We start from the raw sequence: 72089 nt of genomic DNA, 5'->3' as shown, positions 1-72089 counted from the left end.
ATCACCCACTCTCCTTTCCTCTGGTCTCAGGTCTCTATCACCTTCACTAATGTTAAATCCTACAACCTGCACTCATTATTTTATTGCCTTCTTCTTGCTAAAGCACTTTAGCTATAACATCGTGGATCTAAAACTGAAAGGGACTTTAGAGATGGTCTAGTATTCTAGTCCAATACCTCATTTTATAGATGAGGAAATTGAAATTCTGAGAATTTATGACTTGCCCAAGATCACACAGGTACTAAGTGGTACAGCTGTATTCAAACCCAGGTCCTTGATCCCAGGTGCAACAGGCCCTCCCCCACCGAACTACACTGCTCCTTTACTCCAGCAATAACTCTCTCTCTCTCTCTCTTTCTCTCCCCCATATGCATATTCAACCATTTCTTTGACATTAGCTCCTTCTCATCTGTCTACATAGACATGTAAAATCTATCATATGAAAAGCTTTCTCTTGACCATTTTAGCCTATCCAGTTACTGTCTCATGTCTCTCTTCCCTTTCACTACTAGATTGCTAGGAAAATTCAGCCATATTCAATTCATCCACTTTTTACTATCCACTTTTCTCAAACCCTTGCAATCCAATTTCTCTCCTTATCACTCTGATTTAATGTTTCTGAATGTTCATTAATGATCTCCTAACTGCCAAAATAAATGGCCTTTTCCATTCCCCATACTCTTTAATTTTCTGCAGTTTTTGGCATTTCTTTTTTTACCACTTTTTCCTCCTCTCTACTCCATTGGCTCCAGGTATACTGCATTTGCCCAATTCTTCTTCCCTCTATTACTCTGTCTACTAAAACCTCTTTCCAGTTCTTCAACATGGATTTTCTATCATTTCCCTTCTCCTCCTCTGTCCTTATATTCTCTGCCATAGCAATCTCATTATTCCCATGGGTGCAGATATGACTTTAATGTAGAAGATTCCCAATTCACCAACCCTGCCCTTTCTTCTGAATTCCACAATAATATAGTCAAAGGCCTACAGTATGTATCTCCATCTGGATGTCCCACTGGAACCTCTAATTCAGTATAACCAAACTTAAGATCTTTCTCTTTAAATCTATTTCCCTTTGCTATTTCTGCATATGGTGCCATCATTCACACAGATTCCCATGTTTGAAGCCTTGTTTCATATTGGATTCTCCTTGCCCCTTGATTTTTCATGCTCAATAAATTATCAAGTCACGTTGACTTCATCACCATAGTGTTTTTAGTATCAGTGCCTTCCTCTCTATTACCATTACTACTTCCCGGGACTATTTTAACAGCTTCCTAATAGATGTTGCTATTTCAACTACCTCCCAACCCTATTAACTAGTTCCTTCTTCAACATGCTGTAGGAATCATAGGAAGAGGTTTGCCTCTTTGAAAAATATTCAGTGACTTTCTGTTATCTACCAAATAAAGCTGTGTTTCCTTTGACTAGCATCCAAAGTCCTTCACAATCTGACACCACCCAAACTTTATAGCCTGATCCCATTTTTTCCCTTCCTTGTATTCTATGACCCAGACAAAGTAGCCTAGTATGAAAATTCTGGACTTTCCCAACTCTGTGCTTTTTCTCATGCTGGTTCTAATGGTTAGAATGTCCTCCTTTTTCCTCTTCAACTGTTGAATTACTACATCCTTTACAGCAGGAATCCTTAATCTTTTTCTGTCATGGATCCCTTTGACAATTTGGTAAAGCCTATGGACCCTTTCTCAGAGTAACTGAAATATAGTTGTCAATAAGTTCATGGAACTGAGTTTAAAAACCCTTACTTAGGAAAACTCAAATGAATTCTCCTAAAGGATCTGTGTCTAAAGACCTCTTTCAGTAATGACCTTTCCCCTTGAACTTCACATAGCATTTTTGTTTTATGATTTCTAATGCACTTACCATGCAGTACTGTATATTATAGTAGGCTGTATTCCATTCTCCTACAGAACTTTAAGCTTCATGAGGGAAGTGACCATGTTTTATATAAACTTTTTATCTCTCTCAGTGCCTTGTACACGTTACATGTAATAAATTTATTAAATAAATGATATGGCAATATCCATACCACCTTATCATAGTAGGGTTACTAAACTGAAGGTTTACAGAGCTGTGGTGCATACCTCATTGTTGTATGCCTGTGGAACCCGGACAGTGTACCAGTGCCATGCCAGGAAACTGAATTATTTCCTTTTGAATTGTCTTAGGAAGATTCTGAAGATCACCTGGCAGGATAAGGTACCAGACACTGAAGTCCTTACTCAAACTAAACTGTCAAGCATTCGAACTCTGCTTCACAGAGCACAACTCTGATGGGCTGGCCACATTATTCAAATGCAAAACATATGCTTGACAAAAAGACTATTCTATGGAGAACTCACACAGGGCAAGCATTCACATGGAGGTCAGAAGAAGCGATACAAGGACACTCTCGAGAACTTTGGAATTGATTGTGTGACATGGAAGACATTGGCACATGTTCATTAATGATCTCCTAACTACCAAAATAAATGGCCTTTCCCATTCCCCATATTCTTTAATTTTCTGCAGTTTTTGGCATTTTTTGCCACTTTTTTCTTCTCTCCATTCCATTGGCTCCAGATATACTGCATTTGCCCAATTCTTCTTCTATTACTTTGTCTCCTAAACCTTTTTGGTTTATCATCATGGTGTGCCCACATCAGAGAAGGTGCTGTGCTCTATGAGCAAAGCAGAATTGAAACAGCTCAAAAGAAACACATTATGAGCAAATTTGGAGTATCCATCCAAATGTTCACATGGACTATTTGTGCCTGACCTGTGGTAGAGCATTCTCAGTTCATATTGGCCTAATCAGCCACAGCTGGACACATCAAGCATAGTGATGTCATTTTGGTCCTCTTTGAGGAAGAAGGACAACCAACCAACTAACCATCATGGTAGGGTAATATCCTCCTAATGTGTACCAGTCCTAGTATATCCTAGAACAATATAATGGGTTTATTATCTCCTTTTTTTCTGATTGCATTGGCTTTATTTATTGGGGGTGGAGGTTGGAGGCAATCTCATCACAACACTGACAATATAATATTGTCAACCACAGAGTAATATTAACTAAGCTTTTTTTTTTTTTGGAGGGGGGAAGGCAGGGCAATTAGGGTTAAGTGACTTGCCCAAGGTCACACAGCTAGTAAGTGTGTCAAGTATCTGAGGTCAAATTTGAACTCAGGTCCTCCTGACTCCAGGGCTTGTGCTCTACTCAATGGGACACCTAGCTGCCCCATCCACTAAGCTTGCACTCAACCAAAACTAACTTTCTCACATGAGCTGTCATCTATTTGTTTAACCCAGTATGTTCTTGGTTAAGTAGAGTTAAGAGCAGAGCCCTGAGGCATGACATTAGAGATTTCTTTTCAAGTTCAAAATGATCCATCGATTAATATTCATTAGGTGTGGTTGCTCAATCAGATAACAATTCAATTCATCTTGCTTGGGTTGTTCCTGTTGTCCACAAGTATGTCATACCATGAAATCCAGATATGGCCAGAACCAATGCAGAAAATTGGCTTGGCCAGGACATCTTTATGAAACAAAGAGGCAAGGCCAAAAGATCCAGAGAAGTCCTTGACAAGTGTCTGTTTCCCTAAGTTCACTGTCGTAATCAATTACTTCCTATGAGGCAGGAAGCATAGTGGAGTAAAACATTAGGAATCAGGATACTTGGCTTTGAGTTCTAGCTCTGTTATGAACTAATTATATGACCTTCAGCAAATGATTTAATTTCCTTAGAACTACTTTCCTTATCTCTAGGGTTTCTCCAGATCCAATCATTTATGACTCTATCATAACTACTTAGCAGGCTGTTTATGATTACATATGAGCTACTGCTCTTTCCCCTCTAAAAACTGGCACTACCATTCCTCTCTCAATCCTGCCCTTTCAACATTAGTGCCAACAATAATTTTCTATCTCCTTTGTTTGTTTTTCAGATGTCCTCCCTATCCGTAAAAGACCTATCACACACCTAAACTTCGTTGTTCCATGTCTGAACCTGAAAATTACTTCCTGGCATCCTCTGTAATTTGAGGAATTTTCAAAGCAGAGATCCCTGCTTCCTGAGGTTTCCTCACTAATAGATTTTAGCTGCTGACATGAGATTTCTGCCTTGGCCTTGGCCTCTATTCTCTTGCTACTGGCCTTTATTGTTCCAGACTCCTTTAAAGATAAAACAGATAAGCTCTATCTATAGCATTTTGCTGATTTCATAACCTTATCAAAAAAGGAAATGAAGTTAATTTCATATGATACTCTCAGAGAAGCACCATGTCTCCCAATGACCTTCATTTCATCTTACAACTATTCACAAAACATTCATTCAATAATCTATTCTAAAATAGGACTGAATTTGAGCTGACCACTTTAAAGTTCCTGGGATCTTCCTACCTCTTTTGAACATTAAAAAAAAATTATTTATCTTCAGTATTCTCAAACCTCTCTGATTCTTCAAGAGTTTGATAGATTACTGAAAACATTAACCCAACAACCACAGCTGTTAAAAGTTCTTTCAGTACCATGGAATTTAATCAATTCAGTTCAGAACATCTGAACTTCTGAACTCACCTTTTTTTTTTTTCCTATCTTCTTACTTATCTTGGGCTTTGATTTTCTCTTAACTTCATTTGTTCTACTTTTTTTACTCTAAATAGAGAAGATAAAAATGAAATAAAAGTTGTTCTACTTTTTGTCTGACTCCTGTTAACATTACATCATCTGCATCACGTAGTGGGCTTATCCATTTTCTGACTCTTCTTTACCTTAATATACATTAAAAAGTTTTTTTTTTAAATGTCCCTTGCATTTTTCCCAGCCAAATCTCATACTGGGCTTTACTTATATTGTTAAGAGGTCTAAATTTAAAAAAAAAAATCCATCCTTCCAACTTTTACATAGATCCCTTTAAAAATGAAGCTTATTCAAGAGTTCTTTGTGGAGCTACATTCATCTCTCTGAATGACATTTCCTTTGGAATTGTTCAGCATTGATTTTCAGAAATTAATTTTTCAGAGCCTCTCATATTGCTTCAGTTGTCTTTGCTTTTATATTTTCAAGCCACAGTAGTACACATGCTGAGCTTTTTACAACATCCCCCTTACTTCGCTTCACCAAGCATTCCTCTTTCATGTTACATATTCAATGGCATTTACGTTTCTTTTTGCTGAAAAACAAAGAAAAAAAAACTTGGCTAATAAGTCATAAGTCATCTTGATTTCTGCAAGAGCTTAATATCAGTTTCATTTGAAAATGCTTCTTCAATTTGTATGGTGATTGCTTTAGGTCTTGGTGTTCATGAATGTGTGTGTGTGTGTGAATTTTCTTCCATTTTAACTTTTTTTATTCTGAATTTAATAAACACCCCAAATAATTTGCTCTTTTATAAGCATATATTAAATTCAATGTTACTTTCAAAATTGAATTTCTTAGGGGACAGGGTCAAAGGAGAGAATAGAATAAATGAGGGGCAGAATAGGAGGGAGGGAAATATAGTCTTTCACAACATGACTATTATAGAAGTGTTTTGCATAACTATACGTGTATAACCTATATTGAATTGTTTACCTTCTCAATGAGGGTGGATGGGGAGGAAAGAAGGGAGAGAGTCTGGAACTCAAAGTTTTAAAAACAAACATTAAAAATTGTTTTTATATGCAACTTGGAAATAAGATATACAGGCAATGGGGTATAGAAATCTATCTGGCCCTATAAGAAAGTAGGGTGGAAAGGGATAAAGGGGGGCGGGTGATAGAAGGGAGGGCAGACTGGGGCAAGGGGTAATCAGAATCCATGCCATCTTGGGGTGGGGGGAGGAGAGAGATGGGGAGAAAATTTGGAACTCAAAATCTTGTGGAAATAAATGTTGAAAACTAAAAATAAACTAAATAAAATTTAAAAAAACAAAAAAAACCCTGAATTTCTTGTATGTTTCCTTCTGAAACTTCTTTCAGTATAGTCTTCAGCTCATTTCGAAAATATGTTTCAATAAAACTACTTTTTTTATAACCCTATTAATAGTTGTACTCTCCTTAAGTCTCCCTAAAAATTATAAAAAAGAAAATAATCTTTGTAATAAATAAGCATAGTTAAGCAAAACAAATACACACATTTGCCATGTATGTCTTATTTGGTGCACCTGAATTCATCACCCCTCTGTCAAGAGGTAGGTAACATGTTTCCTCACCAAACCTGTGGAGTCATGGTTGACCACTGCATTGATGAGAGTTCAGTCTTTTAGAATTGTTTTCTTTACACTGTTATTGTGCAAAATGTCCTCCTGGTTCTGTTCATTTGTTTCTCTGTCACTTATTATGGTTTTCCCACCCAGGTTTCTCTGAAGCTTTCACATTTACCATTTATTATAAAATTCTATTTGTAGATCATAATTTGCTCAGCTATTTAAAAATAATGGACATTCCCTGTTTCTAGGTCTTTGCTACAACAAAAACAGATGCCATTTTTGTACTTTTTTTTTTATCTTTTTGGACAAGAAGAACAAATAGTGGTTGCCACAGAACTAGTACTGGCATTGTTGGGTCAAAGGATAAACACTTTATTTTGAGAGCATAATTCCAAATTGCTTTCTAGAATGAATGACTGAACAAACTCATAGCTTCTAAAACAGTGCACAATTGTGTCTTTCTTCCCATAACTGTAATTTTCCCTTTTTTTTTTTAACGTTGGCAATCTTATAGATATGAGGTGGAAATTCAGAGCTATTTTAATTTTTAATTCTCTACTTCTTAGTGATTTGGAACATTGGGGAATGGTTATTATTGTTATATATTTTTGAATTTTATATCTCAAATATGAGACGTTTCATTAAAGCTTGCTGCAAAGCCTTTCCCTCCAAATTACTGTTTACTTTCTAATTTTCATTATTAGTTTCGTTTGTGTAAAACCTTTTCAAATTTGTAGAATCAAACTTGTCCATTTATCTTCTAGAATTCATTCTATTCCCTTGTTCGTTCATGAGTTCTCTATAAATTCTAAAAGGTTTATGTTTTCTTGTTCCTCTATTAGATTTATAATATGACCTTTATCTTTGTCATACATCCATTTGGAACTTAGTCTAAACCTAATTTCTGCCAGATTGTTTTGCAGATTCCAGATTTGTTTGAATAGTGAGTCCTTATCCCAGTAGTTAAGAATATTTGGATTTGTCAAAGACTATGCTAGTCTAAGTATATCATGTACCTAATCTGTTTTATTGATTAACCTAGTTTTTGATAAGTATTAGATTTGATGATTAGAACAGTGTAGTAAATTTTGAGATTTGGTTCTACTAGTCCTTTTCAATTTCTTTTTCTTTTCCTCCCTAATTTTGCTGTGCTAAGTCAGTGGAAGGTGAATAGCCTGCACCAAATTGAGTGTATGTGGTAGCCTGCACTGGGAGACTTTGTATCCAAAAGCAAACCTGATGTTCCTTATCTAGGCCCTGATCTAGGCTCCCTTAAAGGTTCCTGTGCACCCTGCCTCAGACTCTAGAGTTCTCTTGCACATCCCTGGTCCCCACTCCTTCAAATAAAGAAGACCTACCTGAGCCATGTTCAGGCTGTTCTGGCAGTTGCACTGATGCTGAAAGGCTGCTAGATGTCTTTGCATAAAACTGAGCTGGCAAAATGCATTTACTGTAGTTTCTACTTGATCATTTGAGCCACTGCCCTTAAAGAAAAAATTCTTATTAAAGTAGTTATAAGTAAAAAGGCTATTGGTTTCTATTCACTACACCATCTTGAAGGGAGTCACTTTTAATTTTAATAGTATTTTCTACAATGGAGTGATTCAGTTCATCATCCTTTAGGTTACTACCACTGTATTTCATGCATCCTTATATTTAACATATCTCAATGTTCTTTAAATGTACTGAATGGTTATTCATTATGTTATGACTACATAAAGTTATGACTATATAAAGTTTTATTCCATGAATAAAAGTTCTTATATGTCTATACACACACACTCTCTCTCTCTCTCACACATTTGCGCCAGAGAAGAATCTTCCTAAAATTGGTCAGATTGGCTACATTTAAATGCTAAAAATCTAGAACCACTACAAACCAGTCATTATTATTTTTGATTGAAGTAAACAGAATATTTTTTAAAATGAGAAAACTATGAGAAATTATGAGAAATAGTCTTGGTATTAAAATGTAGTTATGTTCTGTCTGTAAATCATAAGTTACAAGCAAGAGTATTTACCTTATTTTTTCAAGATGTGTTAACATTTCGATTGCTCTGAATGGTTTCCGCTTCATCTTTCCAAATTAAATTACACTCTCATCTATCTATCTATCTATCTGAAGCCCAGCTTTGAGCCTGGTCAGTTTGCTTAACATTGAGTCCACTACTATATGGTTGGGGAAGTCTCATTTGATTGGCTGAGTCTTTAAAATGGGTGAGACTGAGCTAGTCACTCTTTCTTTGTGCCGTCTTTTCTGCTACGCTCTTAGTTGTTGTGCCTAGTGCGGACTCCATGAATGGAGCCAGTGAGAAGAGGGAGAGACTTTCTTTCTTTTAACTTTCCTCCTTTACCCAGGCTCCAAGAAATGGGCCTGGGGTGCTTGTTTCTGCTCTCTGCTGTTTGTCCTCAGTTTTAGGTGCTAGAGATGATCCACAAGGGGCAGAGAGTTCAAGGCATGGAACCTCCGAAGCCAGGATTGAAAGCAGGCGGTACAGCTAGCTACACCAGCATAGAAACCCTGAGAAGTGATGTTGTTGAGGACTTGAAGCCCAGGCCAGGTCTGGATTTGGACCTGGGACTATGCTCTAAGGGAAGTAAGCTAAGCTATGAACCTAATTTGTTTTCCCTCTCCAGATACTGTGGTGCAGACAGGGAAGAAAATTATGCCTCCCAAGTTTGGGGCGTGGAGGTGGGGTAAGCATGTTTGTATATTTGTGATTATTGTTTGAATATACCTCTTTGTAAAAATTCCACTGTTACATATCTATCTATCCATCTATTTATCAGTCTACCTATTTATACACACACAAGCACGCACGCGCACACACACATCTGTATCTGTCGCAGCATGGAACAAACGCACACGCGTATCTACAAATATCACATATCATATCATCGTAAATTATTAGGCCGCAAGAATTCACATAATTACTGGACAGAGAGCACTATAAAATAGGTTAAATAGTAGCACCTATCTCTGGGTTGAGGTGAGGATGAGATAGTATTTGTAAAAAAAAAAAAAAGCACTTTGCAGCAAGAGGCAGCTGATGTTGCAGTGAACAGGGTGCTAGACCTGCAGTCAGAAGGATCTGAATTGAAATTCAGCCTCAAACAGCCGCTCTATAAGCCTGAGCAAGCTACTTAAACTTCTGTTTGCCTCAGTTTCCTCACCTATAAAATGGGGATAATAATAGCACCTAACCTTTTGGGTTGTTGTGAGGATCAAATGAGATTATCTGTAAAAGCATTTAGCACAGTGCCTGACATGTAGAATGCTTTATATAAATGTTTATTCCTTCCCTATCTCACTTGCATAGCTGCATATGAATACCAGTTATTATTTTCATCATCATTATTATATATCAGACTAGCTCTCACCCTCTCCATCTCAAACAATGAAAGGAATCCAAATAAAATATTAAAAATTACAAGAAGGAAAATGAAAATTATCCATGAGAAACTGACCTCCTACAGACAAAAAAAAAACCCACCAAAAACCAAAAAAACCAAAACAAAACCCAGAAACTACTTACTATGAAACCACTTTCCCTAGCTTCCCCCAGCACCCACTATATCCAAATTGTCTTGTCAGTCCCACATTTCAAGATCTGATCTCAGAGGCATCAATTCCACGCTCCAACATTCCACGTCTACCTGTCAAGGGGAGGAAAGCACTGAATCTGTTCAGTCCTAGCGATGGAAAGAGCGGGCAATTGTTGATGTTGACATGATGCTAGCAGGGAGCCAGGAGCAATCCTCTTTAGCACTGAGTGAAAGGGATGTTTTTATGACGTCCACAGCAAAGGGGAATCATAAACCCAGGTTCCGTCATTTCCCCTCAAGGCATCTACATGGTAGGGATACAGTGAAACCCTATTACCAGCCCTTTATTGAAAGTGGTCACTGAGATTGTCCAGCTTTGGAGTGACAGAAGAAGAAGAAGAACGGAAGTGAATGAGAGAAGTGCCTAACAGTGAGAGTCTTACATCACTAAGAAGAATGAAAGGAAAGGAACAATGGGCAAAGGGTTGGTTTTTCAGCAAGAGAAGAATGTGAATAATTACTCTTAAAGAAATCAGAAATTGAGCAGTATATTCACCGTACAGACATTTCAAACAAGAGAAACAAGAAAATTAAATAATTACATTCAACATGAAATATCTAAACAATGAAATTAATTCTCTCATAGTTTTAAAGTGAAACAAGGCTGTTACTTAAAACAATCTATATTGATTGAAGACCAACTACAAGGCCAATAAGAAAAAATCATGGAATAGGCATTAAATTGTAAGCTCCTTGGGAGAAGGGATCATCTTTTGCTTTTCTTTGTATCCCTAGCACTTAGCAAGTTGCCTGACATACAGTCGGTACTTAATAAATGCTTATTGACTTGACATTTAAGGGCAAAAGAATATAAGGTTAGAAGAGCCATCATGGCAAAGAAGGAGCATACAAAATGAAGTCATGAGGGAGAACGGAGAAAATGAGCAGAGGAGAGCCAGAGAACCAAATCTGCCTACCTGGGGAATAAGGGAAGAGGGCAGTTTGTTTTTGTTTTGTTTCTAATCCTGTGGCTTTGTGGACCATTCTACTTCCTTTATGATAAATACTGAAGTGGATGAAATGACCATGGAAGAACAACTCACAGGCTTTTGTTGGAGAGGTAAATAAATGGGTTGGTAGACTTGGTTCAATAGAAAAGCAGCACGATATGGTAGATAGGATGCTAGAAAAGGGGATCAAGAAGGTATGGGTTTTAATCTTACCTAAGGTACACTAGTTGCATGACAATGAACAAGTCAATCTCTCTGAGACTTAGTTATCTCATCAATAAAATGGAGGAACAGCCCCTATCTCATACGGTTATTGTGAGGAACAGATGGGATGTGTACAACACCATAAAAGTATAAACCTACCATCCTACACCCATGGGCAATAAACAAATACTATTTCCTGGAAAACCTAGTCATCTTGCTTTGTCATGTACATGACAAACATAAACAGAGGCTACCACAAGGTAATGGCACCTGATGTGGAAACATCTGTTAGAGAATGAGAGTAAGGATCTCTGAGAAGCTATTAAGATTGTACAAACTAAGTCAATATGTAGTTTGATGTCTGCATCACCAGATTTGTGATTACTTTGGTATAGGCAACTGAGGAGAAAAGTCTCTCTACAGATGCAGATCAGCACCAATTTCTACAACTTGTAGTCTTAGAGATTTGCCTGGAGTACTAAGAGCGACACTTGGTGACATGAATGTGAAGAGGGAGACAAAACATATATACATTTGTATGTATGTAGGGAAACGTGGCTTAGTTTCAAAGAAATGAAAATGGGTCAAAGGCATGCAATCTATTCAGATGTCTCACACATTTGCATCATTTATACCTTTTAAAAAAGTCAAGACAGCATTAGAAATTATAGGCAGTCTACAATACTCCTCCCCCTCCAAAAAAGAAACAGACTGTATTTTAATAGAACAGAAATGATCACTGACATAAGTTCTCTTAAAAATAAGGTAAGGAAAGGTTAGCAAAGATCAAAATGAATATAACATTAAAAGAAAGGATAAAGATGATACTATATTCCATGGAAAGAGAAGCTATAAGTACTTGTTAAAAAATAAGCCTGTTGACTCTTTGTAAACATAATTTTTTACTGATGTCTTTTTTTTAACATGATAAAAATGTTTCCCAGCATTTCTCTACCTTCCCCTCCCTAAGGGACATTCCATATAATAAATATTTTTTTAAAAAAACAGAGAGAGACACATGCACAGAAAAGACAGAGAGACAAAGAGGATTTTTAAAAATCAGTAAAACATCAATCAACAAGCATTTATTAAGCACCTACTAGCACTAAGGACACACAAAAAAACGGAAAAGACATTCCCCATTCTCAAGGAGCATACATTCTATAAGGTGGGAGACAACATACAGACAACTTTAAACAAAGAAGTTACATAAAGGATGAATTGAAAGGCATTAAAGAGGATATGGGTGAGACTGTAGCTGAGCCTTGAAGGAAAAAAGGAAAGTCAAGAGGCAGAGATGAGGAAAATGAGTTACAGGCACAGGGGACAGATAATGAAAATACCCCAAATCGAGAGATGGAGTGTCCTGTTCAAGGAACAAGGCAAAGAGAAAGTGCTTAATAAGTGTTTATTCATTGATCGAAGGAACAAGGAGGCCAATAATCACTAGATTGCAGCCTGTCTGTACTTGGGGAGTGGGTATGTGTAAGGTGTAAAAAGACTGGAAAAGTAGGAAGGGTCTAGGTTATAGAGGGCTTTAAAACCAAAGGATTTCATATTTGATCCCACAGGCAACAAGGAATTGATTAAATAGGGGAGTAAAGAAGTGAGATATGCATTTTAGAAAGATCAATTTGACAGCTGAATGAAAGATGGACTGGAATGGGGAAGGACTTGAGACAAGGAGACAAACTAACAAACTAATGCAACAGCCCAAGTGTGAGTTGATGATGGCCTGCACCAGAGTGTGGTAACGTTACAGGAGAGAAGAGGATGTTTATGAGTTATTGGGAAGGTAGAAACAGTAAGATTTGGCAACTGACTGGATTTTTGGGGGGTGTGGGGAGGTGGAGGTGAGAAGTCAAGGATGACATCGAGGTTTTAAGTCTGGCTAACTGGGAGGATGGTATTACCCTGAATAGCATCAGGGAACTGAGGAAGAAGAGAGGATTTTGGGGGAAAGGTAAGAGTTCAGTTCTGGATCTGCTGAGTTTAAGATGAGACATCCAGTTTGCTATGTCCAATAGGCAGCTGGATATGTGAGACTAGGTGTCAGGATAGAGGTTAGGGAGGGACAAAAAAATCTGAGAACCAGATAATGGTATCTATGTGCACTGATGTGAAATATAATATAGGGAGAAAAGAAGAGAGCCCAGGACAGAACCCTAGAGGACACCCAAAGTTAATGGATACAACCTGGATAAAGACTCAGCAATGGAAACTGAGAAAGACCAGTCAGACAGGGCAGGCGAGATCCTCAATATTATAGGTCTAAAAATATATGCAATGTATCCAGCGGCATATGGGCACAAGACACTTTTAAGTTTAATCTGAATTATTAACATTCTTTCCATCACTTTCTTAAACCTAGGCAATCAACAAAACAATAAATCAATCTTTGATTTCTAATGTTTACCAGTTTCCAAGGTATAAATGTTTACACTGAAAGTCTAGAAGTCAGGAAATAGTTTGGAAGAATGAGCAAACAAACAAAAGAATCCCACCATAAAAAGCTATTATGGTGACAGGGAATGTTAAAGTCACAACCCCAGAAGAGCCTGACTCTAAAATATCTACAAGCAAAGCCTCAAAGAAAAACACAGCTTGAGCAAATATCTGCAAGGTATGAAGAATTAAAACTGCTGGTTTTTCCCCCAAGTGAAATGAGAGTGCTAAAAGCACAAGAGGTACCTTGCTTAAGCAACAAACTCCTTGAAAATTAGAATGGACCAAGTAGAAGCAAATTACTCTATAAGACAAGAAATATTAAAACAAAGCCAAAAGAATGGAAAAAAAAAGGAAGAAAATGTAAGCAATATCATAGCAGAAACAAATAGTCTGGAAAATACGTTGAGGAGAAAAAAGGAATCACTAAACTGCCTCAATGGTAAGGCCAAAAAATAATTAAAAAAAAAAAAAGCCTAAACAACATATTTCATGACATCTTAAAATTGCCCAGATCTCTTAGAACCAAATGGCAAAATGGAAATAGAAAGAATCTACCAGGTATCTTCTGAGAGAAACCTCAAAATAAAAATTCTCATAAACATTATAACCATAACCTAGAGTTTCCAGGTCAAAGAAAAAATAACCACCAGCAGTCAAAAAGAAATATTTCAAATATCAAGAACCCAAGTAGATCAACATCATACATTATTTAGCAGCTACCACTATAAAGGAGTAGAAATCTTACAAAAAGATATTCCAGAAGGCAAAAAGCATAAAAGTTTACAGCCAAGAATACAGTACTCAGCAAAATTGAGTATAATCATACATAAGGAAAAAAAATAGATCTTCAATCAAATAGAGGATTTCCAAGTCTTCCTGATGAAAACCAAAGCTATATAGAAACTCTGAAGTTCAAACACAGGAGTTAAGAGAAATAAAACATAAACACTAATGAGCAATTAAAAGGGACTATGCAAGAATAAATTGCTTACATTCAAATATGGGTAGATGATAAATGTATCCCCTCAGGATCCTATTATCATCAGGGGTCAGCAGGGGAGTCTAATCAGATGAAAGGCCTGGAAGTACTTCTGTTAGGTCTTGATGACCTTAAAAGGGGAAGAGAAATACACTGGGAGAAAGGAGAAGGAAAAGGAAGGTTAGAGAAAATTACCTCACACATTCAGTGTTTGCAAGTGGATGTATACAAAGAGGAAGGATGGGGAAGAGCTGGCATTGGAACTTCATTCTTATCAGATCTGGTCACAGAAAGGAAGAATACATACATATGTACAGAGACACACACAAAGACCGAGTACAGAAATATATTTCATTTAACAGGGAAATGGGAAGGAAAGGAGAGAAAGGAGGAGGAATTAGCGAAGGGGCAGATCAAGAGAGGGATTAGTCCCAAGCAAAACAAACTCTTGATGCATAAAAATATTCACAGGTCTTTTTGCGGTGGCAAAAAATGAGAAAATGAGAGAATTGTCATCAACTGGAGATGGCAAAACAAGTTTTGATACATAAATTTGATGGTATGCAATTGTAAAATAAAAAAATTATGGAAAAAAGGATGGCTTCAGAGAAACCTGAGAAAACTTTGTATGAACTGATATAAAATGAAGTGAACAGAACAAGAGAATAATTTGTATGATGACAATATTAAAAAAAATTGAAATAATTAAGAACTCTAATGAGTATAATGACCAACCATGACTTCAGAGGTCTGATGAAACGCTACCCATTATATGAGACATTACACACACACACATATACACATATTATAATGCAGTCTTTTGAACATGGATAATGTGGACATTTGTATAACAACTCATAAGAGAGGTTTTATTTTTCTATTCTTCTCAACTGGGGGTAGATGGGTACCAGAGATGGGAGGAAGAGAAGGCAGATTTTTGCTAACTGAAAACATATGTGTATGTGTATATGTATGTATATATGCATATGTATATAATTTTTAACAAAATGCATTTGATTAGGTAGAACAAAAAAAGACTTCCAGGCTCTCTTTGATATCAAAATTATACAAAATTCTGTAAAATGTGACAGAAGCAACCTGGTCCAATGTTCCTCTAAATACAAGACAGATACCTTCTCCCCAGAGGTGTTGGCCACTGGTATAGAAGAAATCTACCACGATAAGGTAGATTGTAAGGTTCTCTAGAAGCCCTTTTTACAGATGACATTGTGTTGGTTGCATTAAGCTCCAGAACACTGCAGAGTCTCCCAAATAAGGTCTTTAACCATTCTAAGATTTTGACTTAAGTATCAACACAGGAAAATCAATCACTTTGAGTGAAGACTATCATCTATATTAATATAAATAATTCAATGGACAACCATAAAAAACCTTGTCCATCCATGGGCATCTGTGTTGTAACAGATGGGCCTACTCATGCAAAATTTCAAATAACATTTGAAAATAAAATCTAGTCTATTTCATTTGTGAATGAAACAGACAGGATTTAAACTTAGGAGCCCTACCTTAATACCCTAGGCATAGATGAGACCCTGAGTTCTCAAGTATTACATAAATATATACATACATACGTGTGTGTGTGTGTGTGTGTGTGTACATAGATACATATTGGGGATACTAAGTACAAACAGAAAATTAACTAGACCCAGAATTTAACTGGAATAGAGCAAATGAGATTATCTTTGGACAACTGTAAAGCTATTTTAATGACCCTAAAAGCTTTTCCCCGAAACAAAAGTAGGCTAGATCACATTCGGAAAATTTTGTAGCATTTTCAATGATCTCAAGTTGTTTACTGCCAAACCATTCATTTTTTAAATATCCTCATTCTACTGGTGATACTCTATAGCTGTGAAACATAAAACCAGACAGAATTACAATTATGCCAGAACCAAAAGGCAATAGGCATATACCTAGTAAGTCTAAGTAAGCCACATCATATTACTGGTAACTTCCACATCATATTAAGAATATTGTATGCACAGAAAATGAGGTGGACCATCATGTAATAAGAGCAAGGGATAATAAGACAGAAAACTGAACCAAAGTGCTAGCAATAACAAAAGGGCCTCTAGAAAGCTGAATATATCCTGAAGGGAGAATTTATAGAAAGAACGAACAAGGATCATATGGACTAAGGTGCCAAGGCGTTGTTCTCTAAACCAATGGAAAAAGTATTCACTATGAGAGCACAGATATCACATCTGAGAGGTAATTATTTGAAATAGGTATTTAATTCAATAGAATGAGGAAGTTAACCCAATATGCAAGAGCTATAGTGTTTAGGGGTAAAGTTCTCACTGTGTAACTGAGAAAGAACAGTGAAAAACATTTTTGACTTTTTGACAGGCACACACTTTGGTGATTTCCCAAAGAGAAAACCTAACATTTTAAGCAAAAATTTAACTACAAATAAAACATAATAAAATCCTGTATCAAAGACTTTGTGATTGACACTTGTAGAAGTTTTAAATTATTTGTGTGTGTGTGTGTGTGTTTATAGATCCTCCTCTCCTCTCACATTGCCACTACCCTGGTGTAAGTTCTCATCACATTACACCTGCTGTTGTACAAACCTACCAGTCTCTCTGTATCCAATCTCTCCCCACTCCAGTTCATCTTCAACTCCACTATTAATGATCTTCTTAAAATGCTAGTCTGACCATGTCACTGCCATTCCCCCTTACCAATTCAATCAATTCCAGAGGCTCCCTATTGACTCCAGGACAAGCTATAAAATCCTTCTTGGCTTTTAAAGCCCCTTCCTACATTTCCATTCTTACACCTTTTGCCCCCATCCCACCTCCTAACCTCATAAACATACATCTCCCATACTTTGTGATCCAAAGACACTGGGCTCCTTACTGTTTGTAGAATAAATATCTCCCAACTTCATACATTTTTCACTGATTATATCCATTCCTAGAGCTGTCTTTCCTTATTTTTTGCCTCCAATTCTCTGGCTTCCTTCAAGTTCCAGAAAACCCCACTTTCTACAAGAAGCCTTTCCTGATCCTACTTAATGCTGATGCAGTACCTTCTGTATACTGACATCTCCAATTTATTATACTGTAAAGAGAAGTTATCTATTTAGATAATATATATAACATATATATACATACATACACACACATATAAAAGATAGCTATATCTTGCTTGTACGTAGCTGTTTGCCATGTTTTCTGCTCCATTCCACTGTGAGTTCCTTGAGATCAAGAGCTGTGTCTTTCTTGGTATCCTCAGTGCTTAGCACAGTGCTGGGCGTATGACAACTGATTTGACCATTAACCTCCATCTACTCATCATTCCCAATGCCACCACTTTAAATCAATTATTATATCTATTACTTACACTAAACAACGGTCTAACAAGACTTCCCTACTTGTAGTTTTCTCCCCTTCTCAATTCAATTTATGGATCTTCCTGGCACACAAGTATTTTCATGTGATTCCACTACTTAAAAAATCTTGAGTATGTGCTCATCACCTTACTCAATGAGCCAATCAAAGCTCTCCATGATACCTTTAGAATTTACTTCACACTATTCTACTTCCCTAACTGCCTTATTTGAAAGCACACAAATGGATCCCATGCTTTACTCATTTAACTGTATTTGACTTGTTTTCTATACTGAAAGTGCCCTCTCTCCTCCATTCAATCTCAAGCCTTTATCATCCTTTTATGCTATTAGGCCATTTTGTATGACTTTTTCAATTTACATGTCTAATATTTCCCTTCCAGATTGTAAACTCTAATTAGAGCATGAGAATTCTTTATCTACATTCCTCCAAGAATATCTTAAAAATCTGCGCAAAGAGTTTGTTGCAGCTTTAGTAATTCTGGGGCAAGTCCTCTAGGAAAAACGGACAGTAAGGATAGATCAATTGCCCTCTGATAATGAAAGGCCAAGCTATCTCAAATGTCATACTAAATGAGCTTCAACTTAGAAATAAATTTAGTCTTGCTGCAGGGAAGTAACAGGAATCATTCTAGACCAGATAAGTAGTATCTGTCTGGGGAATTCTCTACCCTTTAGCATTTTGGGGGCTTCCTTTTCCAGTAATTACCTAATTTGGGCTATCCACAGCAAATTTCTCTACTAGGAAGAGTGAGAATACAACCCCAAAAGCTCAGTGGATTATTGTACATTAAAAAGAAAAAAAAAGTTTCCTTTCATTAGCATAATTAAGTGAACAAGAAGGAATTCTTAGAAAATATTTTTAAAAAGCTGTTAGTCAGTTTGCCAACACATTTACAATATTCCAATCCCAGGTTAACTTTTCTCAAACATTGTAAATGCTTCTAGACTTTCTCCTGTTATCATCATTTAATGATGTTCAGGGAATGCACATTAATTTAAATATTAGCGTAAACTAAATAATTAAGCAATTTACCTTCGGAAAAAATTCTGACTTCTAGATTAAAACATTATAATGCCAGAATAGAATATGAAATTGTTTCAATAAACTTGGAACATTTATTTTTATCATTAACTTAAGACATGACTTATTATGGAATTTAAAATACATTAGCAGGAAATGAAAACAACCAACTACAGATTTTTTTAGACATTACTCAAACTTTTAATGTATCAATTTATTGCATATGTCAGTACAGAAAAATAGAAAGTGTTTTTTAAAATAAATTTATTGTAAAAAATCAAAATGTAAATGTTTAAGACTGCCATGGTTAGCACATAAATATACTGCAATGTTTAAATTTAATTTATAAAATGCATTACACCACTATTTCAAATAAGAATGGCAAGGAAATGAAAAAATATATGACTTACATTATGAATTCAGAATACCATTTTTTTACATCCTGAATTTACTTTACGTAGAGAATTTTCAGTATACACTGTACTGACGGGAATTCTGCTAGCATTATAAATCATTTTCAACACCAGATACCACTCTTCCTTATTAAATGTGTTATTTATATATGGCACTGTTGTAAAGTGTCTCTTGTACACAGTCCTATTTTAAAGTATATATAGTTCTAAAAATATGAAATATAAATGGAGGTATATTTGTGTCACTTGGCCAAGATGGATTGATTCATGGGTAAGATGACAGTTTGAATTAATTTCTTCATATGAATGAATGTATGACACTTTTGATTAGCCAAGAGATGCTGATGTGCATATATTATATATAAACAAACAGAAGTGCATTTCACTGACTACCCTTTTAACTGGGAGATTTATAAATAGATGTTTGTGCTATGTCATTTTGTAACTTTACCTGAGTGATATGAAGGAAGATAGCTCAATTTAACTGGATAATCTGAAAGCATTATTTGCATTTTTTTCAAAATTTCATAAATGATGCCAAAAATAACGAGGGAGTCGTAGAATCCTTATTAGTAGTCTCCATTCATGACCTAGAAAAAAAAGTGATTTCTGAGATTCATGCTTATGATCTTATCCCAAATTCACTTCGAACTGTAATGGAATGCAATTAAAAATAAGTACTACAAAATATAACTTTGTTCAACAGATTTTACAAGATAAAAATTTACATAAAATTGGTTATGGCCTTTAATTCTTGTAAACCACAAAATAAATCTATTCCCTCTACTGCTATTGACAAGTAAATATTAAATAGAACAGCCAAATGAACTGAATATATGCCAATTCTAGCAAGCCAGAACACAGCAATGGAACTAGTGAATAGCAGAGATGCATAAAACTCAAGTTGGAAAATATATAAATATCAAGTGACCAAAATATCCACTGTAAAACAAGGTTAAACTTCTCTAGATATTAAAATCCAAGTTCCATCACCAACTTATTTTTAAAGAAACAGTAAATATAACAATTTCAAAACTACTTGTTGCGCTGGGTGTGACAGCATCAACTAATGCCTCAAGGACCTTTATGTATTTCAAAAGTGCTTTAACTGCATGAATTTCTATTGTGTGCTGGTCAAGTTTCTTATCACTCATTTTATTGCTACCCTCCAACACGATGAAGCCTATTTAGATTTCCCTTTCTAGGTATGTGTTTCCCATGTCCTATCATGTAACATAACTTCCACAGTTGTAGTATTTTGTCTGAGTACAATAGCAAATTTGGTTTCTTTTACAATTCTTTAATGGAATGTCCTTATCCTGACATGATCCATAAAAATGGAATTTTGCTATATTTTTAGAAAATTTCCCCCCAAATAACAACTAGTTACAAAATTTAAGTTTCATGGGGGAACATTCTTATGGCAAATATTGCATAATAATTAAATCAGAAAATGTATATATGTTTCTATTGTTTTTGACAGATGGTCTGAAAGAGAATAATTTATTAATTTTGCCATGACCAGATGATCACTTTTGGCCACAAAACTTGAAATATGTTTGAAAACAGGATGCCATGAGTTTCATAGACCTCTGGTGTACTATTAAAGACTGTTTCCCACCCCCTCAACCATCTGACTAGAGGATTCCTTCCCAAATACCTAGTAAAGAAAGATACAGCAAACGCCATACACAAATTGCTCAGTACATTACAGAAGTCAGAGGCGCGTTTCCTCCAAAAGACAGAGGACACAATACACTAGCACCCTTAAAAAATTGCCTTTTAGCAATTTTTATGATTTAACAAAAAGTCAGGAAGGGGGGAAGAGAAACATTTATCATAAATGAAAAGGTTTTGTTTTGAACACAAATTCCTACACAGTGTTTACAATTGTTGGTGTGTAAATGTGGACATCACTATTTGTCCATAATTTTCTAGAATCAACTTATGTAATAATGTTAGAGCTTGATGAAAATGTATGTATTCTTTTGAATATTAAAAATATAAAACTTATGGGAGCACATGGCACTATGTAAATTTTTATGGTGGAAAATTTATTCATACAGAATGCTTTCTAAAACCAGGGAGCTTTTCTTCTAAGAGCATTTTTCTCAATTGTTCAGTTATGTAAATAAAAAAAAAAACCACTCCTAATAACTCTCACTGACTTTATATCTTTAATACTGAAGTGGATAATATTATAAAAATGTGATTTGTGAAAAATATTTCTGGTCCTAACTTCATAGAACAAGTTTCAAATAAGGCCAAAATTATTACTGATTTACTGAATCTTTACACTATGGCTGCTTTTATTAAGTCAAGGGACAGAAATTGAAAAAGTATGAACTTAATGAGAACCATGTTTAAAAAAAATTGTATTGAAAAGTTGGTATATATGTACAAATTTCATTTACATATAACTGTCAAACATTACTGAAAACAACTTACCGTATCTATGGCTCATCTGCTACATTTTTGGTAAGGTAGCATTATGGAATACTCCAAGAATCAAAGGGAAAATATTTCTGCAAACATATCTAAATACTACTTCCATTTAAGCCTACTAAATAGTGTAGCCTAGAAACCTTAAAAAAAATACTTATTGTGAGAAAATATGCTTTATGGCAAAGTCAGGAAATTCTCTGCCTTCCACTTCTACAGAAATAAAATATTTCCTATAAAATCTACCATTTGACTGTTCTAATACCAGATTAAGCAGGAAACCAAAGAACACGATGTTTTCTTTCTTTCTTTTCTTTTCTTTTTTTTTTTTTTTTTTTTTTTGGTAAATCCACTGAGCTGACATCCTGGCTTTGGTTTGGAGTTTACATGGATATTGGGACTTAAAATCAAATAAGGGTTAAAGTTTAACTCTTCCATATAACATATACAATCACATATTGAGAAGTACTTTCAAAGATAGTTCTTTAAAAAGTTTAAATCTTTGTTATGGCTGCTATTAGTATGTTTAGCTACAGACTGTTAATATTTACATAAGCTAAAATTCTCTTTGCCACCAAAATGACTATAAATGTTTAAAAATTTAGATAAACACAACCAAAGCTGCAGTAAAATCTTAAATATCTATTTTTACATGCCAAGGATTTTGGTTGTATCCAACAGAAATAGTATGATTACATTTGGATAAGGGCTTCTACTTATTACTAAATGGGGAAAAAAAGACCTCAGCACTCGCAGAAGCTAAGTCAATGGCACCCTGCACACAGGCCTTATGGTTTATCCTTTTGACAAACATGTAATAAAATGTTCACATAAAAATAGATATAACTCAGGTAATAGTATATACTAGTATATTACTGGTGCTATTTACATTAAAATGTTGAATTGCATAATTTGGGGAATAAAATACTATCATGCATTTTGTATTAATTCTTGAAGTGAAATATGCAGTTACAGAACATAGTTTGCTAACCATGATTGTCCCAATATTTCCTAAAGTGAAAAATATGGAAAAATGTCTTGATAGCTCAACTTTTTCTTCCTCTACGCCCCACCCCCCACCAAAGTATAAGAATAGCATAGATTATAGAATATTACCACTGTTGTTACCAGGAATTTTTGAATAGTCTCCATTATACTGGCATAATAAAATATGGATACATATCCATATTGAAAGGTTTGATGCAAATGTATGAAACTATTCCAATAATGACAGTTTTTCAAATGTAAAAACTATCTGATCATCACAGAGAAGTATTAAAGACCTTTAAAGTTTAATTTTACTCTTTAGGCAAGTACAGACATAATACACATTTAAAAATTAACATTCTTTATCACTTTGCACAAATAAAGATACAGTGCATTAATCAGAAAAAGAATATTATATAATTGTTACATTAGATGAAGTCTTTGCCATTTCTTCAGGGGAGTGACTTTTTATAACTTCTTTGATGAACTGTTCAAGTGCAGTGAAATAACCCTGGCACTGCCATGTGTCATTATGAGTTCCATCAGGAAAAATTGCTAATCTCTTAGTCCGAGACGGGGAAAGTTCATAAAGCTGTTTCATCATTACTGGTGGAATTAACTGGTCTGAGAGCCCAGAGATGAATAGAGAAGGCATTCTGCACTGAGAGATTTTTCTGTAGGACAAGAATTTATTTTTGTAGCACCACAAAGGAAGATATCGCATTGGAAAGAAAGAAAATAAAGTAGTGGCCATATGTGGTATGCTCAGAAATGTGTTCTCTACCATGATGGCTGAAATCCTATGGGAATTTTCAGAAGCTAAGTGAATAGCCACTGCTCCCCCCAAGGAACGGCCAAAAAGAAAAATTTTTGTTTTATCAAGGTCAGGTCTGGTCATCAAATAGTCCAGCACAGCTTCTGAATCTAGGTAGAGTCCTTCTTCACTTGCTTCACCTTCGCTTTTTCCATAACCTCTATAATCAACAAGTAAAAGGTTAACTTTCAGGTTAACCAGCATAAGCAAAGCATTTGGTAACCTGTGACCAATATTGCCTGCATTTCCATGAAAATAAATGATAGTCGGGGAATACGTTGAATCATCTCCAGTGTATCTCAGCAAAATAAGGTTGAGAAGCACTCCATCTTTGGTTCTGATGAAAATGTTTTCATGTGGAATGCCAGTGGGCATAGGGACATAAAGGCGGGATGATGATGGCTGTTCTGGAAAATAAAGCAATACATCCTGGAATTTATATAGAATACCTGCTATTGATACAAATATTAACACAAGTAAGGTGATGCCTCCATACAGATGGAAAGTCACTATTAAAGGTAAAAGAGAAATACGGCAGAGAGCCCAAGACCATGAAGCTAAGGCTAATAGCCATCTTTCAACAAAGGTCCACAACATCCATGACTTTTCCATTGTAGGTCTCCTTGAACTATTATTCCATATGTATCCTAAAAAAAGGAGAAAAAAAAGATATATATGTATATATACAAAACCAAAAATTCAACAAAGTATTTCATTTACTAAACAACAAAAAACTTCCAATCATCCTTTTTATAATATATGACGAGTATTAGATTTTAAGTTAATGTATGTGGATAAGTAGTAATTCAAAAAAGATCTAAAGGAAAAGGAATTTTGTGGAAATATTACAACTAAGAACTTCTTAAAATTTGCATTTCAGTCATCAGAATGTCAGAATAAGACACTTAAAAATATAGTTTCCCAACATATTCAGGGCACAGTCTTCTTAAATCTCATCTCAGGGATGACTTAAAAGAATTAGTGTACATTAGAGCAAAAGAAACAAATACTAAAACCAAGAGAATGCTATTAAAAAAAAGTGAGATCTTGCTATAATAAACTGGTTCCTAAAATAATCTACTTCCTGCAGCTTTCAATTAGCCCCTTTTCTTGATCAATTCTCAGACTGCAATCTCACATTTGTGAAATGTACTAATTTATGAAGCCAGGTTTACTTTACAGTGAAAACCAAGGGTAAAAGCAGCACTACTTTCCTATTCAAAACACATATGAACTGATAATATAAATAATTTTTATTTTATATTAAAAAATTGCCATTAAAATTAGAAAAAAAAATCAAGAAAAAAATGAAAAAAAAGTTTTCTTCCCTCCTTAATGCCTAACAGCTCGAGTCCATAAATTTTTTTTTAAGAGGCCTTCAAAACCAATATTTCTTGATATTTGGAAGCAATTAATTTTCAAATGAACTATAAAGTGATGAAACTGAAAAAAAATTGACAAATTGAAGGCATTTTTCCTAAAGGGCAGGGAATTCAACACCTTATGATTTGTAATCACCTTTCACACACTCTTTTTACGTTTCACACTACTGCATCTAAAAGTGATTTATCATTCCAAAAAATACATATGTAGGAATCATTAGAGAAAGAATGAAAAGTAACAAAAAAATTAAGATACAAAATTGAATAACATTGAGGAAAAACTACTAAACATGTGAAAATAAATCAATACAGATAGAAAGATATTAAGACAACAGGATCATCCCATAAGGCTCATAAACACTGAAATGTAAATATAGTATTTTTAAAATACATTGAAGTCTTAACTTACCTTCATACTACGAAATTCTACTTCACAGAACAAGAAAGCTTACAATCTTGTGGTACTATTATTCATTTTTAGACCCTACCACCAGTATCTTTATTTTCCTAATTAAGTATTATAAAATTATAAATCTAGACCTGGATTGTATCAATAACAAAACTAGCAGAAACCATATATTCATCTCAATAGATGCAGAAAAAGCCTTTGACAAAATATAATACCCATTCCTATTAAAAACACTATAAAGCATAGGAATAAATGGAGCCTTCCTTAAAATTATAAATAGCATCTACCTAAAACCATCAACAAGCATTTGTAATGGAGATAAGCTAGATGCATTCCCAGTAAGATCAGGGGTGGAACAAGGATGTCCATTACCACCCCTACTATTCAATTTGGTGGTACTAGAAATGTTAGCTGTAGCAATAAGAGAAGAAAAAGAAATTGAAGGAATTAGAATAGGCAAAGAAGAAACTAAATTATTACTTTTTGCAGATGATATGATGATTTACTTAGAGAATCCTAGAGAATCAAGTAAAGAACTATCTGAAATAATAAACAACTTCAGCAAAGCTGCAGGATATAAAATAAACCCAAATAAATCCTCGGCATTCCTATACATTACTAACAAAGCCCAACAGCAAGAGATAGAAACAGAAATTCCATTCAAAGTTACTGTAAAAATATTTGGGAGTCTACCTGCCAAGACAAACCCAGGGTCTATATGAACATAATTATGAAACACTTTTCACGTGAATAAAGTCATATCTAAATAAATGGAAAAATATCAGTTGCTCATGCTTAGGCCGAGCTAATATAATAAAAATGACAATTTTACCTAAATTCATCTATCTATTCAGTGCCATACCAATCAAACTACCAAAAAATTATTTTACAGAGCTGGATAAAATAATAACAAAATTCATCTGGAAGAACAAGAGGTCTAGAATATCTAGGCTATTAATGAAAAGAAATGCTAGGGAAGGTGGCCTAGCCATATCAGATATTAAACTGTACTATAAAGCAGCAGTCATCAAAACTACCTGGTACTGGCTAAGAAACAGAGTTGTGGATCAGTAGAATAGGATACGTACACAAGATGGAGAAGTAAATGACTATAGAAATCTACTCTGATAAACCCAAAGAACCCAGCTTCTGGGGTGAGAATTCACTATCACACAAAAACTGCTGAGAAAATTGGAAAATGGTAGGGCAGAAACTGGGCACAGACCAATATCTTACACCATATACCAAAATAAAGTCAAAATGGGTTCATGATTTAGGAATAAAGGCTGATACTATAAGCAAATTGGGAAAGCAAGGAATAGTTTACCTATCAGATTTATGGAAAAGAAAAGAATTCACGACACAAGAGATAGAGAGCATTATAAAATGCAAAATGGATAATCTTGATCATGTTAAATTGAAATGTTTTGTATAAAAAAAGCCAATGCAACAAAGATTAGGAGGGAAGCAGAAAACTGGGAGAAAATCTTCACAACTTCTGTCTCTGATAAAGGCCTCATCTCTAAAATATACAGGGAACTGAGCCAAATTTATAGGAATACAAGTCAATCCCCAATTGAGCAATGATCAAAGGATATGAACAGGCAGTTTTCAGAGCAAGAAATTAAAGATATCTATAGGCATATGAAAAAATGCTCGAAATCACTACCGATTAGAGAAATTCAAATCAAAACAACTCTTATAGGTACCACATCTCTCCTGTCAGATTGGCTAAAATGACAAAACAGGAAATTGATAAATGCTGGAGAGGATGTGGGAAAATTGGAACATTGTTACATTGCTGGTGGAGTTGTAAACTGATCCAGCCATTCTGGAGCGCAATTTGGAACTATGCCCAAAGGGCTATAAAAATGTTCATACCCTTTGACCCAGCAATACCACTTCTAGGGTTGTATTCCAAAGAGATCACACAAGTGGGAAAAGGACCCATATGTACAAAAATATTTATAGCAGCTCTTTTTGTAGTAGCAAAGAATTGGAAATCAAGGGGATGCCCATCAATTGGGGAATGGCTGAGCAAGTTGTGGTATATGAAGGTAATGGAATATTATTATACTATAAGAAATGGGGATGATATGGACTTCATAACAACCTGGAAAAACCTACATGATACAATGCTGAGTGAACAGAGCAGAAGCAGAACATTATACACAACCACAGATACATGGATTCTGTAATGACTGCTCTTCTCAGCAACACAAGGTGCAAAGACAACTCCAAAGGACACAAGATGGGGAATGCTATCTATACCCAGAGAAAGAACTATGGCATCTGAATGCAGATTGAGGCATACTTTATGCTCGCCTCCCCCCCCCCTTTTTTTTTCTCTTTTGTTTTTGTGGGGTTTTTTTGGTTCTGTTTCTTCTTTCCCATGATTCATTCCATCGGTCATAATTCTTCTTCACAACTTGACTAGTGTGTAAATAAGTTCAATGCGAAGTTATACACAGAAGATATATCAGATTCCATGCCATCTTGCGGGGGGAGGGTGGGGAAGAAAATCTGGAACTCAAAATTATGTAGACCTGAGGGTTAACTAAAAATAAAAAATCTCAAAAAAAAAATAAAAGGCTAATTAAGCATCCACAAAAAAAAAAAAATCTAGACCTGGATTTTCAAGGTCATTCAGTACAACACCTTTATTTTACAGATGAGTAAACAGAGATTTAGAGAAGTTAATTGACTTGTCCAGGGTCATACAGTGTCAGAAACATAGGTCTTCTAGACTCTAAGTCCAATGTTCTGATCTCTATACAACAGTGAACCACTTTGTTGATTAATGACTATTAAGTCTTACATACTAATCTCATATGCTAAAAATATAATAACAGATTTTAAGAGGTAAAGAGCAATACTATATATGAAAATAGCATACTAGAAGTAATAAATATGAAGGTTTAGATTTTTTTAAAGCATAATTTAGATGTTTTTCACTATGGTACGGATAATCAGATATTTACAGTAGTTCTCATTCTTCAATTGTTACTTTTGCAAAGTTTCTTTTCCAAAATCTTTACCCACATCTCAGAAACCAACACTGCCACCAAGTTGTAGTATGTTTTATTACAATGATCAAATCTGTTAAACTAAAATGTAGACTTTCACAGAAGAAATGGATATTAGAAAATGTTAAATCAAGTTCAGGAAAAATGTATACTTGTGACAAAGCAGGCTTACACTTAAACAAGAATGCTAAATAACATTATACTAAAAAATGTTTCAGTCTAGAAATTTTAAATGAATAAATCCTTCAGTAATCATTACTAATACTAATAATTAGAAAGGGCTATCTGATATTGTCCTTTGTAAAATTATTAAAATCTCACTGGAATGTATACCTGTTTGTTTTAAGATGACTGCTTTTTAAAAAAGCACAAGCAAATATCTGTATTGATATATTCAATTTATAAAGAAGCAATAAATGATTCCTTTATTCTAAAATTACTCTGGCTAAAGTACAAATTGGAAAAGAACTGAAAGGTATAATATGACAAATACTCTAACTTACTTTACAATTTAAAAATAAACCTCATATTAAAAAAGACAGGACAAAAAAGAATAATCAGATTAGGTTTAGAGCATATATTTTTACAAGGTAAGTAAAGGAAATGAAGGCAACTGTGAAAGAGTACTGATTTTCAAGTAACTGCTAATTTGAAAACCTAACATCCGAACCCTACTGTATTTGTTACGATCTGTAGGGAAGGTGGAAAGCCAACTTAGAGTATGTATAGAGTATATCAAATGTCTTCATTTGGATGAATCCTACTGGAAATAATCAGGAGGTAATGATAAGAGAATGGAGCTGATCCCTCCCTGAGTTTTTCTAACAGTGATGGGAAATAACACCATACATTTCTGGAAAAGTCAAAGGCTAAATACATAACTATTAAGCCTGCTTTGTCAGTCCTTCAACCCGCGTCCATTCCTACTATATTCCTCTGAAACAAGGAAGAAAGCTGAAACTTGGGAAAAGAAAAATAAGCATTCACATTTATATCCCACAAAATGTTTCGTCTTAATATAAAGTATATCATGATCCTCACAACATTTTGAAGAAATAAGTATGATCATCACTTTATAGAAGAAGAAACACAGTATCTGCCTTTAGAGCTACTGACACAGGAATCTTCTCAATTATGAGAATTTTACAATGAAATTATCTTTTGTTCCCCAAAACCTGAAGATGACACTTTTCCTTTACTCTAGACCTGGCATCTTCTCATCATTACTACCTGGTGAATCATCTCTGGTAAATCTACATCCTTATTACCTCCTATGCTCATCTCAGAGAAGCGGTCAAAACTGGATATGTCTTCACACCCAAAACTGGACACGTCTTCCTAATGGACCAATATCTAGCCAGTTTCAGTTCCATGTAGAGGTTATATCACTTCAGCAGAATAACCAGGGAAGAATTCCTAAAGTTCTATTTGGAATTCTCTGGCATCTGGGGACTCACATGGCTGACCTCAGAATCTCTGAGAGATGGTCATCCACTAAGTCCTATATTTTACCATCAAGAATTCCATGTTTGCAGTAAGGATTCACCTTCTCCAACAGAGAGGATTGGGGGATGTGGGGAGAATATGGCAGATGATTATTTCCGAACTTTTGCTTCTTTTTCCACCTAAGAATAGTGACAGAGATTCATTTAATCATGAGACAATAGCACATAAAACTAAAAAAAAATGGCAAGCATAACTAGAATTTATACCTAACTCCTACATCTCCCCTCAAAATGGGATTTACTCAGCTAAATATTCTGGTCATTCCAATAATCAGTAGCTCCATATTCAATTCCTTTAAAGGAGAGAGGGAGGGAGGGAGGGAGGCATGGGGAAAGGAAGAGAGGGAGGGTGAGAGAGAGAAAACATACGGAACAGCATCTCTTCAGACAAACAGGAATTCAAGCTAATTTTTTGTATTATATAAAGTGGTTTTTTCTCTACTGACTCAATGGCTTTGCCAATGTCAAAAATGCATTCCAAAATAAAGTGGATAAAGTTAAGTCAACTCAACAAACATTTATTAAGCACCTAAATATGTAGCAGAGCAAGGTGAGGGAACTAGCCAGCCTCTGTCCTTGGTAAGTCCAGTCTTTTCTGTTCCAGTTGCAGAAGCGTATTAGCTATGTAATTTGTGGCAAGTTATTTTATCTGTTTGCCCCAGTTTCCTGAGAGAAAGGTAATAATGATTGTTGTTGTGAGATCAAAATGATACTACGATCGTAAAGTGCTTAACACACTACATTATTATTATTTCTCTAACTAAATGTAATTGTTCCATATCTGGTAACTTTAAAGTGACTTTAAAATGCCAAGGGTAATAAGATCAATGATTTTTATATGTAATAACCTGAAAATGCAACTGATGTCATCTGAAGTTTGTATTATTATTATTATTGTATTTCTAATTTTATATTGTAAAATTTGAGACATCATTGTAAAAGAGAAATGCTGTTAGACAAAACCTTCCCTTTTAATTTGGATGCTATTACACATGAATTAGGCTTTTAAAAAGATGTGATAGAAAACCGGATATCTGAAAACTGTTAAATATTTAATAAGGTATATTTAGTTATAAAACAGGTAACATTACTACTACTATAACAGTAATTATTATAATAGCAAATTTTCATGTGAAAAAAATCTTGAAAGTATACAAAGGTGGTTTAAAGATGTAGCTTCAACATATTAAGGATGAGTCAACTATTAGGTTTTTTCCATATGTCTGAAGCCTCAGAATATTGGTAGTTTTATTTTAAAAGTAGAGGATTAATGAAATGTTAACTGTCAGGAAAACATCAGCAAAGATATTCAAGCTCTAAGTTGAGGTTAGTTAGCTATTTAAGGTAAAATTCCTGGGATTGTAAATGTATTGTTTTTTTGAGTTTTGATTACCAGCATAGTTATCTGAACTGTCATAAAGCCAAATGTAGAAAATGGCATGTGCAGCAGTCTGAGGACAGCTATGGTATATATGTCTGTGGCTGGGAAGGACTGTGGAGATGACCTACGACACGGCTTAGGTATGATCCTCCTGAATATTTCCCCATTGTGCTATTTCCTTTCTGAAAAAGGAAAATTCTCCATCTGGTTAATCCTGAGCCTTGCCTTTAACATTCAGTGATTACATGATTGGCTGTCATGATTATGACTCATGCCTGGATTCAAACAGAGCTAAGGGAATTTTTTTCCAACAAAGCTAAGGTAGTTTTTCCCTCTGTTATGATACAAATATGCCCCTCTTTTCTCCTTTTATAGCAAATTTCTATAATCAAAAAATTCTGTAAATACAATACTCAATCTATTAAATAATAGATTGATACTGGAACATCTCGAGTTATTAGAACAATTTTAACCTATATTTATCATTAAACTATAATATAGGGATAAGACCCTCTAAAGGGGGAAATAATTAGACAAAGTAATAAGACAAATATATAATGTAAAAGGTTTTTTTTTTAATTATTCAGAATAGTAAAATTTGAGAAAAGCAACAAGATTAGGCTGTTTTCTCTAAGAACTAAATACAGATGTTTATGGCTGGCTCCCAAAGTTTATCTATCATGGAAATTCAGGCTTTAAGTTTTAGCTTTAAGTTTAGTAATATGTTTTGGTATGCAGTTCTCAAAATTGGATTAAGGATTTATTAATTAAGGATTAACTGGATTTTACACAAAAAATGCATTGATAATGGTACAGAAAGTTAAATTCTTTTCCCTTTAAGTATCTATCTAATAATCTTAAAGGACAGAAGAGTTAATTTTCAGTTAGACTCATAAATTTTCAAAAAATCCTTCTATTGGGTACAGGATTTAGGTAAGGATAGAAACAGCATGATATATAAAGCAAAATTCTCTCAAGTTTCAAAACTGGAGAACCAAACTTAAGTGACTGTAGTAAACCATATTAAGTCATAATTATCTAGGAACTTCTAGATTTGGAACCACAGAGGCCCCTTTAGAGTCGTCCTGAGAATAAAGCATATTGTCCAGGAAAAGATATCTAGGCACCAGATAACTACGTGAAACACCTGGGGACTGTTCTTTCTGTATGGTCTGTCCCCCTAAGGAAGTGTTCCTGCCTGCTATTTTGGCTCTGTCCCCGCAGGCTAAGAGAATGTTCTATTAGTTTGTGCCTCGATTAGATACGACTTGACATTAATGTTCAAGTTTTCTTTATTACCTTGGTGACATGTAAATCTCCCTTCTCAGAACTAGTCCATTGCCAGCCCTCTAAGTAAGTTGATCTGTACCTGACAATGTGTAATTATGTAATTATGAGAATTGTGAGGAAAAACTTTATTGCACTATTTAAACCTGGATCACCTGCTCCTGAGTGGATGGACCCAGAAGCAGCCAACATCCAGATGAGACAGCTGTCCCAAGATTCTGGTCAGGGGCTAAGTCTATTGTCCTAGTGTTTTGTTCTGTTGTTTTTTTTTAAATGTCTCCTTTTGTTAATGTACCCAACCACCAAGGCGCTGATTCAAGCATGTGCCCGGCATTTTCTCACTCTGACATTCTTGGCCCCCTCTCTTTTTAATGAATTACCTGGGATGCACTTCCCCAATAGGTCCCCTCAAGAAACTTACCCCCCGGGCAATATCTCGTGAGATGTACCTGCCTCTCCTTTGTTGGCCACAAGGGTAGGAGTTCTTTCAGACCCCGCTGATTTGGCCAGAAAGGGAGAAATGTCAAAATATTTTGTAGATACTCTTTCACAGAGCTAAGATCCAGCGAGCAGGCTGTGTCCTGATGTTGGTATAACAATAACCCTTTGCACTCAGGATGATATCACCCTCTGGCAAAGTGTATAGCTTGGACCAGTACCAGGTATTCTCTGAGAGATTTAGCTCCCCCTATTTCCCAGGGCCATCCATCACATAGTCACAATCCCTGTTCCTTGTCGTTGACAGGTACTACACTCCTGTTCCCATCACAGAACTCTGGTTCTGTAAACCTATAGAGTAGTCATGACCCTCAAGACCTGGGACAATAACATTCCCACAGGACCCATGGGAACATTAACAGTAACTCAAGATCCAAAAATGATTATGTCATAGTCCAGCCCAGGATGTACATAAGACTCGCCTTTAGCCCAGCATGTTAAGCCCTCCTTGGGGTGTGGGGGATGTTTCTTTATGTATATGTCATTTTCCCCACTCTGAAATTAATTGAACTTCTGTTTTGTGTCCTGACTCTCCTGTCTCTGGCCTGCTCTGTTTGTTTAGTTCTGGCCACTCACAGGTTGGAGGCCAGTTCCAATCAGGTTGAGTGAGTGAGGAAGCAAAGCTGGGCAAGCTTTGAAAACAATGTGTAGTATTTATCAAATAAGTTTTCTTAAAATGGAATTTTTTTATACTGAATCTTCTTTTATGGTCTGCTGTAAACATGGCAATGTTTTTTTTTTCTTTTCTCATTTTGTATTTAAAGTGTAAAATAAAAAATTACAAAAAATAAATTCAACTGATAAGTAAGTACATTGCCAGGTACAGATCAACTTAGAGGGCTCACAATGGACTAGTTCCGAGAAGGGAGATTTACACATCACTAAGGTAACAAAGAAAACTTAAACATTAATATCAAGTCACATCTAAAAGAGGTACAAACTAACAGAACACTCTCTTAAGTAAGGAGTCAAATTTCCACCCTTCACTATATCTCTTCACAGTACCCACTACTAGGATGCACATACTTCTGTGTAACCAACACACAGTATTTGGTGACGGCCAGTTGATATAATAAAATGTCAGGGCATTATCTGCCAGACAAACTGTGTTCTGTTCCTTTATTTCTTCAAACAATAATAAAATTGCTAAAAAAAATTTTTAAATCATATAATTAAAAACCTTAAAGACAACCTAGTCCAACCCTTTTATTTGCTGTATACATTTATGTAATATTTTATGAAATTACAAAGCATATCACAGATTTAGAGCTGAAGAGAACTGAGTGGTCATCTAGTTCAACTCCCTCATTTTACAGATAAAGAAACTGCAGCTCAGAGTGATTAAATTATTTTCCCAGGGTCTCGGAGGGAATAAGTGGCAAAGTCAGGATTCTAACCCAGGTCTTCTGATTGTATATCCAGTGCCCTTTTTGCTGTACTGAATTGACCTATTTCATATAAATATATACATATCTGTAGATATGTATGCATGTATACACCAGTTGAACCTTTTGAAGTAGAGAAAAAACAATAATCTCCAGGTATTAGGGATGGACAATATATACGCATATAAGTATACACAAAATAATTATAAAGTAATATGTGGGAAAGAGGGAGAAGCTAAGCTCTGAAGCTGTCTAACAATGTAAAAGAGGTATGGGTAAGGAATAACTGAGACCGTGCAAAGGCCTGGAGCCAGGAACTTAGAGAAATAACCCATCTAACTTCACCCAACTAGGCCTTCTGACGCCACCTAGTGGTCAAAGTGCTATCCACCTCTGTAATGGCAATCTATATACTGGTTGAAAGGAAAAGTTTAGAACATTTTATGCCTATGTAACTTCAAACTTAAGTTATAAAAATTTACATTAAGCCAGTTAAAATGTCAATCTTAATTTTATCTATAATAGAAGAACCAACTATTAACAAAGTATATCTTGGGGGTGGAGCCAAAATGGCACAGTGAAAACAAAGTATTTCTTTACAACTAACGAGTAATGTGGTCTCTACTACTATAGATTAATGGAAATATAAACAAAATTAGGTACTGAAGATAAAAAAAATTAACGGGAAATATGACTGAAAGGACTGATTATATGTATTTTTTGTTACTAATATTCACTGGTAACAACTGCCTCAATACAAGAGTGTTGATAATTTTAGAAATGGCTGTTAAAAGTCCAAGGGACTGCTTAAAAAACTATCAATCCATATGAAAAATAAATATCTGCAATAATGAACAAACAATTGCACCACAACATTTAGGAAACTCGGGGGAAGATTATTGATCAATAAGGCAGACCTCTTAATAAATAGAATGAATGTACACCTGATATATCAACAGGTAGAAAAGCATTTTTTGATTCCACACTCCAGTGACATTTCTTTTAGTTTATATTATACTAAGCAACAATCTATAATGTCATAATTCCCCCTGGGAAATAAATTCAAGATTATATTTATATCCTTAAATACCTTAAGCATAGGTATCCAAGAATACCGTGGGGGTGGTAAGAGAGTATTACTATTCATTTCAGTTAAATTAAGATTGAGATTCAACATGCTCCCAACATCCATACATATATATGTATATATATATATATATATATATATATATATATATATATATATATATATATATATGTGTGTGTGTGTGTGTGTGTATATATATATATATATATATATATATTTTTTTTTTCAGCCAAGGATTGAAAATTTGAGAAACCATGCCATCCGGGCATCTGAAATGGAGACACAGATGTGTGTCATCAAAAAGTTGGAGATAGAATGCATTATCTATTTTTCTATTAATCTCACATAAAAAAATTATGTATTAAATAATCGTGTGGGGTGAATGAACAGTTACTGGCTATCAGTAAGTTAAACTGCAACTTGCTATCCAAGGAAATTTCTACTGAAATGTTCTTCTGAACAAAAATCTGGGAATTCTCTTAGTTTATATCCAGTTAATAGTTATCAGAACCTAAACCCAAAGAGGATGGCACATGTTATCATGAAAGAAGTCAACTATAATCTAATCTGAAAAATCGTATTTAAATAAAAGGGGAATATAAATTCCTTGAAGTCAGGGTCTATTTTTAATTTCTGCTTTTTTTACTCCTTCTCCCAAACCCATGACTAGAATGGAGCCTTTGAGATGTGTGCTTAGTAACGGCTTGCTGAATAATAAACATATTTTTATGGCCAAAAATAGAGCAACAATGATGAAGAATGAAAAACTATAATGTTGCAGTTAAGGTACTTTCTTAAGAGTGCTACACATTACTTAACCATTCCATGACTTACTAAATAGATTGTTTAAAGGGCTTGCTTTAAACCAGTTGTATAGGATGCAGAACAAAGTTTCCCATAGACACAATGTTATTAAACATGGTTAAGTTCATAGACAAAGCTACAAAAGTCTATTTAACCAGTAATGTAGATAAAATACTTTTAAGTTTCTAATGAGAAGAGTATTATTAAAATAGTAACAATTAAAAAGAATAAAATGCAACAAAAATAGTATTTCTAAATGGATATTAGAATATACTGGTGCTTGAGAAAAGGAATCTTGTGTACTAGATCTGTGATTTCACTGATCTAAGTGGTTCAGTGGATAGAGTTGGCCCTAGAGTCAGGAAGACCTGAGTTCAAATCAGACCTCAGTGTAACCTGGGCAAGTCACTTTAACTATTTGCCTTAATCCACTGGAGAAGGAAATGGCCACTCCAGTACCTCTGCTAAGAAAACCTGATGGACTGTATGGTCCAGGGGTGGGTCACAAAGAGTCAGACATGACTGAACAACAATGCAAAGTGCTAACAGTACACAAACTATTATCATCGTGTAAGGTTGTTGACGACATTTTTTAGGCACCTAGGTGACTGAGTGGGTCGAGTGCTGGAAGACCTGAGTTCAAATCTGGCTTCAGGCACTTATTAGCTGTGTTTAACTCTGAGCAAGTTACTTAAACCCTGTTTGGCTCAGCTTCCTCATCTGGAAAACAAGCTGGAGAAGGAAAAGGCAAACCACTCCAGTATCTTTGCCAAGAAAATCCTATGAACAGTAAGTATAGTCCACCGGGTCACTAAGAGTTGGATACTACTGAACGACCGACCAACAACAGGAAATCTGGACAAGGAAACTCCTTCACTAATACAGGTTGGTCCATTTACTGCAACTCAGTCTTAGAGAGATTCCTAGAGAGGTTAAATGACATGCCTGGGGTCACATAGCCCAGAATGGGTCAGAAGTGAGGAGTGAACCTTGGTTTTGTGGCTCTGAGGTTCACTCTCTATGCACTATAGCAGAGATGTCAAACACACAGCCCTGTGCATGTAGCTCCCAAATAAAAATAAAATAATAAAACATAGCTAATATCATATTTTAAAACTAATACGTGGCCCAAAGGGATCTTATGTACAGATTAGTAGCCACCATTTCTATTTGGGTTTAACACCACTGCACTAGACTATTACACTGCCTCTCTTGAGAAAGTATTTAGTTACAGGATGAACAGGTTAGAAACAGAGAATCTTAAGAGAATTTCTGGATATTGAATAGATTTAGAAAGGAAAAAAAAAAGGTTTCCCTGAGGAAACTAGGCAAAATTGGGGATAAAAGACAGGGTAACTATGAAATCAAAATCTCCTCAGCACTGCATTCAACTGTGTTGTCCTTTTAAATGGAGATGGAGAATCAGGTAAGGAAAAAGAGAACATCTTTCAGAACTCATCATCTTTACTTCAAAATACACCTCTCAAGATTCTTTATTACTGTTTGATGGCACCACTCTCCTTTCCAGTCACCCAAGTGCACAAACCTCAGTCATCCTTGCCCCCTTTACCATCCCTTGGCTCATATATCCAGTCAGTTGCCAAATATTGTTTCTACTTTCAGAGCACTGATCTCACAGCTGTCCCCCTTTCTCCACCCTCAGGCTCTCACACCACTAGAATGGACTTATGAAATATACTAACTGTTCTTCATACCTCAAGTCTCTTACCATTTTCAATCTAACCTTCACACACCTGTGAAGGCGATTTTCTTAGAGCAAAGGTCTGATTATGTCATTTTCCCACTTAGCCACTCCCTGGAAGCAGATAAACCTCCCCTGCCTTGCATTGAAATACCTTCACAAACTGGCCTCAACCTACCTTTTCTGCCTTATTACATGACACCCTTCAAAAACTGTAGTCTAGTCAGTAAGGCCTTATTATTCACTGTCATACATGACGCTCCACTTACCATTCCTTTTCTATGCACTGAATTGTCCCCCATTCCTGGAGCATGCAACCCACCCCCCTCACCTTACCTCTTCCTCTTAGAATCCCTGGTTTCCTTTGAAACCTAGCTCAACCATCACCTTCTAGATCACAGAAGTGTTCTAGTGCTAGAAGGGACCTCAGAGATCATCTAATCTAATCCTTTCATTTTACAAATGAGGACACTGAGACCTAGGGAGGTTAAGAGCCTTGCCCAAAGTCTAACAGGCAGAGCCAGATAAGTGTCAGGGTAAGGACTGAGACTAGTCCACCCTTAGAGCACCACCTCCACATTCACTGCTCTTTCCTCTTACCAACTTGCTTCCTAAAGGATTTCAAACAGGTTTCCATCCACGAATTTACTTTGTGTATATAAACACATGCACACTGTCTTCACATCCTTTAATTTCTCCACAGAATATAAGCTCCCTCAGGACAGTATGGCACAATAGAGAGAATAAACTTTAGAGTCAGTAATACCTGGGTTCAAATTTTGCCTCTGATACCTACTAGCTGTGTGATCCTGAGCAAATAACTTAACTTTTGTGCACCTCGGTTTTCTCATATGTAAAATGAGAGCTGCTTCTAAAGTTCTCTCTTCTTCACTTTGTGTCCCCAGCACATAGCACAGTATCTGGCACAGGCCAAGTTCTTAATAATTGTTTACTGATTAGCTGATCACCACTGAAGGGACAAAGGGGAAAGAAAGACTGTACCTGGGGGCAGACACAGTGTAGCTTGAATAGCTGGGGGGGGGGAGGGGCGGGCACACCTTAGAGAGGTGGTGAGTTAATGGTGGAAAATGCACTGGATTGGGAGGCGGAGGATCTCTGTTCAAATCCCAGCTGTGTCGCCTTGTGCAAATCACTTTACCTCACTGGGCCTCAGTTTTGTCATATACAAAATGACAGGACTGGCCTATACATCCATTCTAACTCTGTATCTATGATCCAAAGATATCCTAGGTAGATCCAGACAAGAAGTGAGGGGGAAAAACACTGTGTTCAAACAAAAGCTTTTTTTGTACATGCCATGAACTTTTTTGTCGTTGTTCAGTTATTTTCAGTCATGTCAGATTTTTCGTGACCCCAACTGGGGTTTTCTTGGCAAACAGACCAGAGTGGTTTGCCATTTCTTTCTCCAGCTCATTTAACAGATGAGAAAACTGAGGCAAACAGGCTTAAGTAACTGCCCAGAGCCAAACAGCTAGTAATATCTGAGGCCAGATCTGAGGCCTTGCACTTCATCTATTGTGCCACCTAGCTGCCTCTCATAAACTCTTAGGTGTCTTCATAAATTCTGCTGAATGGTGAATTAGTATAAACACGCATAGATAACTATTATGTACAAGTATACACATATAGACGATGAATGTATAAATGTATATATAGCACTTCTTTCCTCATTCTAATAATATCTTTGAGTCAAAAAACAAACATACAGAAGCAGCTGGTGGCACAATGAATAGAGTGCTGGGTTTGAAGTCTGGAAGACCTGAGTTCAAATCCAGCCTCAGATACTTACTAGGTGTATGATCCTGGGCAAGTCACTTAACCTCTATTTGTCTCTTTCCTGTAAAACAAGGATAATATCAGTACCGGCCTCGCAGGGCTGTTGGGAGGATCAAAAGAAGTAATATTTGTAAAGTGCTTAGCACAGCGCCTGTGACATGGTAAGTACTATATAAGAGTTATTATTGGCATTATTAATATTGTTGTTAATATTATAGTATCTAGCACAGTGCCTGGCATATAGCAGACACTATATAAATGTCTATTGCTTTCCCTTTAACAAACATCTATACAGTCACATACACACACAACACACACACACATATATATTGTACACGTTTGTATATATGCATATATACAATAGTTTCATACACATGAATACATGTATATGTAACCATCACATAACTATTGTTTATTACACATGGTTATAGCATAACTGAATCAATTCAGAAACCCTTAGAAATGACTGCCCTTCATATAAGGTACATTCTCTTGTGAAAATTAAAGGTATAGAACCTAATGAAACATGAATAAACCATTCCTAATTATCTACACTAGGATTATTCTTAGTTAATTTAGCTAATATCATTTTAAGGGTCTTAGCTGTGGGCTTGAATAAAATTAGCCCTAATCCCAAAGATGATGTCATGGGAAAAATTAACCATAATCTGCCTGAAAAAAATCCTAATTAGAAGATAACTTCAGTTAAAATGAATACCGTGAAGGCAAGGTGTTTTTCATTTTTCTTTTTAACCACTTCTGCCTCACTTCTCCCACCCCAGCCCCCAAAGCCTAGCATATTTTCCTGCCTTCATGAAAGTCATAATCTAACATTCACCAGCTATTATATTATGAAATGAGACATCATAATTGCATAAGGAACATACGAAGTGAGTGCTAAGAGATTCAAGGGAGAATGGATCACTATTAACCAATGGGGGGGTGGGGGAAGGTAACAGGGAAATATTCATGGAGGAGGTGGCATATAAGCTAGAACTTAAATCTTTAGAAGTTCCTTCTTGCCTCTAGGAAAAAAATACAAACTCTTCAGCTTAGCATTTTTTAAAGCCCTCCACAATCTAAATCCCCCCAGCTTGCCCTGATTTATTTCACATTACTCCTGCTCATAGTCTCTATGCACTCTATGTCCCAGCCAAAACAGCCTACTAGGTGGAGTAACTCCACCTTCTGCCTATGTCTGGTTCTTTCAGACAGGCTGTATCTCCTCATGTCTGTAATAACCTGCCTTCTCAACATCACTCCACAGAATTTCCCAGCTTACCTACAGCAAAGTTTAACCTTTCATGATCTTCCCCAATTGCTGGTGCTCTCTCAATGCTGAAATTTCTTTCTACGTACTCATATCCACACAGAACTCTTTAAGGGAAAGAACTTTTTCACATTTTTGTGTCTGTATCCCTGGTACCTAGAACAGAGCCTAGATCATAGCAGATATTTTAAAATCGTTTCCTGAATTTTATGACAACACTATTTCAAATGTGGTTGAACACTGTATACAATGGAAGCTCTCACTCTCTTCTTAAATTCTTTGCAGTCTGACTTCCAACATCATCATTTAACTGAAATTGCAGTATGCAGTTACCAATCTAATGGAATTTTGTGTTAAATCTAATGGAATTTTCTCAGACTGCCTCTTCAACCACCACAACCTCTGACACTATCAGTCATCCTCTTCTCCTTGGTATTCTATTGTCTTTAGGTTTTCACTACACTGCTCTCGTGGTTCTCTCCCTACCTGTGTGATGGTTCCATCGCTTTCTCCCTTGCTGGAACTTCATCCACATCACACCCACTAAAAGTGGGGGGTCCCCAAAGCTTTGTCTCTGAGCTATTTCTCTTCTTCCTCTATAGTTTTTCACTTGGTGATCTCATAAGCTCCCATGGTTTCAATTATTATCTCAGATGACTCTCAGATCTACTTGTCCAGTCCTAATTTGTCTCCTCACCTCCAGTCTTGCATCTTCGGCTCCCTTTTAGATGTTTTTTAAGCTCAATTTCCCCCCCAGCCCTCCTTTCTTCCTACCTTCCTTATTACTGTCAAGGGTTCCACCATCCTCCAGGCTCACAACCTAGGTGTCACCCTTGATTTCTCACTCTCATTTATTCCCCATTTCCAATAAGTTAATTCCTATCATTTCTATCTTCCTAACATTTCTCTGATACAATGGCCACTGCAGTGCTGGTCCTTATCTCAGGCCTGAACTGTTTCAGTGACTTGCTGGTTGATCTCCCCCGCCACAAGTCTTTCCCACTAAAATCCACCCTCCACTAAGCTGTCAAATTAATCTTCTTAAAGCATAAATCTGACCATGTCACTTCCCTATTCAAATAACCTCCTGGATCAAATATAAAATCCTCCCACTGGACACTCAAAGGCCTTATTTCATAACCTGGACCCTTCCTACCTTTCCAATCTTCTTACACCTTACTCCCCTCCACATACTCTTCAATCCAGTGACACCTGCTCCTTGCTGTTCCTTGCACACCATACTCCATCTTCCAACTCTGGCATTTTCATTGGCTGTTCTCCATGCCTGGAACTCCCTCCCTCCTCATCTCTGCCTCCTACTTTCCCTTGGGTTCTTTCAAGTCTCAGCTAAAATCCCAACTTCTGCAAGAAGCCTTTCCAGCATATCATGTGTCAAGCTCGTTTGTACACAGTTGTTTCCATGTTGTCTCTCCATTAGAATGTGTATTCCGATTCTGTGAGGACTAACCCTGATAGACTTTGCTCTTCCCAGCAACACAAGGTGCAAAGACAACTCCACAGGACTCACGATGGAGAATGCTATCTACATCCAGAGGAAGAACTATTAAGTGTGAATGCAGATTGAGGCACACTTCATGCTCGCCTTCCCCCGCCCCCGCCACCCCCTGCCTCTTTTTTCTCTCTCTTTTGTTTTTGTGTTGTTTTTTTTTTTGGTTCTGTTTCTTCTTTCTCATGATTCATTCCATTGGTCATAATTCTTCCCCACAATCTGACTAGTGTGTAAATTAATTCGATGAGAAGTTATACGTGGAAATTATGTGGGATTCCATGCCGTCTTGGGCAGGGGAAGAAAATCTGGAACCCAAAATTATGTAGAACCGAGTGTTGTAAACTAAAAATATAAATAAATAAATGAGCGAATGAATAAATAAATAAATGAATGAATGAATGAATAGAATGTGTGTTCCTTGAGAGCAAAGGCTTTCCTTGTTTCTCTAGGGCTTAGCATAATACCTGAAACACAGTAGAAGCCTGCTAGCACTAGGCTAAATGCTAGGCCGCCGAATGACTAAGTAGTGCCACTGACAAAAATGTAAGGGAATCAGAAGTAAAGGGAAGACACAGTTTCTGACAATTTGGATCTCAGGTCCTGGTAGTCCATCTATCTGGAATCCAATCTTATACACTTACTTAGCTATGTGACTTAACAAGTCACTTAACTTCTGTCAGTCTCAGTGTCTTCACCTTTAAAACGGTGTAACAACAGCACCTACCTTCCAGGGTTGTTATGAGGATCAAATGAGATAACATATATAAAGCACTTTTCAAACCTTCAATTACTAGATAAATGCTAGTTATTAAATATCTAGTGAATAGCTGGAAATGCAGATCTGATATTTTGGTAACAGGTCAGGGATGGAGACTTTAGAGTCATTTGTATAAAGGTAACTAAATCCATCTAAGTGAATGAATTTGCCAAAGAAGAGTACAAAGACACAGGAAAAAAGGGGGGGGGGGATGTCTCAGGAGAGATCCTAAAGGAAATACAAACATTAAAAAAGGCAAGACAGAAAAAAAGAAAAGAAAGAGAAGGAACTACTAGAGAGAGAAGAGATCCCAGGTAAAAAACAAAAAAAACAAAAAAAACAAAAAACAACATAAACAGAACAAGACAGTCCATGAGGACTGATTGTAGTTTGTATTGGGCAGAGAATGTATTTTATTTAAATATGATTGGTTTCCTTTATAATTCTACATATCTTATTTTATGCACTTAAAAATATTATTTGGAAAAGGGGTCCAAAGGTTTCACCAGACTGCAAAAGGGGTCTGTGACACCCAAAACAAGGTTAAGAACTAATTAATATCCAGTGTCAATTCCTAATGAAACCACTTCATGAAAACTTAAAATTATTAGAATCAAAAGGAAGTCAGGGGTCATTCCTCCAACCCACTCATTTTTACGGGTAAGGAAACTGAGGGTTTTTTTTTTGGGGGGGGGGTAGGGAGTGACTTGTCTGAAGTTACACAAGTAGTAAGTCAGGGATGGAACTTGAACCCAGGTCTCTGAATTTGAGAATCGATGTTCTTTCCCTTTTAGGCTACCTCTAGCAGAACACTATCCTCCATAAGCATATCAAACTACCTTGCCCGGTTTCTTTTTCCTCAGACTTAGCTCAAATCCTACTTTCTTTAAGAGGCCTTTCCAGCTGCTGCCAGTGTCTTCCCTCTGAGACTATCTCCACTTACAACTTAAACATCTGGGACATGTAAATAGCTGTTTGCATGTTGTCGTCCCCGCTAGAATATGAGCTTAGAGAGCATGGACATTTTTTTTTTTTTAACTTTTGTTTGTATCCATAGCTTCCTGCAGTTTTTCAATAACATCTCCTTAAATAAGATATGAAACAAATATCAAGTTACATGCTATAGTATGCTATATGCTGTAGTATGGTTCCTTTGGAAAACTTAAAAAGTTACCCCAAGACTTTTTCAAAACTATTTTGACTTATAAAGATTTTTGTGTTTTTCTTTTAAAATGTTTGATGCATTTTATTTTTACATGACTCAAAATTACTGTCTTCACCTGGTCCACTTAGATTTTTAAGGAAATGCCATTCATACCACAGCAAAAAAAACAAAACTGTGGACTGTCTTTTTTTCCTCCTGCCTCATTGTTTTTAAGGAGAGGGAATGGAGAGTGGGACTTCCAGGTTACCTACGTGTCAATCTAGTTGGAACAATTCAACTGAAGGAGCATTTAAGTTTTTGGCACTGGGAGTGCGCCAGCAATTCAGCAAATCCTATATAGTTTTTAGGGACACTTGGTTACAAGTTCCCAGCAAAGAGGAACACCATCAAATGCGCGTCATGATAACAAGCCCCCTTATTTTCCAAAAATGGCTTTTCGGCTCCTAGGTTACAGGATGAACAGCTCCTGGGGTGACAGACAGACGCTCATGCCCCATAAGACACCCATCACCGGTAACCAAGGTTCTCATTACAGCCACCCACGGCTTCTAACCAAATGCGCCCGAGAAACTGAACCCTTTTCCTCCCGGCCGCGGGGGCGGAGGCGGGAGCTTATTTCACTTTAAGGTCGCCTCTCGGCCGGTTCCGATCCGGGAAGAGAATGGAAATAAGCCAGGGACGATGTTTCGGTCCAGCGAGCCTGGGGACGCGGACAACACTTCTTTCGGGGCTTCCGCTCCGGCCCCCGCCGCTCCCGGTCCCGGCACCTGTTGCAGGTCATTTCCCTCCCGGGGCCGTGGCCACCCGGGGTCCGCCTCGAGGTGAGCGGAGCCGGCCCCAGCCCCCTTCCAGCCCCCCCCGGAACCTCACTTACTCAGATACGCTCCTCGGCCGCGCAGGTAGCAAGAAACACTAAACCGGGAAGCGCGCAACAGCCCCGACCGCCGCTTCTTTCGTCGTTCTTCATCCTCCTCCTCCGCCTCCGCCTCCTCGCCCCGGTCCGCTGCCGCCACCGCCGCCACCTCCCCCGGAGCTCCTACGGCGTCGCCCCAGCCACTTCCACTTCCGGCCCACGCTGCGTGTGTCACTTCCAAATATCGCCGCGCGGTCTCACGCTCCCGACTCCTCCGCCTTTTCCCTCTCTTCCGCCCCCCGCCGCGACAGGAACCGCAGCGGCCGCAGCCACCCGCAGCAGCTTTCCCAAATCCAGTACCTGCCTGCGCACCTAAACATGCGCAGTGGCGTCAGCGTCCGGGGAGGTGGGGTTAGAGTAGGGGTAGGGGCGGGCCTCCGTCCCCGGTTCCGGGATTTGAACGGAAGCTTGTAGGTATCCGAAACGTAGTGGTAGAAGCGGAGAGATGAAAGGGGATAGAAGCCTGGGAGTTTAAAAACCCAAGATTCCGACTGCGCAGGTGTTCGTCAGTGACGTCATACGCGGACACGTGAGCTCGCGCACTATGAAGTACCCTCCTGGGGGTTTGGGCTCGGGCTCGATTGGGTTCGAGAGCACGCAACAGCTCCTGGAAGTTCTCCTCTCCGAAATTGTGCATGTCCTAACATGAGTCCATAGCCCAGCAGGCTTCTCTGGCATCTTCATCATCCGCAGAGTTCTTTATTTTCTTCCTTTGCTTCCCCAACGCCTGAGTCGTGCATCCCTATTGGCTACCCCATAAAAGTTATGTTTTCTTTTGGTTTTAGAGAGTAAGAAATACCCATACGATGTGTTAAAAACAGGGTTTTGATTAATGGGGAGAATTGAGAGAAATAGCTAGGTGTGGGGGGAAGGGTTGCGGTAAAGGTTTTTCAATGGCTTCATTTAATTTGGAAGAGAAAAAAAAAATAATTGAAATAGCTCCGGATTGGGAGCCAGTACATACTTTAGTTTGGCAGAGGAAAATTAGTTGAAATAGCCTTAGGTTGGGAGCCGGAAGATAATGACTCGTATTTTATATATAGCCCTTTATGGTTTCTAAAGCCATTTTTCTTAAAAAGAAACCTAAGAAGCTAGAGGTTGACTTATTCAAACAAACTGCTATTAAACCAAAGAAGAAATTAGATTCTGGATCTCGTGTTCCTCTCACGATACCCCCCAGCCTCCCCAGCCTTCGTTCTTGTCCCAATTCTGTCACTAATTGTGGCTTTGGACAAGACATTTAACCTTTCTTGGCTTCATATTCCTCAGCAGTAAGGATAAGGTTATCGTGCTAAATTATTCCAAAGGTTTCTTCCAGCTGTACAATTCTATGAGTCTTTTTCAGCCTAATTAAGGAGGAAAGCTCTTTTCCCCAGATACAATACAGTAAAATTTAACAACAGTCTGAGGTATGTCATGTTTTAAAACTAAATTAAAAATCTTAAGTATGATGTAGAATTTTAGAGGTGGGAGGAATCTTAAAGACATTGCAACCCCCTTGTTTTACAAAAGCCAAGGAAGATGAGCCTCACAAAAGGAGTGACTTGCACAGTGGGTATTACTGATAAAATTTATACTACAATCTAAATCTCGATTTCTTGTTCAGAACTTTTTCTCTTGCTGCCCTTGAACAATTTCACATATCTTCTCCATTTAAAATTATCGGGTGTTATCTCATACAGGATGCTTTCTCTGACCTCCATAGTTGTAAAGGCTCAGTCTGCCTTCATATTTTATTTATATCAACTGTGGCACTCTTATATTTATTTATCCACTTAAATACATATGTATATGTGTGTATATACATTTAAATATGTATATTTTATGTATGTGTAATACATACCTATATGTATAAATATACCACTTAAATACTATACTGCTATGTATATTGTATATATTTGTGTGTTTATACATTTAAGTATATATTTATGTATATATGCACATATACAAATGGAAATATATGTTGATATAGATACTCAGTATAATGTAAGCCCTTTAGGGGAAGTGACCAATTTTCATTTTGTATTTGAGTTCCCAGTGCCTAGCACAGTACTGTGTGGGACAATGATTCCCCCAAAGTGAAATAACAATCAAAGGTCTCTCAAGTCTAGAGCTAGAACTGGGCATCACCTACCGCAGGGTGGAATGCGGTAGGGAGGCCAGTTATAGAGAGCAGACAAGCAGTTTATATACCCCAAACCCCCTTACAAAAAATTCTAAGAAATGCCCCTAAAAACCGCCTTACAAAATAATTCTAAGAGAAGCCCCAAAGTCTGGACATCTGTCCCCATTGGCAGGGAAAATTGGCCTCACATTCTTGAAACAAGGAAAGATTCTTAATCTAACACCTTAACCCCAAACTAAAAGACAGCAGTTACAGGCATGATGCAGGATGTGGGTTTATGTGGTATATGTGCAAGTTTAAACAGGGAGGGGGAGGGTTAACTTTAAACTTTATGATATAGCTCAGGCTTTATGGAGGCTAAAATATTAAGTATCCTTTTCCTTAGATGAGAGACTTTCAGCCATTCCAGTCAGTACTTTGCCCTTAGTAGGAACTTAATAAATGTTAATTGAATTCTCCTATTTCTTTGTTTTGTCTTACTGTTGCTAATTTATTTTTTGAAGCCACCAGGATTTTTATTATTGGACAGGAAAATAGCCCAAAATGCATGTTTTCTGCATACTATTATCAACATGGATGAACAGGTCCAAACTCAGAATAATATAGCTTCTTTTTTTCCCTCGCAGATACACATGAAACAGTACGGGACACAACAGAGGGAAGCAACATAGGACACATAAAGTAGGCCTGTATTACTAAGAGACACCGACAATCTATTTGATTAAAAATTTTTAGTAGATAGGGAGGATGTGAAGATAGCAACTGAAGTTTCTGAATTGACACAATAGATGACATTTTATTTATATCGTGCAAAAGTGAAGAACTTTTCATTATACTGTTTCATTTAGGCCTCAAAACAACACTGTGAGATGAGTACTACAGCTATTTTATCTTAGCGCCTGGCACATGTTTAGTGCCTAATAAATGCTTTTTGATTCTGATTTGTAGATGCAGAAACTGAAGCTCGAAGATGTCAAAACTTTAGGAAGTACCAGAAAGGGGGTTCCAACCCAATTCTTTCTTCCTCTCCCAGCCTGTATCTTATCAGTCATGTCAGCCTAATTCCCTTTGGTCAGAGTGGGTTGGGACACTTGTGACAAGTCGCTTGTGTTATTAACAGGGCACTAGGTGGGCACAGTGGATAGAGCACTAGAATTGGAGTCAGGTAGACCTGAGTTTGAATTCAGCCTCAGAATTCAAACTGTGACCGTGGCCTGTCACTTAACCTCTGTCTGTTTCCCCACATGTAAGGGGGGATTATAATAACACCTATCCAACAGGTTGTGGTGAACATCAAATAACGTGTGAAGCGCTTCAAAAACCTTTAATTGCTACAGTATTAGCTGCTATTTTCTATTTTTTGTTTGCCAAGAATTCTCCCTTACAGTTAGTTGGTCAGTCTCTTTGTAAATAACACCTGTTGTAAGAAAGTCGTGTGTTGAAGAGTTTGGGTAGAGTAGAGGGGGAAGAGGAAAGGAGAGCTTTTCCATTTAGATGTACACTAAAAGTCACCAAAGTGGATACTGAACCAGCTCTTCAGAGTCCTGCCTCCCCCAGCCCTTCCCTGCCTGGGTTCGAGTGCTTGTTCTGCCTGACTTACTAGTCATAGGACCTTGGGCAGATCATTTAATCTCTCTGAGTCTGTTTCCTCTTCTGACCAAAGCAAAGGGTTGGACCAGAGTCGCGAAACGTTCGGCTCCTTCCCATTTCTAGCACTGACAGTTCTAAACACCATAGATAGAGCAAGCCAGGGTCGCTTTGTGGAATGGCGTAGGCATGCGCAGTAGCATGCGCTTCTTCCCAACTGCGTCTGCGCGGGGCTTCTGTTTCTGCGGAGCCGGCCGCTGCCGGGCAGGTTATCCAAAGCGGAGCTGAGACCCAGCCGAGGTGCCTGTGGAGCCTGGGAGCAAAGTGAGGCGGGGCTGGGGAGCGGGCTGGTGGGTTCTGGCTCCTCTCCTTCCTACCTCTCTCCCCCTCGGTTCTTGGATCCTGTGGCGTTCCTTTCCCCATCAGCCGTTTCCTTACAGCCCCCAGCATCCCCAGCCCCGGTACAGAATCCCGAGCCTGCTGATGCCTCCTCTGGGGGAAGGGGTAGGGGGAAGAAGCAGACCTGGACCTGGTTCTGAGCTCTGGATTTGACGTTAGAGGAGCTGGGTACATGTCCCAGCCCTGACGTTTACTAGGGTGTGTCCCCAAGTTAGTCATAGGTCAGGGAACTCTAATGCAATAATGGAATTATAGATCTGGAAATGAAAAAGAATCTCAGAGGCCATCTAGTACAACAGCCCCTAACTTTAGTTTACAGAAAAGGAAACTGAGGTCCCGGGTGGTTGGGTGACTTGACTTAGGTCACATAAAGGCAGGATTTGACCTCAGGTCCTCTTTCTGCCTGTACCAGGCTGCCTCAGTTTTGTCCTCTGGGATATGGAAGTAAGACTTCTTGTACCACCTGTCTCATTGACATCTTGTGAGAAAAACATTTTATAAATCTTAAAGCACAATAAAATAAGAATTATTGTTATTTTAGAAAGGACTTGCATTCAAATCCCACTCCTGATATTTACTACTTGTAAATTTACTTAACCTTTTGGACTTCAGTATCTTCATTTTTTAAATCAGGAGGTTGGACTTGATGGCCTCAGCAGTGCCTTCCATCTCTAAGTCTTTGATCCTATGAACTAAAAACTGTAATTTAGTAACTCTTCCCTACCCCCCCCAAAAAAAACCAGACCTAATAGATACTTTCCCCTTTTCCCCTCTCGACCTCTTTCCCCCACTCCAGTCCCTCGTTCATGAAATGTAAACTAGCTTCTTTTCAACACTTCTTTCCCATTTGGAGCAAGTTAGCAACAGTCTGCCTGGCCTTTACTTACAATTTTATTTTCCTTGAAATCCTTTCTTTAACATTGAGAATGTAAAATCATTCTCCCTTCCCATCTACAACCCCCCCTCACCTCAGTTGCATTTACTTCTGTAATAAGATGACAGATACATGGTTGTTTCATAAAGTAGTACACATTAATGCCGTCTCTTCCAATATGATCCTTGTCCCTGTCCCTACTGTAAATTCTTCAAAAAAAGTTCACCCAATTAGCTGATGGTTTCCCCCAGATCTCTTAACAAAAGGGTACCAGTGAAAGACTATCTATGTTGACTATTATCTATGGCTCTTGATACTTGAGCAGCCCAACTCTTTTTTCTTTTTTTTCCTTTTTAAAAAATTTATTTTTAGTTTTCAACATTCATTTCCACAAGATTTTGAGTTAAAATCTTCTCCCCATCACTACCCTCCTTCCCCACCCCAGAATGGTATGTATTCTGATTGCCCCTTTCCCCATTCTGCCCATACTTCTATCACCCCACTCCCCCCTCCCTTATCCCCTTTCGCCTTACTTTCTTGTAGAGCAAGATAGATTTCTATACCCCGTTGACTGTATATCTTATTTCCGAGTTGCATGTAAAAAACAATTTATTAAAATATTTATTTTTAGAACTTTGAGGTCCAAATTCTCCCCCCTCTCTCCCCACTTACCTTCCACAAGAAGGCAGGCAGTTCAACATAGGCAATACATGTATCGCTATGCAAAACACTTCCATAATAATCATGTTATGAGACTAACTATATTTCTGTTCATCCTATCCTGTCCCCCTTTATTCAGTTTTCTCCTTTGACAATGTCCCTTTTCCAAAGTGTTTGCTTTTGACTACTTCCTCCCCCAATCTGCCCTCCCTTCTATCATCCCTCCCCTTATCCCCTTCCCCCATAATTTCCTGTAGGATAAGATACCCATTTGAGTGTGTATGTTATTCCCTCCTTAAGCCAAACCCAATGAGAGCAAGATTCACTCGTTCCCTTTCACCTACCCCCTCTTCCCAATTCCATTTCAACAGCTTTTTCTTGCCACTTTTATGAGAAACAATTTACTCCATTCTATGTCTCCCTTTCTCCTTCTCCCAATATATTCCTCTCTCACCCTTTAATTTTATTTTTTTAGGTATCATCCCTTCATATTCAACTCACCCTGTGCCCTCTGTCTATAAGGTCTCATGAGTTACAAATATCATCTTTCCATGTAGGAATGTAAACAAACCTGTTTAACTTTAGTAAGTCCCTTATGATTTCTCTTTCCTGATTACCTTTTCATGGTTCTCTTGATTCTTGTATTTGAAAGTCAAATTTTCTTTTCAGCTCTGGTCTTTTCATTGAGAAAGCTTGAAAGTCCTCTGTTTTATTGAAAATCCATATTTTGCCTTAGAGCATTATACTCAGTTTTGCTGGATAGGTGATTCTTGGTTTTAATCCTAGCTTCTTTGACCTCCAGAATATCATATTCCAAGCCCTTCAGTCCCTTAATGTAGAAGTTGCTAGATCTTGTGTTATCCTGATTGTGTTTCCACAATACTCAAATTGTTTCTTTCTGGCTGCTTGCAAGATTTTCTTCTTGGCCTGAGAATTCTGGAATTTGGCTACAATATTCCTAGGAGTTTTCTTTGGGAATCTTTTTCAAGAGGCATTTGGTGGATTCTTTCAATTTCATTTTACCCTCTAGTTCTAGAATATCAGCGCAGGTTTCCTTGATAATTTCTTGAAAGATGATATCTAGGTTCTTTTTTTGATCATAGCTTTCAGGTAGCCCAATAATTTTTAAATTATCTCTCCTGGATCTATTCTCCAGGTCAGTGGTTTTTCCAATGAGATATTTCACATTGTCTTCCATTTTTTAATTCTTTTGGCTCTGTTTTATAATTTCTTGATTTCTCCATTCTAATTTTTAAGGCAGTATTTCTTCAGTGGTCTTTGGGACCTCCTTTTCCATTTGGCTAATTCTGCTTTTGTTCCAACAATCCAGCTAGCAGCTGCTATGGGGGTGTAAGACCAACAACAACCAGCTCACAGAATGCTGCAAGCCCAGGTTCTTTTGATCTGCTTTACTAGGGAAAGCAATGTTAAGGGGTTAACAATCTTACTTTAATCCAGCATACAAATAGCATTCACTTAGTTCAGGGGAAAAAGCCAGCACCCTGAACTTCAGAACAAATACAAATGAATTACAAACATCAACAGACAGACCTTGTCTGATTCAAATCCCAATTCATAGTTACTAGAGTTTAACCAAGTCCCAACATCCAACATCCGAGCAAGCTGGAGGGTTCTTAACTATAGCTGCCCAGAGTCTCCACATCAGCACGCCACCAAGAGTGAGAATCCTAAGCAAATAGCTCTGCCTTCTCTTTTTGTGCACCCTTAAGCCATCATCAAATGTCATCTGAGCAACCAGAACTTAAGCTTTCACTGTTGGCTCTGGAGTTAGCACCTCCCCCTAGGACCTTGAGGGCTTCATGCCCACATCAACCTAGCAGCTAATAGCTAGGGGTTTTGGGCCTACTTGGGAGCAAAGATATAATCAGACCTCCCTTCATGGGCCCCACCTGGAGCCCCACCTTAGTTACCTAATTTAATCAAGGAGATAAAGGCCAAACTCTTCAAGGGCACTTCATTGAATAAGTGCTAAAAGCCCTCCTTAATTACGTATACAGCTTGTAAAGCATTCTTCTCCTCATTGGCTTCTTGGAGCTCTCTTGCCATTTGGGTTAATCTATTTTTTAAGGTATTATTTTCTTCAGTATTTTTTGGAGTTTCCTTTAGCAAGTTGTTGACTTGTTTTTCATGATTTTCTTGCATTACTCTCATTTCTCTTCTCAGTTTTTCCTCTACTTCTGTTACTTGCTTTTCCAAATCCTTTTTGAGCTCTTCCATGGCCTGTGACCAATTCATAATTTTCTTGGAGGCTTTTAATGTAGGATCTTTGACTTTGTTGACTTCTTCTGGCTGTGTGTTTCGATCTTTGTCACCAAAGAAAGATTCTATAGTCTGCGTCCTTTTACACTGCCTGCTCATTTTCCCAGCCAGTTACTTGACTTCCGAACTCTTTGTCAGGGTGTGACTGCTTCCAGAGTGGAGAGTGTTCTGTCCCTAGCTTCATGGGTTTTGTGCTGCTATTTTCAGAGCTACTTCTATTCTGAGGTGGTATGATACTCCTCTCCTGGCCTGTGCCCTGGTCTGTGAGTGATCTCAAGCGCTCCTTTCTGCCATGTAACTACCAGGAGAACTCCCTCTCTACCACCGCCACAAGCTCTGCCACACCAAAGCTCCTCTTCTCCCAAGGACCGCCAACGGGGACTGCGACCCAGATTTAAGCAAATCAAAGTGAGAGAACACTGCCTTAGCATCAGCAAAGAGATCCCTGCACTCTCACTCTGATCAGCTGCCTGATTCCCTCCACCATCTATGGGTCTGGAGCTCCAGAAACAGCAGCCGCTGCTTCTGTGGCTGCTGCTGCGGCTCCTGCTGTAGCTACAGCCATCTCTACCACCCTGGGGCTAGGGCTGGACCATGCATTTCTCTCACCCAAGTCTGACAGTTTTGCCACTGACCTGCTTGGTTGTCTTTGGCGTTTGTGGGTTGAGAAGTCTGGAAGCTGCCACAGCTGCCAGTGATATAGTGCCCTGAGGCCTGTTCCACCCAGTCTACTCTGGCCTGTTCTCTTCTGGCATGGCCCACACTGGGCTTAGCTCCGCTCCCAGCCCAGTGTGATGGACCCTTCCCAGCGAACACCCAGGCCATCTTGGGCTGGAGACTTGTTTCCCTCTGTTATTTTGTGGGTTCTGTAGCTCTAGAATTTGTTTAGAGTAATTTTTTACAGGAGTTTGGAGGGATTTAGGGGAGAGCTCAAGCGAGTCCCTGTTTTCATGCCGCCATCTTGGCTCCACCCTCAACTCTTTTTTTCTGTCTTTGGTCTCTTTGATGATACATTTTAGACTACTTCAGGTGTGCTGTTCTTTAACAACATGCCTCTGCTGATTTACATTTATCCAGATAGGTATCAAATTATATTCTCTAGGCATTCTCCATTCACTTGATTTTAACTCAGTTCATAGTTAAGCTGAACTCTTTTGAATGACTTTGTATCTGATTTTAGGGAGTTCCATATTGTTTCTGGATTTACATCTGAAGGATATCACCATCCACAGGGAATTCTTCTGTTTGGACTTTGCTGTAACATCTTCAGTGACAGTGGCAAATACCTTTGGTGAGCTTCTTTTTTGGTCTACTTTTATGCTTCACTTGGTAAACAGTGGAGCAGCAAAGTTATCTCTGTTGCATCTTTCAAAATATTCTGTATGATTTTAATATGAGTGAATGAATGAATGAATGAAAACACACTTATTAAGTGATCATTATGTGCCAAACACTATGCTAAGTACGGGGGACATAAATAAAAAAGTAGGGACAGTCTCTTCTCTCAACTAGTTCACGTTCTAATGAAAAAGATCACATACATAGGAAGTTTCAGTTGCAAGTTAAACAGAGAAGCCCCATGGTCTTAAGGGTGCAGTGGAACAGCAGATGGAAACATCTTGTTGGGGGAGAGCATTTAAGGCAACATTTTGTTCTACCAACAACCCCACAAGCTCAATGAAGTCTTATATTTTCTGTACCTTTCATTTAAGTGTATGACTTCAAATCTAAAACAAAGTCTTTTATAGTGTATTGTTTGCAAAAGCCTAATGTTTACTACTCTGACCTTCATTAAGCATGTCCTCAATAATTAAAATAAAGGTTTTCAAAGTGATCAGAAGCTAGGCATAGATGTCAGTAGTTACTAATGTATTCTCAGTGGCCATTTTTGGGTGGCAATAATATCTGATTTTTGGCATTGTTCCCTCTTTTAAGATATCTTGGTGATTAATTCCTCAGGGCCGACAAGATTTCATTGACTTTAGCATGAACCACTTCTACGTCTTCTTACTTTGGTCTAGCTGTTCTTCCCATCTTTAGTACCATTTTTACAGAAAATTGAGGGTTGTGATGTTAGAGACCAAATGGCCAATTTGCCATCAATTGAGAGAGTAGTTTATTGCAGTAATCTGGACACAGCTTTTCACTTTTATATCTGTCACTTGGCCTTCAAGTTTCATATTTAAATGCCTTTGGGATGATGGCTTAATTGAATTCTTCGTCAGGCTTTTTATAAAGGTATTTTTTTCTCTTCATGGCTCCTTGATGTTTTGTGGAACAATACTTCCTAAAGTCTTTTGCCCTTTCCCACTATAAGTTATACAAATAAATTTATATTCTAAAACTATTCTAAATTGCCATTGTCCTTAATTGTCAACTCCTTCTTCTTAGCACAGATATTAAGTGTTTGTTGGCAAAAGTTTCTGCATTCTTTTAGTCTCCTTTTATAAGAGTTTATTTGCATTGGGTAAAATTCCTTAAAAGATGGTAATAATCTATGTTGATATTTGTTCTTTTGTCTTTTCCCTTGGCAGTTGGGATCAGTGTCTTGTTTAAATAGATCAGGTTGAAGCTATTTTAATTATATAACATATCTTCTCATTTTTATTCTTATTTGATATTAATTTTCATCTTTACTCTAAAAAGTTAATGATCTGACCTTATTAAAATTGATTCAGAAATGACTCTAGCATTCTTAACCAGGTGTTTCCTGTCTGTTAAGAGATAATCTATTTCCTTTTCTTTTTTTTTTTTTGGTGATGTTACGTGATCTTCAAACTGTCTGTTGCTTCCCAGGTCTCTGTTGAATAAAATACTGTTGATATTATAGGTGTGCGGATTCTACATAAAGTATATTTGATCACTTTTGTCTTTTTTCCTGAGTTACATTTTCCAACAGCTTTTCTACTACCCCCTTCTTTGCCATTTTGGGGGGGAGTCACTGAGTATTAAGGCAAAAGTTAATTTTATTTGAAGGGTATTATCTAGTTTTTCATAGAATTTCTCTTCTTCCCTCTCTGAGCAGATGTTGGAATATAAGCTGCAACTATTTTCTTGTTTGTCCTTTTGCAAATACTTTTCATGAGCACTGGAATGTGAAATTTCAGAGTAAAGTTTCTTGTTGTTTAATGTTTCTTGTCATCTCTGATAAATGTCTATTATGTCTTCTTCAGAAGTTTCCTGAATTTGTAACTTCCAATTGTTTCAAAACACTCTTACTCTATTTTCCAAGTGAGGCAGTAAATAGTGCATTGGAAAGAGCTCTGGATGTAAGAGTCATTTGATCTGGGTTCACATCTGCTCTGCTACTTGCTACCCATATGACTTTGGTCAAGTCACAGTGCCTCAGTTTTCTCATCTGTAAAAACAGAGGGTTGAACTAGATGGTCTCTGAAGTGCTTTTTCAGTCTATGATCCTCTGCCAGGCCCTGTAATACACACTGAGGATAATGTCGTGTTTTATCAGGAATAATAATTTATGCATATATAAGTAAATACAAAAGAGATTCAGAATAATTTCTCATGGAGAATAGTCTAGCAACCATAATTGTAACTGGGGTTAGGCTTTTTCTGACATTTGAGAAGGCATTTGAACTGACTTTTGAAGAATACCAGGAGTTCTACAGGGTAGAAATGAGGTGAGAATATATTTGAGGCATGGAGAATTGCCTGTGCAGAGTCATGGAGGTGGAATATCATGTATAGAGATTAGCATGTAGCCAATTTCATAGAACATAGTGTGTGAAGGAGAGAAATATACAGTAAGCCTAGAACGGTATGTTAAAGCCAGTGTTGGTTGTTTTTTTATTGTAAAGAAATGAGGAGCTTCTTTAGCAGAAGAATGACATAGTCATACTTGTGATTTAGGAATGTCCCTTTGGTAGCTGTGCGGAGTTTGGACTGGAGAGTGGAGAGATTTGCGTTAGGGAGATCAGTTGGGTCTCATAAGAACCCAAATGAGATTTTGAGTGTTTGAACTCTGGTAGTGGCTGTGTGAGTTAGAGAGAGTGGTGTTAATAGGAAAATATAGAGGTTGAATCAATAAAACATGGCACTTGACTGGATGTGAAGAGCAAGGGAGAGGGAAAAGTCAAAGGTAACTTGAAGGTTATAAACTCAGGTAATTGGAAAGATGGTGGTACCCTCAGTCCAAATAGAGTAGTTGTGGAAGAGGGTATGAAAAGATAATGAGTTCTGTTTTGGACATGTTGAGTTATGGTGGATGGATGGATGGATGGGTGGATGGATGGGATAGTATTTGTTAATGTACTCAGCCCTGAGCTAAGGACACAAATACAAAGGACAAGATAACACCTGCCTTTAGGAAGCTAGCATTCTAATAGAATGAAACAGTGTATTTAGGGAAGTGATAACCAGGTAGGGGTGTTTTGGTTTGGAAAGTTACAGGGATGGTAACTAGAACCAGAATGGAACAGATTGATATACCCTTCCAGGAGCAATGGTAGTGTTGATTTATTTGATTGTGGTTCTGGAGCTAGAAGAAGGAGGGAATAAATGCTGATGGCATCTGTTGAACGGATTGTCAGGAAATGAAGTTCATCGTCAGAAATACCCATGGGACATCTAGCTGCAACTGAGACTGTCAATATTGATACGGTTCAGCCTATCCTGTAGCATGTCAATTCCAGACATTTGAAAAGAATCTGACATTCAGAATACCAGCAATAAATGTTTCAATCTAAAAACTGTCGTAAAAAGCATTGTTGGATTTGATTATGGAATAACTGGGTCCAAATCTTGCCCTTGATACTTACTGACTTTGTGACTAATACAGAATCTCATTTTTCTCATCTACAAAATAAGGATAATAATAACGATAGTATCTTCTCTCATGAGATTTGTAAGTCTCAAAATAATCAGTGTAAAAGTTTTACAAATTTTAAAGCATATAGATGAAAGTTTTTTATTTTTAATTATAACCTTCGCAGTTCTTAGGACCCTCTGCCACCTTTGTACAACTCTACCACCATTTTTGTAGTAGCAGAAGGGATGGCTACACAGAACTGAGAGCCATTTTATTTTTCTTGGTTTTGGGGTTGTCATGGCCAAAGCATTGATCACCAAATGGCTTGCTGACTGCACTTAGCTAGGCTAAGCAGAAAGTAGATATTATCCCTTATAGGGATCATAGTGTAAACATTTCTAACATTTTGGTAGATCCTGCCATAACTTGTACTCCATTGGCACAGCCTTTGAGAGCTCAGGGTCACCTTCATGTCACACTGAGGCACTGGAATAGAACTCTTAAGAACAATTGCTTTGGATTGTGTAAAACTGGTATTATGAATTTGCTACTTAGAAAAAAAATAGCCTTTTAGAATCTCAAAACTGCAAGGGAAATAAATAACCTCCCTCTTTGTGACTGTACAAAGATTCAGACTGTTTTGTTATTTCATTGCGTTCTCTTCAAGAAAAGAGAAATGAGTTGTAGTGACAGGTGTTGAAATGTCAGGCCAGAGCAAATGGGAGAGTAGTTAGACACAAAGGGTTAGCTGCCTTAATGTTAGATGCTTTGTGGTGATCTGCCCACCAGTTGTTCTGTTACGTGTATAAAGCAAGTCAGTTCTAGAGCAGAAGAATATAATGCTTATTGATGTCCTGTTCATCAGATTCTGTAGGTTCAGTTATTAGCTCTATGCAGATGATTCCCAAATCCATATTTTCATCCCTGACCTCTCGAGTCCTGTCACCAGCAGCTTACTAAACATTTCAAATCGAATGGTCTGTAAGCATCTCAACAAAACTACTCCACTTCCTTATTTCCTTCCAGTCACCCAAGTTCCCGATTTTATTGTTATCCTTGACTCTTCACTCTCCCTCACACCACGTATTCAGTCTCATCAGTTGTCAAGTCTTGTCTACTTTATCCTAAGTTCTCTTGCATCCATCTTTTCTCTCTATTCAAAAAGCCGCCATGCTAGTTTATGCCTTCACAGTGTCTTATTTGTACTGTTGCAGTAGCCTTCTATTTGCTCTTCTTGCCTTGAGTCTCTCCTCTTATGTCATCTATTCTCCATAAACCTTCCAGATGACATTCCTAAAGTGTAGACTCGTGTCATACTTAAACTCTAGTGACTCTTTATATTCTCTAGAATCAAATACAAACTCCTCTGTTTGACTTTTAAGGCCCTTCACAACTTGACTCTTTCAAGCCTTGTTAGATGTTACTCTCTTTCACATACTCTGCAAGCCAGCCAAGCTGCCCTTCTTGTAGTCTTCACACACAGCAAACATTCCATTTCCTCTCATCCATCCTTTATACAGTCTGTCCTTTACACCTGGCATACTCTTCACCGTCATCGTTTATAATCTCTAATTGCCTTCAAAGCTCAGCTCAAATGTTGAGTCCTCTTTGAAGCCTTACCAGATCTCCCAAATTGAGCTTGTATTTCTTTTGTATATACCTTGTATATGCTCACATGTGTACATATTGTCTCCCCCTGCAGAATGCAAGCTTCTTGAGAAAAGAGACAGTTTAATTTTTATCTTTGTACCCCAAGTGTCTGGCACACAGTAAGCACTTAATGCTTGTTGATTGATAGACTTGAAATCAGCTTTTAAGATACTGAAAAATATCTTGGACATAGAGTCATAGATTTCTTAAGAAATAGGGGAAAATAGAAGAATCTGATGACTGACATTAAAGACACAAGTCATTTTGAAGGAATGCCATCAATTCTGTGTACCTTAAGAAAAAAAGTAACTATGTGTGTATGTATATGTGTATTTTCTCTCTCTCTCTCTCTCTCTCTCTCTCTCTCTCTCTCTCTCTCTCTCTCTCTCTTTCTCTCTCTCTGTATATCAGCCATAGTGTAAAAAACCAGTGACATTGTGACTACAACACTATCAAAATATATGAAATCATCTTACCTACTGTCAACCAGATGGAACCAGCCTCTACCTGGTGGCTGGAGCCAGATGAAACAGGCTAGAGACAGGAGAGTCAGGAGTCAAACAGAAGTTTAATTTCAAAATGAGGGAAATGGTTTGCAAGCAAGGACATATATGCCAGGGCCGTGCCCCTAGTGAGGGGACCTGACAAAGTATGGGGAGATCTCAATACTTATTCTAATGGCTACACAGTGACCTGTAGCCCTGACAATGATGGGTAACAGCAACAGTGTGACAAGTTCAATTCATAGCACAGCTTCAAGACCAGAAAAGGCCAAGGTCCCCCACTGCATCCTGGACTTCTCCAGTTGTCCTGATCTGTATCTGGCTACTGGATCCAGATGGCTCCAGAAAAGAAAGTGACTTTGCATAGCCCTCCCTCACTTAAATCCAATTAGCTTCACTATCATGGCATCTCCTGATGTCATGGTCCTCTTCTAGTACAAAGGACAGACAGTATCCTCTGCTAGTAGAAAAAGAGTCGCCCGCTGGGGACTGAACAGGAACTGGGCAGTTGAGCAATGGGGCTTTCCCCCTTCCCTCCCCTCTCCTTTCCTCTTTCTATTTTGTTTCTCTTAAGGAGTTAACAATCTCACTTTAATCAAACATACATGTATCTTTCACTTAGTTCAGGGGGAAAAGCCAGCACCCTGAACTTTGGAGCAAGTATAAACAGAAATTACAAACAGAGACAATATAAACAGAGCAAACACACACAGTTATCCACAGGCCTCTAGCTGTCTGACCGAAGAATTACATAGTTACCAGAGAGAGAGGCACCAACATCTGGGTTTTCAAAGCTGGGGCCTCCAGCAGCTACCCAGAGTCTAATGTGGTCAAATCACCTAACACTTTTCCAGTGAGTGAGAGCCCCCTCCTCTTTCTTTCTTTCTTTCTTTCTGTCCACATAGGGTATCACACCTGTGGGTGCTCTGGCCAAAGAAAATGTAAATTTTGATCTCTGAAACTTTTTTTTCTTTTTTCTTAAAGACCAGCCTTAACCTCAAATCACTCTGGCTCTCACTGATTGGCCAGTAAATAGGTCTCAAGCTAAGCCCTACTTGGTCATTCTTTGGGCCTTGATTGGCTTAGAATGAATATAAATAGCAATTGTTTCTGTTTTGGCCCAAAACTCTGAAGGTCTTCCCCTTCCAGATCTTTTTTTTTTTAAAGAAACCATTCTTTGCCTCATATCTTATTAAGTCTTAGTCACTGAACTGAGCATTGCCTCAGTCAAACTGAGACCTGTTAAAGACCTTAGCTTGAAAGGACCAAGTTTCTCCACTACGTCCTGGGCCTTCTCCAGTTGTCCTAATCTATACCTGGCCACTGGATCCAGATGGCTCCAGAGGAGAAAGTGAGGCTGGTGACTTTGCACAGCCCTCCCTCACTTAAATGCAGTTCGATTGCATGTCACGGCATCACCTCCCTGATGTCATGGTTCTCTTCCAGAACAAAGGACAAACAGCAGCAGCAGCAGCAATCATGACCAGAAACAATTCTGGGATTTTGCTGTGGCTGAGATCATCCAGAGTATGAGCCCAAAGGATTGTTGTTATGCCAAGCTCAGGGCACAGCCTGCTTGCTGGGCCTTAACTCTGGAAAACAGGATGTCTCCTAATATCTTGACACTATCAATCCTGCTGGCAAGGCTTAAATCTGGCTCTCTAAATAGGCATTTGTTTATGATGTTAGAATTAAGGTAAAACAGTTAATGATGTAGGCAAGTTTGACTTGAGTGACTTTACTGTTATGGACAATAATAAGAAAACTCATAGTGATCTTATATACTCACATATGTTGAGCCTATGATGAACATGTAGCCTGCTTTTATCTCCTTAAAAGTTGTTTATTTTTTGTTCCCATAGGTAAATCGAGGGATTTGTTAGCTTTGTAATGGCCACTTCACAAGCTTCACGAACGGTTGCATCACAGGTGCCTTTTGCAGATTTGTGTTCAACTTTAGAACGAATACAAAAAAGTAAATCCCGTCCAGAAAAAATTAAGTACTTCAAGGAATTTTTAGATTCATGGCGGAAGTTTCATGATGCTCTTCATAAAAATGAAAAAGGAGTCACAGACTCTTTTTATCCAGCCATGAGACTTATTCTTCCACAACTGGAGCGAGAGAGGATGGCCTATGGAATTAAAGAAACTATGTTTGCTAAGCTTTATATAGAGCTGCTTAATTTACCAAAAGAAGGAAAAGATGCTCAGAAACTTTTAAACTACAGAACACCAACTGGAACTCGTGGAGATGCTGGAGACTTTTCAATGATTGCATACTTTGTGTTGAAACCCCGGTGTCCAAAACAAGGGAGCTTAACCATACAGCAAGTCAATGATGTTTTAGACTTGATTGCTAGCAACAATTCAGCCAGAAGAAAGGATTTGGTAAAGAAGAACCTTCTTCAGCTCATAACTCAGAGCTCAGCTCTTGAACAAAAGTGGCTTATCCGAATGATTATAAAGGACTTAAAACTGGGTTTTAGCCAACAAACTATATTTTCTCTTTTTCACAGAGATGCTGCTGAGTTGCATGGTGTTACAACTGATCTAGAAAAAGTCTGCAGGGAACTTCATGATCCTTCGGTTGGACTCAGTGATATTTCAATCACATTATTTTCTGCTTTTAAACCAATGCTGGCTGCTGTGGCAAATATTCAGAGGATCGAAAAGGACATGAAACACCAGAGTTTCTACATAGAGACAAAACTAGATGGTGAGCGTATGCAACTGCATAAAGATGGGGATGTATATCAGTTCTTTTCTCGAAATGGATATGATTACACTGAACAGTTTGGTGACTCTTCCCTTAAAGGTTCTTTAACACCATTTATTCATAATGCTTTCAAAACAAACATACAAAACTGTATTCTTGATGGTGAGATGATGGCCTATAACCCCAACACACAAACATTCATGCAGAAGGGAAATAAGTTTGATATTAAAAGAATGGTAGAGGATTCTGAACTGCAGACATGTTATTGTGTTTTTGATGTGTTGATGGTCAATAATAAAAAACTGGGGCATGAGACCCTGAGAAAAAGGTATGAAATTATTGATAGTGTCTTTACACCTATAAAAGGTAGACTAGAAGTGGTAGAGAAAACAGAGGCTAACACCAAAAAAGAAGTCATTGATGCCTTAAATGATGCGATAGATAAACGTGAGGAGGGAATCATGGTTAAAAATCCACTTTCCATTTACAAACCTGATAAACGTGGTGAGGGATGGTTAAAAATTAAGCCAGAGTATATAAATGAGTTAATGGATGAACTGGACATTTTAATTGTTGGTGGTTATTGGGGTAAAGGTTCTCGAGGAGGAATGATGTCTCATTTTTTGTGTGCAGTAGCAGAAACACCCCCTCCTGGTGAAAAGCCATCTGTGTTTCATACTCTTTGTCGTGTTGGTTCTGGATACACTATGAAAGAACTGTATGACCTTGGTTTGAAATTATCCAAACACTGGAAACCTTTTCATAAAAGAGCTCCACCAAATAGCATCTTGTGTGGTACAGAGAAACCAGAAGTTTATATTGAGCCTTGTAATTCCGTCATTGTTCAAGTTAAAGCTGCAGAAATTGTTGGCAGTGATATGTATAAAACTGATTGCACTCTACGATTCCCTCGAATTGAAAAGATAAGAGAAGACAAAGAGTGGCATGAGTGTATGACTCTGGATGAACTAGAAAACCTTAGGGGGAAAGCATCTGGAAAGCTTGCTTCTAAACACCTTTATATAGGTGGTGATGATGAAGAACCACAGGAAAAAAAACGAAAAGCTTTGAAGGTTAAGAAAGCTATTGGAATCATTGAACACTTGAAAGCTCCTGATCTTTCTAACATAAACAAAATTTCTAACGTATTTGAAGATGTGGAATTTTGTGTCATGACTGGAACAGACAGCCATTCAAAACCCGATCTGGAGAATCGCATAGCAGAATTGGGTGGTTATATTGTACAGAACCCTGGCCCAGACACATATTGTGTAGTTGCAGGTACTGAGAATGTGAGAGTGAAAAATATCATCTCTTCAAACAAGCATGATGTTGTAAAAGCAGAGTGGCTCTTAGATTGTTTTGAGGCCAAAGAATGTGTTCCATGGCAGCCTCGCTTTATGATTCATATGTGTCCATCCACAAAAGAACATTTTGCCCGTGAATATGACCGCTATGGTGACAGCTACTTTGCTGATACAGATTTGGTACAACTGAAGGAAGTATTCTCAAGAATTAAAAATGTTAAGGAAAATAGTTCTAAGGAAATGTCTTCAGTAATTGCAGATTTAGAATATCGTTACTCCTGGGACAGCTGCCCTCTCAGTATGTTCCGACACTGTGTCATATATGTGGATATGTATGCTATTATTAATGACCCCACTACACAAATCCAAGGAACCAGGCTATCCATTAAAGCCCTGGAGCTTCGGTTTCATGGAGCAAGAGTCGTTTCATGTTTAGAAGAAGGAGTATCCCATGTAATCATTGGGGAGGATCACAGTCGTGTTGAGGAATTTAAAGCTTTTCGTAGAACTCTTAAGAAAAAGTACAAAATCTTACAAGAACTTTGGGTAGCTGATTCTTTGAAAAAGGGTGAGTTACAGGAAGAAAATCATTACTTGTTGTGAAACTAGCTTTCCTGAAAAGCAGAGCCCTTCATTTTGTCCAAAAGGACTCACTGAGATGGGTAGGTAGCATATGCAATATATCTTTAATGTTTGCAAGTTTAAAACCTGTGCTTACAGAGCATTATTAGGTGTAGCAAAACAATTTTAATTTTTCACAAATTGAAAGGAAATTGGATGACTAAAAGGTGAAGGACTAAATATCTTTTCAGCAAATTAACATTTGATGATTTTTATGGCCAAGATAAAATAATTACTATTTGTGAAGCAAAGGTGATTATAGAATATAGCTCAAGAGAATTGGAAGTTTCAATGAAGTAGCAGTAAAATACATTTTCAAACATTTGAAATAATTAAGATGACCCATTTTAATAGTAGCTGCTAAGTAAAGGACAGAACTATCTTTTTTTTATTGGTGCTTTTAAATACACTGCTTTGAAACTATCGCGTGTCTCACAGATGAAGGAATATAATACTACAGATCTTTCTAATTCTAAATTGATGGTCATAGATTCTTTCTTACAATAAGAAGGTAATATGCTACTACAAGTGCTAATTTTAAATTGATGGTAAGATACATTAATAAATTGGCAGTAAGATCTTTAGGTAAAGTAAGATAAGTTGTGCTAGACTTAGATATTTTTGATAATTAAAGGTGGGATCTAGATATAATAAAAGTAATCACCTGCAGCTTTAAACAAAAGTTTTGTTTCATATGTTTTTAAGAAGATAGTTTTATCTGCATCTTGGATCCAAAATTGTACCTGCAGATTGGTTCTTTTAGAATTAATCTGATGAAAAACTCTTGTAACTTATACTTTATAGAGAAATAAGCTATTGTATTTGTCATTCTATTTAAAAAAAACATTTAAAATACATGAAGGCAAAATAATATTTATATTTTTAAATTATATGATCAGTTTTAGGAGAACGAGTGTTGTTTTTAATATTTTGAACATTGTTTTGCAAGGCCTGTTATTTCATCACAAGACGGATATACAGTTTAAAAATCAGTACAGATGGTAATGATAGGTGTCTCATAAGTATTTTAGAAATGATGAGATTGAACCATGTTTTTGTTGTATTTATTTTAATAAAGTATGCGCACTTTTGCAGAAAAACCTTGTTGATACTTTGATTTAAAATGATGCTTTAATTCAGAGTAATCACTATACTTTAGGCAACTACATGTACTATTATCTCAAGCAAAATGTTAGCAAAAGTAAGCCTTACTAATTCCATGTCCCTTATTGCAATCCTACCAAGGGCTGGAGCACTGTGCTAGATGCTGAGGAAAGGGAAAGGATAAATAAAACATTAGCATTGTCATCAAGGAGCTTACAATCTAGTAGGAAAGATGAATATAATGAATACAAATAAATATAAATTAAAATAAAAGTGCATAGAAAAGAGATTAGTTTTGAGTAGGGAAATGGAAGGCATCATTGTTGAGAGGTCACCTGAATTCGACCTCAGAGGATGGGCAGAATTTCGACAGTTGAAGGTGGAGGGAAATGTATTTCTGGCCTAGGGCACCATGGTCAGAGGCTTTTCCCAGAAGTACATAATGGAGTGAGGGATTGAACTCAAGTCATGTTGGGTAGTAGGAGTAGTCTGGAACATATAATAACTGATGGGAGAGTGTAAGAGAAGTATAGAATGGTAGTTTGGAACTAAATTCTTTTTTATTTTTTTAAATTTCATTTATTTATTTATTTATTCGCTTATTTATTTATTTGTTTGTTTGTTTGTTTGTTTTTAGTTTACCACACACGGTTCTACATAATTTTGCGTTCCAGATTTTCTTCCCTCCCTCCTCCCTCCCTCCCCAAGACGGCATGGAATATCATATAACTACCATGTATAACTTCGCATTGAATTAATTTATACACTAGTCAAGTTGTGGAGAAGAATTATGACCAATGGAATGAATCATGAGAAAGGAGAGACAGAACCAAAAAAAAAAAACCCAAAAACAAAAACAAAAGAGAAGAAAAAAGGCGAGCATGTAGTGTGCCTCAATCTGTATTCAGACTTCACAGTTCTTTCTCTGGATGAAGATAGCATTCTTCATCGTGAGTCCCCTGGAGTTGTCCTTGCACCTTAGGTTGCTGAGAAGAGCGAAGTATGTCAGGGTTGGTCTTCACGGAATCCATATATCTGTGGTTGTGTACAATGTTCTCCTGGCTCTGCTCCGCTCACTCAGCGTTATGTCGTGTAGGTTTTTCCAGGTTGTTACAAAGTCCGTATCATCCCCATTTCTTATGGCACAATAGTATTCCATTACCTTCATATACCACAGCTTGTTCAGCCATTCCCCAACCAATGGGCATCCTTTTGACTTCCAATTCTTGGCTACCACAAAAAGAGTTGGAACTAAATTCTGAAGCACCCTCAATTCCATGATAAATAATTTGAATTTTATTCAGGAGGTTTTAGGGAACCATTAAGCAATTTTTAGAGAGGAAGTGCTATATGAACTATCTCTATGTTTGGGCAGATTAAATCAGCGCAGTGTGTAGGATGGATTGGAGAGGAGTAGAGAAGACACTGGAAGCAACCAGATCAATTAGGATTGTTATAATTGGTCATCCCAGGAAGAGTTAAAGTATCTAAACTAGGATGGTGGTAATGGAAATGCAAATAGAGAAATATAGTTAATATAGTGATATCTCCTGTCCAAGTTCATGTGGTAGGTAACTGCTGCTAAAATATATTTACCACAACTCAGAAATTAAAGGTAAAAACATAGGTTTTATTGTTATGCTTAAAGATAGGTCAGGCCTCGGAGTAAACCTGAGCCCCTGTTAGGAGTCTGACAAGACTTCTTATAGGAAAAATTATGTCAGAGTAGCAGAAAAATAATTCTTTTACATATGAAACCTTATGTCCCTCTTAGGCCATAAAAGTTAGAGAAGGTGGATCCATAATCCCAATGCTTTTTTCTTTTTTTTTTTTTCTTTTTTTTTTTTTTTTTTTGCTGGAGAGATCCAAGGGTTTTATTTCTCGGCATTCTGTGGTAGTGTACAAAAGCCAGCAGAGGAAGGAAATAAAGGGTTAGGCAACATAATTTACACCTGGCAGTATTTTCTCCATGATAGCTTCTAGATAACATTCTCTTGGAAGGAAGGGCTCTGGGTGTCCTGCACGGCTGGCAGCCTCAGGCCTTCCTACTGACACTTGACAAACCCTTTCAGATCTTCCAGAAAGTTGATGTACTCCTGGTGCTCTAGGGCTGTGCTGAGCTCGATCAGTTCATCTGCAAACGTGTTGTCCACCCCTCGGTCAGCCAGGAAATCCATCAAGTGCTCGTACAGGGCCCAGTCCAGCGAATCTGTGTTGAGTGTGTAGTTTGTATCCTTCCAGTCGGATTCAGTAGCGGGCTGAAAGCTAACTTCCCGGATGGAGAAGATGTCACTCTCATCCTCTTCTTCCTGTCCAACCTCATCCTCTGGATAGTGGCAGTCCAGCACAAGGGCCTTCTTGGTATCGTCCTTCACAACCTCCACCACAAAGTTCGGGGTTGATGTAAGTTCAGGCTCTTGCTGTTCTTGGGTTTTCTGTCCCTCTGGTGGCTCGTCATCAAATGTCGGTGGGATACTGTTGTTAATATTGAATGTGACTGTGATCCTCTCACCAGCTAATCTCTGGACTAACTTGGCTTCTGTCCCTTGCACACCCAGTTCCCAATCCCCAGACGTCTTGGGGAGGGATTTGTGTTTCTGGATTTTCCTCTCCTCTTTAATTTCATCTGTCAAGAATTCAGCAAAGGCCTTGTCCCCCTCGGTGTGGAGTCCCCCGCACGTGCACAAGCATAGACCGGGCGCGCTCCGGAGCGGCTGCAGGAGGCGGGGGCGCGCGGGCCCCGGCCCGCTGGCGATTCCTCCTCCCAGGAAGCCTCCGAAGGCGCGGGTGGCGGCGGCCACGGCGGGGCGCAGCGTCGGGAGGGCTGTGGGGCGCAGGGCCCGGGCTGCAGGGCGCAGCAGCAGGGGCAGCAGCAACGGGGCCATGACCGAAACACGCCCCAATGCTTTTTTCAATGTCATAGAAGTTGAACAAATTTAGTTAGTCATAATTTCATACATAAGTCAGACTCTGTAGGTCATTTAAGTCATGTTACAGATTAAACTACATTTAGAGAGTTCACAAATAGGCTGGTTGAGGAGGAAGATTTACATGTGACCAAGGAACTGGGGACAATCGAGTTTCTTCCTCTGGCCTCTTACCTAAGGAATTTTTCTGTTTTAAGTAAATTTTCACATCCTATGAGTCAGGTTTTGGTCAGGTGAGGTTGCTTTTAGTTAACCAAAATTGCAGGAGGGATGATCCTATGTCCTGAATAATAAAAGAAGATTAAAAATTCCCATAACAAGCATATTTAATTTTTTTAACATAAGCTCAGCTAAACTGGACTTTTTCTAAAAATAGAATAAAAAGACAATACTTGCCCTAAAGGAGCTTACATTCTAATGGGAAGACACTATTTAAGAGGGATCTATATAAAAATGGGAAAGTGGGGAAAAGGTACCGAGCATGGGGGCACGGTAGCAAAAATCCTGGAGATGGGTCAGCACTGTAGCATGGAGAAGGATGAATATATCTTTGGCTTGATTCTCCTCCTTAAATTGGAGGTCTGCTTCAATGTTTATCAGTGACTTGAACGAAGTCATAGATGGCAGGTTTTTCAAATTTATAGATCACAGGAAGCTGGGGGGATAATAAATTGCATGTCAAATTGGGATCCAAAAAGATTTTTACAAGCTAAAATGATGAGGGAAGAAATCTATTAAGATGAAATTTAATAAGGAAATTATAAGGTCCTTATATTTGGGTTTTAAAAATTTGAATAAGGACTGTGTGGGAAAGATATGACCAGACCCCCAAAAAAATCTCATGGGTTTTAGTAAACTGCAAACTCATACATCATGTGCAATCAAAAATTCAAATTAAGAAATCAAATATACTCGAGTTATATTATTAAAATAAACAGGACAAGAGAGGTAGGGTTATATTATTAAAAGAAACAGAACAGAAGAGGTGATACAAGTCCAGATTACAGATTATTAGTCAGAACACAACTTACATAAGTGTTTAGTTATGGATGCCAAGTTGTAGGAAGGGTTAACAATCTGACCTGTGTACCGAGGAGGGTAAGCAGAACAGTAAAGAAATGAAGTCATGTTGTATATGGATCAACTCAAACATCTGCATTTGTTTATTCTAGGGAAGATTGAGGGAATACCTAATTGCTGTCTTCAAACAATTTGAAGGGTCATTCATTCAAGCATTTATTAAGCTAGGAACTGGGAATGCAGAAACAAAAACAAAACCTCCATTTTAGCTTGCATAGCCGTAGCTAGTAGCTAACATTTGTATAGAGCTTTAAGGTTTGCAAAGCACTCTTACATATGTTATCTCATTTGACCCTCACAACTCCTCCATGAAATAGGGGCTATTACTAGTCCCATTTCACAGATGAGGAAACTCAGGTTAAGTGACTTGCCAAGGGTCGCATAGCTACTAAGTGTCAGAAGTAGTATTCAAACTCAGGTCTTTCCTGATTCCCAAGTTCAGCACTCTGCATTTTGCACAGTCCCTTCTATTGTAGGAGTGGGGATATAATGAACATGTGGTAACAAACAACCTGAACTCAAGTAAATATAAATTATACAGAGTATATGATTATATACAAAATAAATATACAGAAAATTGTAGAGTGGGGAGAGGGGAATGAGGATAGTGTGGCAAGTAAAATGCAATAAAGAGAAACTAAGATAATTCTCGGAACAAGATCAGTTTATTAACAGTGACACAAAATTAAGTAAGGCCAGTGACCCCAATGAGAAGGGTAAGACCATCTTTACTGAAAAGCATGAAAGGAAAGGATAGGGGTAGTTGGGGAATATTACAATTGGCTATAGCTGTGGAAAGCAGGTTGGCATTTGGGTGTGGCTGATTTCCCCACTCTGAGAATTAAAGAATGTTAATTGCTATATGGGACTTGTCTGCCTCTTGTAATCTTGGCTATGAGACCAGAGCCACGCTGTTTGACCTTAAATGAGAAATGGGGCTTGCCAAAATGGGAAATAGGATCTTTTACAGAAGAGAATTATTAAATGATACAGCATAATTTTAATTTCCTAAGTAGACTTCATGTAGGAGGTAACATGAACTGAGACTTAAAAGAAACAGGCTTCTAAGAGGCAGAAATCAAGAGGAAGTGCATCCCAGAAATTGGGAATAATCTGGGGCAGACATGGAGATGGCAGTTGTAATGTCATGTGCATCAAGGATTGTTATTTGTTCTGGGCTGGACTCGGGTCAGTCCCCTGCTAATTTTTTAAGTTCAGTACTAGAACAAAAATTAGACACTTGTAGGTCATTCAAGAGTTAATGAAAAGATTTACCTAGCCACAGTAGGAGGATATTCAACAAAGGTAGACACTGAGGATACCTCAAGTTGATTTAACCGAGCTAAAGCTTCCTTGCCTGAGCTGCCCGTAATAACACACCAAGTAAGCATCAGAGTGTCATTGAAGTTCCTTGGGGCTGGTGACCAGGAAGTGATGTCATCAGCCTTCAGTCCCCTGAGACAGCCAAGAATTGAATATCTCCATACCTGTCATTTCAATACCTTTCAAGGAAAAGAATAGTCAAATTGCATGAAGAATTATTACTCCTACCGCTCTGCTATTTAAAATGACCTACCGTATGAAAATCTGAGCTAACAAAACATAAATTGTTTTGTTATTCACAAATTTAAGATTTTTTTTACTTTTTAGATTTTAGTGAGCTTCTAGAGTGCATTTAAAATATAATTTGACTTAAAAGATTAAATTTCCTAGGACGTTGTCTATTGCATAAAATAAGTCACTTCCCTACAAACCTGTCCTTAGGTTTTTAAAACTCCCCTCCTTTCATATCCATAGCAAGAACAAGATGATGCCATACACATTGTTTTAGTGACTAAGGGGCAGCTCAATGGCAAATGAACACCATTGATTCCTTTCCTAAGAATGATGGACCAGCCACCTGCATGTTATTTGGAAAAGTGCAGAGACATAATATTAGATGAGATGAGAAAGGAAGAAATGTACTATAAGAAGAGGAACCTCCACCAAAAGACCAGTGGTACGATATTGGAGAATATTTCTTTCTCTTTTTATCACGTACCATCTGGATTACAATGGGAAAGAGTCTTGCATTACTCCTAAGCAACTAATTTAGCCTAGGCATAAACTATCAGCATTAATGCTTGTCAGTTTCCTCTATAAAAGATAAGTGCTCATTACCTGCTTGCGTATAT

At 37.6% G+C, this 72089-nt stretch overlaps 3 protein-coding genes across 4 annotated transcripts; 1 reads left to right on the top strand and 2 right to left on the bottom strand.

Moving 5' to 3' along the window:
- Nucleotides 1–19048: 19048 nt before the first annotated feature.
- Nucleotides 19049–45641, bottom strand: ABHD13 (abhydrolase domain containing 13). 2 transcript variants are annotated; one of them, XM_036756090.1, is made up of 3 exons: nucleotides 45279–45354; nucleotides 23053–24086; nucleotides 19049–19786 (listed from the first exon to the last, which is right to left on the bottom strand). In XM_036756090.1, the coding sequence occupies exons 2-3, from the start codon at nucleotides 24049–24051 to the stop codon at nucleotides 19766–19768; spliced, it is 1020 nt and encodes a 339-aa protein (XP_036611985.1). In that variant the 5' UTR covers nucleotides 24052–24086; nucleotides 45279–45354; the 3' UTR covers nucleotides 19049–19765. The 2 variants fall into 2 exon arrangements, with proteins under 2 accessions (XP_036611985.1, XP_036611986.1); XM_036756091.1 differs by lacking the exon at nucleotides 19049–19786 and having other exon boundaries at nucleotides 22910–24086; nucleotides 45279–45641.
- A 3617-nt stretch (nucleotides 45642–49258) lies between these two features.
- LIG4 (DNA ligase 4) lies at nucleotides 49259–65899 on the top strand. Its single transcript, XM_036753418.1, has 3 exons — nucleotides 49259–49353; nucleotides 54423–54533; nucleotides 62023–65899. The coding sequence occupies exon 3, from the start codon at nucleotides 62051–62053 to the stop codon at nucleotides 64784–64786; it is 2736 nt and encodes a 911-aa protein (XP_036609313.1). The 5' UTR covers nucleotides 49259–49353; nucleotides 54423–54533; nucleotides 62023–62050; the 3' UTR covers nucleotides 64787–65899.
- A 2034-nt stretch (nucleotides 65900–67933) lies between these two features.
- Nucleotides 67934–68799, bottom strand: LOC118847718 (complement component 1 Q subcomponent-binding protein, mitochondrial-like). The gene has a single exon (XM_036756319.1). It carries the CDS (start codon nucleotides 68791–68793, stop codon nucleotides 67954–67956), a length of 840 nt encoding a protein of 279 aa, XP_036612214.1. The 5' UTR covers nucleotides 68794–68799; the 3' UTR covers nucleotides 67934–67953.
- Nucleotides 68800–72089: the final 3290 nt, after the last annotated feature.

This window comes from Trichosurus vulpecula, chromosome 4 (assembly GCF_011100635.1).
Source record: "Trichosurus vulpecula isolate mTriVul1 chromosome 4, mTriVul1.pri, whole genome shotgun sequence".
In the NCBI taxonomy this organism is placed as follows: Eukaryota; Metazoa; Chordata; class Mammalia; order Diprotodontia; family Phalangeridae; genus Trichosurus; species Trichosurus vulpecula.
Note: the sequence above shows the minus strand (reverse complement) of the source record. Positions and strands in the feature narration are given on the sequence as shown.

Coding starts and splice junctions, on each gene's coding strand:
- ABHD13 (XM_036756090.1), bottom strand. CDS start 24,051: ATGGAAAAGTCATGGATGTTGTGGACCTTTGTTGAAAGATGGCTATTA. Junction 19,787..23,052: donor TGGCAAAGACTTCATCTAAT/GTAACAATTATA, acceptor TTTTTTTTCTAG/GTCATGAATGGAGACTACTA.
- LIG4 (XM_036753418.1), top strand. CDS start 62,051: ATGGCCACTTCACAAGCTTCACGAACGGTTGCATCACAGGTGCCTTTT.
- LOC118847718 (XM_036756319.1), bottom strand. CDS start 68,793: ATGGCCCCGTTGCTGCTGCCCCTGCTGCTGCGCCCTGCAGCCCGGGCC.